Raw genomic sequence first — 71680 nt, forward strand, 5'->3', positions numbered from 1 at the left:
TACGGTATATAAAATATATACCATCCTCATGCTGATACTGTTAAGCTTGCTATTCTTTATAAGCTTAACACATATCATAAGATTTGTACTGTCCATCATATCAGTCAAATATACAGAAACAGAAACAATCTGGGCACCAGGCGCTGAATGATGTGCAGCCTCCCACCTGCTGTAAAGTAAGACATTCCCCCAAAATAAGAATATAGGTTTTTTAAATACTTAAAATGGTCATTAGGGCACAGAACCAGTTGTTAAATTATTTGAATCCCTCCACTGCTGAATTTTGTTGAACTCTTTTCCGTTGATGGGTGAGACCATGCAGGCTAAAGAAGGTTGAGTGAATCAAAGACACACAGAGAGAGGAGACAGACACAGAGTTGAGACAGAGACAGATAGTGTCACAGAGTGAAGGAGACCAAGAGGTGAGCAGGACTTGGTTTTTGGTCTCGGGTATTTTTTTTCTTGCTTGGGAGTTTGACCTTGGGAGGGTTAGTCTTGGAGGGGAACCACCAACCATTAAAACCAGAAATTGACTCTTCTTCCGCCATCCCTTTTCTCTTCCAGAAATGGACCCAAATGAGATGCTGAGGCCATCCCTTGACAGACCCCAGAATGTCCTTGGGGACTCCTGGAAAGTGACCTTGTTTGTCCTTGGGGTCTATGTATTCGTTGGCCTCTGCGTTTTTTTCCACCAGTGCAGGTAAGTTGCTCCTATTAAAGGGAGTGGTGTCACCACAACCTGGGGAGCCCTGGGGCACTGAAAGCCCTCAAAATGTTGGTGGGACTAACAGTAGAAAGCATAGAATCCCTCAGGGCTGGAAGGGACCTTGGAGGTCTTCTAGTCCAACCTCCAACCTTTTCTTGAAAATCTCCAGTAATGGAGCCCCCATTAAGCTTTATTATTGTTGTTAAGAAAACAATGTACCAGTCAGTTATATTTTATTCTCTTTTTCTTCTTCAATCCCCAGAAAAAGGTATCTGCAAGTGTCACCAGAGCAACAAAACGATGATGTTCAGGCTGCCATAATCACTGTGGAATCCTACATACCCGGATTGATCAATCCCAACATCACCATAATTGATGAATGAAGGATGTCAGATGTTCTACCTTGCACGACAATGTGATGGTTGGTAAGTTTTTGAATTAATTTGGTTGTCAGTTTTTCTTTATTTTTCTATTTTAAAGATATTCTGTTATTATGTTGTTATTTAATTCTTAATTCCTTTTGTTGTTTTGCATTTCTTGCTTTGTGGTTTTGGGTGGGGGTGGTTGGACTATGGAAGCCAACAAGAAAGAAAACTAGGAGCCTTTAATCTTAATTTGGTTGCTCAGTTTTATTAATTGTTTTGTTTCTTGCTTACTATTTCATTATTATTAAAATATTCAATCTGTGCTTCTTTTGCCCCAGGACAAATAGTGGTCATGGCTGAGATGCCAACCATCACATTGTTGACCAGGGCTGAATGTCTGACATCATATTTCATCAATTATGGTGATGTGGGAATTGATGGATTCTGGTACGGAGGTTCCTCAGTGATGGAGGCCGCCTCCTCATCTTCAGCTGGTGGTTCTGGTGATGCTTGCAACCCCTTGAACACAGAGGCCAAACAATACATAAGTTCCCAAAGATGGCCAAAGTCATTTTCCATCCCAAGATCAAACCCCCAAGCAAGAAAAAAAATACCCAAGACAAGAAACCAAGTCCTGCTCTTATAGAACGGATGTTCGCTCTGTGCATCGTCGTATCTATGTATCTATCTATGTATCTATGTATTACCTCCACTGGCAGTTGAAAAGAAGAAACAACCACAATCACAAATTGCTCCTAGAAGCACAAGGCCGAAGACATCAGCCTGAAGATGACGAATAAGACTTCGTCGAAAAGTCGCCAAGGTACTTCCAATTTTACGTGGGACAAAACCCGAATAACCAAAGACCTATATATATCAATATAACATCTCAATGGCAGAATAATCAGAGAAGCAATTGAAATAGAAAAAAGATCATATTGCATGAATAAACGGGATGACACTTCACGTCTGCCTACTATTTGGAAACCTGCTCTCATAGATAGACGAATCTTAACACCAAATATAAAACATAGACCAAACATTAATCAAAAAACAAATCCCAACCAAATCATATTCAAACCAGCCACAAAGATGAAGCCCTGCCACCTAGTGGAGAAAAACCGACCATACACCCGAAGCCAAGCCAATAAACACATACTGGGACTCCCAACCAATCAGAATGAAAAGGTGGAGCCATCCCAGAATACCAGCACCAGATTTGAAATAGCAACGGCAGTTACTGCAAAAGACTGCTGACATAAGCCTGATGAAGGCAGATGGGATTCTGTCGAAACGTCGCTTCTACCCTTTTAGGGATATATCCACAATTACACGGGAAGAAACCCGAAATATTAAATATACACATATATATGAATCCATCAACCCCAACATCACCGTCATTGATGAATGAAGAAGGATGTCAAATGTTCTACCTTGTACGACAATGTGATGGTTGGTAAGTGTTTGAACTAATTTGGTTCTTTATTTTTCTATTTTAAACATATTATGTTATTATTGTTGTTGTAATTTAATTCTAAGATGGATTCCAGGGACGGGACAGAAATCCACGGGTGGCCGCAGTCAGTGGACATCCTGGAGGCTGCAAAAAGTGAGTGGACATAGGACTTGTCCCAAAGATGAGAGGTCCTAGCTGAAGGGAGAGAATTTGGGTTCTCTTGAGTTACCTGGTACCTTTTGTTGTTTTGCATTTCTTGCTTTGGGGTTTTGGGTGGGGGTGGTTGGACTATGGAAGCCAACAGGAAAGAAAACTAGGAGCCTTTAATCTTAAGTTGGTTGCTCAGTTTTATTCATTGTTTTGTTTCTTGCTTACTATTTCATTATTATTAAAATATTCAATCTGTGCTTCTTTTGCCCCAGGACAAACACCGGCCATGGGTGAACTGCCAACCATCGCATTGTTGACCAGGGCTGAAGGTCTGACATCATCTTTCATCAATGATGGTGATGTGGGAACACAGAGGCCAAACAATACGTAGACCCCAAAGATGACCAAAGTCATTTTCCATCCCAAAATCAAACCCCCAAACAAGGAAAAAAAAATACCCAAGACAAGAAATCAAGTCTTGCTCACCTACAGAACGGATTTACTCTCAGGGAAACTGACAGATCAGGACATTTTCATGGACTTGAGTTACAGCTGAATATTTACATGGCTGCATTATTCTAGGTTTTTATTGTTATTTTTCCTCTTAAAAGATCTCAAATAGATTTTCAGTTGAATTGAATAGCTTAGATGTTATATTAATAGTGGAAAAAATTCTGAAGTTATTTATCTTGGTCTGATTTTTTATTTTTATTTTTTGCATCTATTCTTCTTCCTCCATCCCTTTTCTCTTTCAGAAATGGACCCTAATGAACTGCTGCGGCCATCCACTGACAGATCCCAGAACGTCCTTGGAGACCCTTGGAAAGTGACCTTGTTTGTCTTCTATGTATTCGTTGGCCTCTGCATTTTTTTCCCACCAGTGCAGATAAGTTGCTCCTGATCAGGGGACTGGCATCACCACAACCTGGGGAGCCCTAAGGCACTGAAAGGCTCCCAAAATGTTGGTGGAACTAACAGAAGGATAGAATCCCTCAGGGCTGGAAGGGACCTTGGAGGTCTTCCAATCCAACCCCCTGCCTAGCTGGGGTTGCCTGAGACCTCCCAGGATCTCTCTTTTAGCGTGTAACCCTCCATACTGAAAGGTCCACAGTTGCTGGAGGAGGCACCCCTGGCATCTCCCCATAGCTGGATCAAAGATTATGACATCACAGCACATGTCATAAAATCTTGACTGGGCTGTCCTGGGTCATTTAACAGGGCTATCATAACAGCCATGGCAGGCAATTTCCTGCAAGGAATGAAACGGAAGGTAAAGTGTAAAAATAGAGGTAGGAGACAATTAAAAATAAGAGACTTATTATCTACTTAACTTTAGCAGCAAGTGTGAAGAGTTTAGATGGCAGAAATATCAGCTGGCACCAAATATTTGAGACTAAAGAACCCAGATAAAGCTATTGCTGTAAAAATGAAAGTCTGTGGAATAAAAAGAGGGAATTTGGGGGTGGGTAGGTGGGTTTAAAAGTGCCTGTTTCCAAACTTTTCTTGAAAAGCTCCAGTAATGGAGCCTCCATTAAGAATAAGTACTAGTCAAGCTATATTTTATTCTTTTTTTCTTCTTCAATCCCCAGAAAAAGGTGTCTGCAAGTGTCACCAGAGCAACCAAGCAAAAATGTTGAGGCTGCCATCATCACCATGGAACCCTACATACCCAAATCCATCAACCCCAACATCACCATCATTGATGAGAGAGGAAGGATGTTGGACGTTCTACCTTGCACAACAATGTGAGGTTGATAAGTGTTTGAATTAATTTGGGTGTCAGTTTTTTCCCATTATGATGATATTATTGTTATTTAATTCTTAGATGGATTCCATTCAAGAGGCAGGAAAACCCAGGTGACTGCTGTCAGTGGACACCTTGGAGGCTGGAAGAAGTGAGTGGACCAAGGATTTGTCTAAAAGAAGAGTCCTAGCTGAAGGGAGAGGATTTGGGATCTCTTGAGGTCACCTGGTGTCCTTGGTTGCTTTGTATTTCCTGCTTGGGGATTTTGGGTGGGGATGGCTGACCTTGGAAGCTAACAAGAAAGAAGAGTGGGAGCCTGGTAATTTTAAATATTAATTTGGTTGCTAAGTTTTATTTATTTATTGTTCCTTGCTTATTTTATTATTAAAATATTAAATAATATTTTATTATTCAAATATTAAATTGGTGCTTTTTGTGCCCCAGGATGAATAGCTGACATGGGTGAAAGCTGAAAACAACTGGAGCCCCATTTGGACCCATCGGCATTGACAACCCCACCATCGGTCAATTGCCAAAGGCAGCTTTCCTTTCGAACAGCTGACATCCAGTCTGAACATCTGGCTGACTGTGTGAAGAACCACAATCCCCCCGTGAGGCAGGACCTTGACGTGGTTATAGGCTTGTGTGCTCTGAGGAAGATGAGGGCTACACCTGAGGTTCAAGCATACTGGACAGGACTCATGAGAGGAATTGGATAACATACATTACAGAAACCCAGATTGGCTCTCTAGTTGCCCAGGTCAGAAAGGACCATGCTAGGGGTTCAAATTCCTGGACATCTGGTGGAAAATGACCTGCAGGACTCAGGACTGCTGGCTGAGCTGGAAGGAAAGTGTTTTTCCGACTCTCCCCAAGATGGCAGCCAGACTCAGCAGGGGGTTTTATTCCCTGCTCCTGGTTTCCTCACCAGAACTGGTTCTTTTCTTTTCTTTTTCCTTTTTATGTACTTTTTAATGTAGTTTTATTTAACTTTGGGGGCTTGTTTGTAATTTTTTTTCATTTTTTTGGAGGTTTTGAAAATAAAATAAAATAAAAAATTGATTTAAAAAAAAAGAAATGATATGAGAAAAAGTACAAATGAAATCTTAATGAAAGATTCACATTGTAGCTACCATCCATTTGTTCTTATATCAGATAGAATAGCTTGTTAAGTCCTATTGAAAAATTATATATTTTTCTACTGGATTTTACTTATGCACTCTATTGGGAAATCATAGATATTGTTCTAAAAGCTGGGTGGTATTTCTAAAACAACATCAAAGTACCTTTGTCTAAGAGTTGATATAATGTTGCATCACAAAATCCTATTTCAAAGGTGTTAGTCATCACCTTTAAAGCGCTCCATGGCTTAGGACCTGGGTACCTACGAGTCCGTCTTTTGCCACCAATAGCCTCCCACCGACCAGTTCATTCTCACAGGGAGGGACTACTCAGGGTACCGTCAGTCAAATTATGCCGACTGGCGACTCCCAGGGGGAGGGCCTTCTCTGTGGGGGCTCCAACCCTTTGGAATGAACTGCCCCCTGAGATACGAAATATCCCTGATCTCCGTGCTTTCCGCCGTGCCCTCAAGACCCTGATGTTCCAACAGACGGGGCTAAACATATGAACATGTGAATGATTTTAAAATGTTATCTAATTTTGGGTTCTATTTAATTGGTCCAAACTGTGTTATAATAATAATTCTAATTAGCAATTTTATGATGTTTGTGTATCTATATTTTTTCTTGACTGTACACCACCTTGAGTCCTATGGGAGAAAGGCGGTATAGAAATATAATAAATAAATAAATAAATAAATAAATAAATAAATAAATAAATAAATAAATAAATAAATAAATTTCTTCAACTATCCTGCCTGTATTAATGACAATATAGACGAATAGATGAGCAAGGACCAATTGCTATTCATACCTCCTCAGTTTTATGAGGCATTATCTTAATTAATTAACTTAATTATCAGGAAGTAGTTTACTTTGCAGAATCAAGGTATATCACCAGCATTCCCACAAATTATTAAGGAAGTGTAATGATATGTGCAAATAAAGTATGGCACCAGGCTAGAAAGAGGGAGATCCTGAGTTCAAGTTCAGTCACTATACCTATTACCTCACAGGGTTCTTGTTGTGAGGGGAAATAGAAGGAAGGTGTGTTTGATATGCTCACTGCCTTGAGTTATTTGTAAAAATAATTAAGGCAGGATAGAAACAAATAAATAAAAATCACTAAATGACCTTGGGGGAGAGAAGGAGAAGATGCTGAATAGGGAATAGTCAGATAAGGTGGGGGAGCCCCCAGGTGCATAATTGGCAGAGGAAGAACCTCAGAAAGGACCCTCCCTCACTTTTCAGGCTTTCAAAAGCATTGGCGGGAGATTTGTACTTTCAGACATGCAAGATTCTCTTATGTACCCTTCCAATAAACTAGAGTTACATCATGTTTCCAATCTGGTGTACCTGGGAGAAGATGGGGGGCGGGGGTTGCTACCTTCTGTGCCAGGTGAGTCTGGCCAGAACCAGATCTGAGAGATCGGAAGTGGCTGCTGCAGACTTTTGAGGTACTTCTTCTTGTTTCCCCTCATAGTCTGAAGAGGGTGACTTTCTCAGTTGGCTGGAGTGGCTTTTCTCCACTACACTGTAGTCCATCTCAGCCAGTTCATGCTGCAGACTCTGGAGGTGCTTTTTAAGTTCTGGCAGAAGGTTCCTCACCTCTTTGAGGTCTTTCTCAAAGTCAGCCTTCTCTTGTTTAAGATGGACACTTGGCTCAGATAGTTATTTATGGAGTTCTTCACTGCATTTCACCAAAGATGTGTTCTCTAGCTCCAACTGATGGCATGATCTTCTGCAGGTTTTCTGCAGGTCTTCTGCTGTGGTCTTAAATTGATCCACGCGCTGATCTTTCATCCATTGATTGTCTTTCTGGAATTTCTGGGTCTGAAAGTCAAAGGAATTTCTCAGTTCATCAACCTGGAGGTTGGGACCATCAGTGGTTGCTGAAAGATCACCCAAGGATATTGACTGTGTGACCATTTCTTTCTTGTTGCTGACCTGTTTGAAAAATGGAGAGACACAGTCACATCCTCCTCTCAGTTCAGTGCCAATTTTGCTAATCTGCCTTCTCCACTCTGGCTTTTTCCTACAGTTTTGGAGCCCATCATTTTCTCTAACATGAGATGCAGCAAGAATGAAGAACCAACAATCTGCAGAGGGGCCTCCTGCCAAAGGATCCTTTAGATATAATCCACCCAGATCTGTTCTCAAGTACAAACCACCAGGTTCAAAAAATCACATTTGAGGGCACATCAAGTGAAAACCAGCTCTCTGGAGATGTTCCTAATGTTGGGAAAGGTGGAAGGGAAGAGAAGGAGAGGACAATTTGGGGTAAGGTTAGTGGATTTGATTACTGTGTGGATGGGTCAACTTTTGGAAGATCTGAAAGACAGGGGACAGATCATCCTGTGGCCACTCAGAGGCTACACAATTTCAATGCTGTCAATCAATGAGGCCAAACTCCCTGGAGAAGTCGGTAATGCTGACATGGGTGAAGGAAAGAGAACAAGAGAACAAGCACCATAAGCAGCTATAGTGAAGATGGGGGCAGATTGGGAGACCCAAAGGACCAGGTTGGGGACAGATCTCCATGGAGAAGATTGATCTATGGGCTGCTTGGTGTCAAAATCAACTTGATGACATAGAATCAATCCATCAATCAGGCAGGCAGGCAGGCAGGCAGGCAGGCAGTTGACTTACAAGGCCCTTTTCAATTGCAGGCTTCTATTGTCCACTTCTTTTTCATTGTCACCTTAACCTACAAATAGGGAACAGATGAGGGTTAATACAATCAAATGACAATAGCCTAAAGCATTGATTAAATTATAATTTAACAACTTTGTGTAAAAACCACAAACCTGGCCCCTTTAACGCATGGATAGTCTTCAACTCCCAGAATTCTGCATGCTGGCTGGCTGGAGAATTCTGGGAGTTGAAGTCCCCCCATACTTAAAGGGGCCTAGTTTGATAAACACCAACATGATCCCTTAATACTGATCTCTCTTCAAACTATCCTGACTTCCCATTTAATTCTGAGTCCAATTCAAGGCAGATCATCGCTCAGAACCCTCCAAAGGAGTCAGTATTGTCTCTCCATCTATTTGGCCATCTTTGCACTGCTTTGGTGCTTCTGATAATAGGAAAAGGTGGTAACCGATTTGAATTAAGAGAGACCACACCACCCCCACCCCCAAGTACCCCCGAGTCCCATCTCAGCCACGAAAGTCAGGTGGGTGACCTCGAGCCCCTCCCTCTCTCAGCCTTCACAAGGTTGTTCTTGGGGGGAAGAAGGAATCTTAGATATGTTCGCTGCCTTGAGCTATTTAGAGAAATAATAAAGGTGGTGTGAAAATCCAAGTAATAAAAAATGAAAATAAATGAATACTCCAGTCACCAGGCCAAGTGTGTTATTGAGAAATAATTATATCTGGCCAACGGAATCAGAGTTTAGGTTCATTTCCCCAAATCATTAAGCAGGTCAATCTCTAGCTTTGTGGTTGCAGTGCCCATCCAACTGAGACATCCTGAAGCCAATTTTTGGGCCCCTAAACCTTGCAGATTTTTCTAGTGCATTTTACCAGCCAGCCAGCCAGCCCCAGCCCCTTTCCGGAGACAAGAACCTTTGACATGGTGGATGAGGAGTTTGGTGACAGGTATGGAGGCTGCAGACACGGCAGGTATCAGCATGTCTGTCGTGTTTGGTTGAACCCCATTTTTCTAATCTCCCCCCCTTAATTCTGCTTTAAAGGGAAGGGTCTATTTCTTCCGAGGAGCCCAGGCGAGGGAGACCCTGCGATGCCCCCAGTGCTACCATCCAATCCAGCCACTTTCCAGGGATTTTGAGCAGAGCCTCCATTATGTGGTCCAGACTCCCCAAGGATGCTGGAGGTTGCCATGGAGAGCTCCAGCCAATGAGCTTAGGAGGAGCCTCTGATGTCACAAGCGAAGGCTCTGATTGGCCTGGACCTGAGATTTGAAAAATAACCACCAACGGCTGCCTTCACTTGGGGCCGTGGCTTGTCCATGGATGAACCGACTCTGAAGGGGCTTCGAGCCCCAAATTTGCTTCAGCCACAGCGGCTCCCTCTGAAGGGGGAACTGGAGAGGCTGGGGAGCCCCAGATTCTGTCCCTTCTATGGGGGTGAAATTAGAATGTTGTCCCTTGGATCTGGAATCTGGTATTAGGGATCCAGAGAGTCCAGGTTTCCCTCTCCAGGGGAGATGAAAGGGAAACAGGCATAAAAGATCAGATATGGTTCATATTCAAAAGGCCTTGTGAAATGTGCCTAAGAAACAGATAGGTCTTTGCCAGCTTTAGCTGTCCTCCTCGCTGCCTGCGAAGACCAGGTATGACTTAAAGGCCAGACCATAGACTGCCCACTACAGGCAGCGAGAGGGACAACTAAAGCATTGAAAGGCCCAGTGAAGGAAGGACCCTGAGTGCTGGCTGTGAAATTCTGGCAGTTGAAGTCCACCCATCTTCAGGTTGCTAAGGTTGAGAAACATGCTCTAGTAGACCCTGCACTGGGCAGTTGGACAGATGACCTCTAAGGTCTCTTTCGACTCCATTTGTCCATTATTCTAACTGCTCACCTCTTTACGGAGGGAAAAAGAATCATCTCCAAAAAGGGACTTGGGCAACAAAATGGAGGATGCTGCGGGGTCTTTGCCAGCTTTAGCTGTCCTTCTCACTGCCTGCGGAAGGCAGATATGACTTAAAGGCCAGACCATAGACTGCCCCCTACAGGCAGTGAGGGGGACAGCTAAAGCTGGCACAGGCCCCGCAGCGGCCTCCATTTTGTGGCGGGAATCTCTAGTAGAAAGACGGAAAGCTGGCAAAAGAGGAAACTGGATGTAGTTTTTTTTTTCCATCCTTTTTTAACTTTGTTCTGTGTGTGGAAGCTGATCTCTTCTTTTGGCACTTTTAATGAAGTCCATCTTGGTTTAAGCCCCGGAGTTCCCTCAGGGCCTTCCTGCCCCTCCTCAGGCCCAGCTGAGCCCCTGACTCCCAAAGCCAGGCTTGGATGGAGGAAGGTCTCCCCTCAGATCCTCTCCTGGGTCCCCACGGGGCTGGGGTTTTTTTTTGGGGGGGGGAGAAAATGGGGGGGGGTCAGGAAGGGAGGGGGCGGCTGAAGGAGAAAAAAGGGACCAGTGGCTCTTTCCCCCCCCCACAGACGGGGGTCTCAGAAGTGAAGGGGCTGATGCTGTGCAATGCCAGGTCCGTAGTAAATAAAGCCCCCCTCATCTGTGATCTTGTTCAGGAGGGGGGTGCGGACCTGGCAGGTATTACGGAGACCTGGTTGGGCCAGGAGGGGGGGGTTCCCCTCGTTGAAATGTGCCCGCCAGGTTTCCAAGCATTCCATCAGCCGAGGTCACAGGGGAGGGGCGGGGGGGGTAGCGGTTATCATTAAAGAAGGTCTGAGACCAAGGGAGGCCACTGTTCCTCAGACGGCCGGCTGTGAATCCCTTTTTGTGAAATGGGGTCATGGGGTTCAGATGGGTTTGCTGATCACGTACCTGGCTCCCTGCCACGTGGCAACAGCCCTGCCCGAGCTACTCAACGTCATCGCCGCGGTGGCGGTTGATACCCCTAAGCTTATGGTCATGGGGGATTTCAACCTGCCGTCTGTGGGTGAGATGTCAGAGATGGCTCGGGAGTTCATGGCTTCCATGACAGCTATGGACCTGACCCAGTTAATTCATGGCCCTACCCACACAGGGGGAAACACGCTGGATCTGGTTTTTGTCTCTGGACAGTGGTTGAGTGATCTTGATATAGGGGATATAGTTACTGAACCCTTGTCATGGTCAGATCACTCTCTCCTTCGTCTCGACTTTCGAACCGCTGCACCCCGCCGCAGGGAGGGGGAGCCGGTAAGATGGTTCCACCCCAGGCGCCTGATGGAACCTGACAGATTCCAGACGGAGCTTGGGCCATTTCCTGAGGTTCTGGCACACGCCTCGACTGGAGACCTGGTGGCCGCCTGGGATAGGGCGGCTGCTGGTGCTCTGGATCGGGTCATGCCTTTGCGGCCTCTGACCCGGCGCTGATCTCAATTGGCTCCTTGGTTTACCGAGGAGCTGAGGGAGTTGAAGCGCCGGAAAAGACGCCTAGAGAGTAGTTGGAGGGCCAGTCTTTCTGAATCTGACCAGACACTAGTAAGATCCCACATTAGGAATTACTTAGTGGCGATAAAAGCAGCGAAATGTAGTTATTTTGCTGCTCTTATTGCATCATCAGATAATTGCCCGGCCGCCCTCTTTAGGGTGACCCGCTCCCTGCTCCACCAGGAAGCGCGGGAGGACCCCTTGGAGGGTAGAGCCGAGGATTTTGTTCAGTATCTGTATGACAAAATCACTCAGATTCGGGAAGATTTGGACTCTGACTGGGTAGTCTCAGGGGGAGAGACAGGGGCAGGTCTTGAGAATGTTATCTGGGATGAGTTTGATCCTGTGACCCCTGAGGACGTGGACAGGATTCTGGGTAGACTGAACGCGACCACTTGTTTATTGGACCCGTGTCCTTCCTGGTTAGTACTGGCTTCCTGGGAAGTGACATGAGGCTGGCTCCAGGGGATTATAAACGCTTCGCTGAGTGAGGGTGACTTTCCCGCCGCCATGAAAGAGGCGGTGGTGAGGCCTCTCCTCAAGAAGCCTTCCCTGGACCCGGCAATGTTGGTAAATTATCGTCCGGTCTCCAACCTTCGCTTTGTTGCGAAGGTTGTTGAGAGTGTGGTCGCGCAACAGCTCCCCCAGCACCTGGATGAAACGACGTATCTGGATCCATTCCAGTCGGGCTTCAGGCCCGGGTACAGCACGGAAACGGCATTGGTCGCGTTGGTTGATGATCTCTGGAGGGCTCGGGACAGGGGGTGCTCCTCTGTCCTGGTCCTGTTAGATCTCTCAGCGGCTTTTGATACCATCGACCATGGTATCATGCTGCACCGGTTGGAAGAGTTGGGGGTGGGAGGCACTGTGTTGCTGTGGTTCTCCTCCTTTCTCTCTGACCGGTCGCAATCTGTGTTGACAGGGGGACAGAGGTCGACCCCGAGGCCCCTCATATGTGGGGTGCTGCAAGAGTCGGTCCTCTCGCCTCTCCTGTTCAACATTTTTTTTTTTTTTTTTTAATTTGATTTATATGCCGCCCTTCTCCGGAGACTCAGGGCGGCTTACAATGCTTTAAGCAATAGCCTTCATTCTTTTGTATATTTTATACAAAGTCAGCTTATTACCCCCACAAACTGGGTCCTCATTTCACCTACCTTAGAAAGGATGGAAGGCTGAGTCAACCTTGAGCCTTGGAGAGATTCGAACCAGCAGAAATTGCAGGCAGCTGTGTTAATAACAGGGTGCACTAAACCCTTGTACTATCAAGGCTCTTTATTTATGTGAAGCCGCTGGGTGATATCATCCGTGGTTTTGGGGTGGAGTACCATCAGTACGCTGACGACACCCAGCTGTACATCTCCACCCCGGATCACCCCAACGATGCCCTTGAAGTGATGTCCCGGTGCCTGGAGGCTGTACGGATCTGGATGGGGAGGAACAGGCTCAGGCTCAACCCTGACTGAGTGGCTGTGGTTTCCGACATCCCGATATAGTCAGTTGACGCCATCACTGACTATTGGGGGCGAATCATTGGCCCCCACGGAGAGGGCTTGCAACTTGGGCATCCTCCTGGATTCACGGCTGTCTTTAGAAGAGCACTTGACGGCCGTGACCGGGAGGATTTTTCATCAGGTTCGCCTGATTCGCCAGTTGCATCCCTTTCTGGATCGGGACTCGTTACGCATGGTCACTCATGCCCTTGTCACCTCCCGCCTGGACTATTGCAACGCTCTCTACATGGGGCTCCCCTTGAGGAGCACCCGGAGGCTCCAACTGGCACAGAGTGCGGCCGCGCGGGTGGTAATGGGAGCGACATGGCGTTCCCATGTAACACCCCTCCTGCGCGAGCTGCACTGGCTCCCGGTGGTCTTCTGGGTGCGCTTCAAGGTTCTGGTTACCACCTTTAAAGCACTCCATGCCTTAGGACCCGGGTACTTGCGGGACCGCCTACTACCACCAATAGCCTCCCACCGGCTGGTACGCTCTCATAGAGAGGGGCTCCTCTGGGTGCCATCAGCCAAACAATGCTGACTGGTGGCCCCCAGGGGGAGAGCCTTCTCTGTGGGGGCACCTACTATCTGGAACGAGCTCCCCCCAGAGTTACGGAGGATCCCAGATCTGCGCACCTTCCGCCGTGCCTTAAAGACCTTACTATTTCACCAGGCCGGCCTGGCCTAATTTTCCCCCTCTTTTATAAAAGATTTTTAAAATTTTAAATATCTTTTAGTATTTTATATATTCAATTTTAAATTGGTTTTAAAAGTTTGGGGTTTTAAATTTGTCGGGGCCAAAATTATTTAATTTGATTTTATTCTATTTTTTAAATTTTGTATTGTATGTGTTTTTATTGTTTGGCTGTGCACCGCCCTGAGTCCTTCGGGAGTAGGGCGGTATAGAAATCTAATAAAATAAAATGAAATGAAAATGAAATGAAACCCAAAGTCATTTTTTCCCTAAGTGAATGGAGGCAGGAGGGGGGCAGTGAAGACTGGAGGGTCCTGGGGAATGGAGATTTCCTTCTTTAGAAAGAAAAAAAGGGTTTTTTTTAGTGCCAGGCCAGTCAGTCAGCTGAGAAAGTCACAAATGGGCTCTGCTGATATCCACTCAAGCCACTTAACCCGATCCTTTTGCTAAGGGCCGCATTCCCTCTTGCAGCTTTTAACTGTTGGGAGAAAAATCCTTCTGGGTTCAGTTCCAAGTGGGGAAAAAGACACGGGATTCATGGAAGTTGCTTGGAAAGAAAGTTTATGGATGAACAGGATCCTTGGAGATCTTGGGTGAAGAAAGGGGGCAGAGATGCGGAGAGTGCCTGGGTTTTATGCCCTCTGTTCGGCTCTGAACGTGAGCTTGTGTCCTGAATGGTGGTCAGACTCCCATGGGGCCATGCAGGGGCAACGCTCGGCTGTGTTTTTGAGTCCCAGCCTTGGCTGACTCTTTGAGGAGGTAGATCTTTGTCATGTAGACTAGACTGGCTCAGGCCTTAATGGCCCAGCGACAAAGGTGTTGGGAAACATGTTTCTCCTTTTCTCATCCAGGGAAATATAATATTCTGCCTTTTTAATGTTTCCTGGAATAGTTCATTTTTCTAGGAGAGGGGTAGGTGCTAACTTCCTCCATAACCATGGTTTATTTTCTGAGGCAGAACCCTTTGGCTGATGGGTGGATGAATTCTCAGAGTCCCAAAGTGAGGTACATTAATTCAGTGGAGACCAGCTGAACAATAATTCATAACTGAAATAAGCTGGGGACAATTTTCTTTCTGCAAGGACCATATTCACACAACACTCTTCACCAGGCCAAGGAAATGTTCTCACAGCCACCTTGAGACAAAACACAGGCTTAGGTGCAGCCTCCTGAGAGCCTGTAACAAACCACGGATGACAACGGCCACCTCTTCACTCCTCTGGGGTCTCCACAGGGCTGGAGTGGGGAGCACATTTCTGAAAGAGAAGGGGCTTCCTCCCCTCTGGGCACAAACCAGCTTCAGTCAGACATGGCAGAGAACATCATGGAGGAGAGCAGCCTTGTTATGCATCAACTTGGCATTCAAGAGGAACAGCCTGAACCCAGAGCCACCCAGGATCTGCTATCAAGGCACTGAGAGGACAATCTGAGGGACATTCAGTGGGGCAACTTTCAAGTAATGGACCTGGGCTACAGGCCATTGTCTGTTCTTCACTGTAAGGATGGACCTGCCTGTCCCTTCTCACTTAGCCCACCCAGTTCTCCCCTCTAGGCCAAGTTGCACTTATTAATGTCCGCCTCCAGACAAGAAATATAATCTCTGTACAACCAACCCAGATGAGCCAGGAACACGGGGACTCTCAACAGCTCCTTCAAAGCCCTTGGAGGTCTTTCTGTGGGTTCTTACACAGCCTTAGGGATGGGAATGTCACAGGGGTCCCACCCCACCAAGAACATCCACACAACCAGAGCAGAGGTGGGTTTCAGCAGGTTCTGATCAGGAGAACCGGTAGTAAAAATTCTGACTAGCCCCACCACCATCTATTCTCTGCCTCCCAGGTCCCAGCTGATCGGGAGGAAATGGGGATTTTGCAGTAACCTTCCCCTGGAGTGGGGTGGGAATGGAGATTTTACAGTATCCTTCCCCTGCCACACCTACCAAGCCATGCCACGCCCACCAAGCCACACCCATAGAACTGGTAGTAAAAATTTTTGAAGCCCACCACTGAACCAGAGGGAGGGTCACCAGTCCCCCAAACAATTTGCTGGGTGGGTGTGGCAAAAAAACACTTTGCACCATCCACTACACAGTGGGCACCTCCACGATCTCACCCACAGACCTCAAAGCATGCAGTTTATTTAATAAACTAATAAATTTCAAAATGGAAAGGATCTGAGTATCTTAAATGAACTATGAAGGACAAGAGAGACAGTGGCAATGAAAAAGATTTCTATCCACTCTGTAACTTTCTCACTATTTACCCAATGAGATAGTCCACAGGCTGTCACTTTCTTGCCTTAGTCAGCTCTCATCCAAAAATTTATATTGCTAGAAATGATGGGAAGCGTAATTTTGCTTCAGGCAGAAGCGATTTGAAAACCAGCTCCAATTTAGGATTCATAAATCTAATATAATGGAAATCTAATATAATGGAAATCTAATATAAGGGAAAATCCCCAACAGGGCCAACTTTTAACATTAGGCAGGGTTCAAGGGTGCCGATTGCGTGTCAGCAAACTCCATAGCTCTGGCTGACCTTCCCCAGCACTCTCTGGAAACAAAAGACCAGGTTGAAGGACAGGAGAAGTCAGTTCCTTTGTTGTTCAGATACCTTCCCCCCCCCCCCCCGCATCACTTTCTGGACATGTCCCGACAGGAGGAATCCCAGCCACTACACAGCAGAGCCCCCAGGGATGTTTCCGTGGTTTTTCACTAACATGTTTTTCTCCAGCTAACCCTCCTTGCATTAAAGAACTTTACGGTCCCCAGTGGAAAAGTTGCATCTCCCTGTAATAATCACCACCCCAGTTTTCTGCTACTTCTCCAATAACTGTAAGCATCAGACTGAAGCAACGTGGAAAAGATCCTTCATCAGAAAAGGATAAATGTCTTAGGTCGCATTTGTGTGGCACAAGTTTTCAGGCAGGCAAGAGCTTTCTTTTCCAGCTGAAGCTTGGATTGTCTCTGTCTGGATCAGGAAAGCCACCAGCATTTCCATCTTGTGAGAGTGCTTGGAATTCTTGTTCATCTCATCTTGTTCTTTTTGTTAAGAACTGATTCAGCCCCAAGAATTATGGACCTCCTGCTTCTGGTTCTGATGCTGCTGGTGCCCCAGCCGGTCTCTGGGAAGCTTACACTGAAATGTTCACTGAGTTTGGAGCACCAGGATGAAAAACAACCCTGGAGCTACTACAGGCCAGGAGACCATCTCATTACTATGATCAACACTGCAACAGAAATATCCCATTCAACGTTTCCTTTCAATAGTCCTCCTTCTAATCCATCTCATTCGTAAGTCGTTTAGAGTGATAGAGATGCATTCCCTTCATTTGCACTTCTATCACTCTCTTTTTCTTCTTATTTCACTTAATTCTATATTACAGGATATGTTTAATTTCCTGGATGATTTTGATTACCATGGTTTTCCTCTTTTGTCTTATTTTGTGGAAGACACACACCACAAAAATGGGGCAGAAAAAAACCTGAAGGAAGTTGACGTTATTTTCCTCTCTTTGTAGAATCCTGCGTTCATCACTTAACTGATCTTTGGTTTTAGATCAATGTTGGCTTAAGGCTCTGTAGACCTGTGGAGACAAAGAGGGTTGATTTAAAAAAAAAAGAGAATATGATGTTCCTTTCGCTGGTAATAATATGAACATTTTTTTTTTACAGTAGACTTTCTTTTGGTTATTCAGAAACCCTACGCTTCATTTTTGCCATTCAAGTGATGAATAAGAATTCCCAGCTCCTGCATAATCTCACACTTGGCTACAACATCCATGACAATTATTTTAGCACTTTACGCACTTCAGATGTCTTGCTGGACACACTCTCCACTGGAGAAGCCAATGTTCCCAATTACATCTGTGGAAGGAAGGACAACCTTCTGGCTCTTCTTGATGGAGCTAGCAGGGACATCTCCATCCAGATGTCAACCTTAGTAGGCATCTACAAAGTCCCACAGGTTTGTGTGTGTGTGTGCTCCTTTATCTGAGTGGGATGGTGTTTGGTGAGCAATAGATCCAACCACGGATGAGCTTCAAAAATTTTAGCAAGGGGTTCCCTGCCCGGTTGCTGGGTGGGTGTGGCCATGGTGGGTGTGGCCTAGTCTGCCTTCTGCAGCATGGGGGGGCGTTTTTGCCCTCCCCAGGCTCCGGAGGCTTTTCTCGAGCCTAGATGGATAATTTATTTTTTTATTTATATTCATAAATTGGATTGCTAGGCTATTAAAGAAACTTTGCTCCCACTGATATAATCATTCAATGATAATTGATGAATCAAAGTTATGGTTTTTCAAAAGCAACATCACAGCCATATATGCCTATTTGATTGTGAGCCAACAGTGCCAGTAACACCTTTCCTTACCTGGGTTAATTTTCACTGAGACTGGATATTGCTTCCCATATCATCCACAGGAGCCACTTAGAGAAAAGGCACAAGTGAATTTAGTGTTTTAAAAAAACACATAGCTATCCAGCTTTCTTTCCATTTGTTAAAGTATATAATGTCAAACTTACCCTAAGCCCTTATATCAAATTGAAGTCTAGGGCTTAATATATAACACTACTGGAACAAACCCAATGACAGCATCTGAGAAGTATCTTAAGGACGAATAAAAGGTGCTGTCCTAAGAACTGAATTGGGAATTTATGCAATTTATCCTTTGCCTAAAATCAGTGTATATAGTTACAATTAAAACTGTGGAATCTGACAGACTCCCAATATTCTCTGTGCTAGAACTGTAAAATTTCAATTAAAGGCATCTCAGATTGTACAAATTATATTGTACAATCTGACAAATATATTGACAAATTATATTGGGAGGTGTGTTCTCCCTTTGTCTTGTACAACTTCTATTATTGGAATGTCAATTGTCTAAGAAAGAGAGAGATGAGTATTTTGGACTGAACATCACATAAACAAACCTATTGGGATCCACATATTAAAACAATATATATACTGGGTCATCAGAATTTTTAAAAATGCATATAATACAGCCCTTTGTATCAGCAAAGCAGGTCCATTGAGATCTGGATATGTGGGTCTGATTGTGGTTAATTGTAAGGATGATACAGAAATAATTTACATTCTTTTTTGTTCTTAGTTTATTCTCACATTCTGTTTTTATAAACAGATTTATTAATGGCCTGTGTTCTACATTATGCATTTTGATATGATTTAATGGCTAGTCAACAATGAATTATTCTAATATGTTCATGAGAACTAATATTTGGATATGAACTAATATTTGGATTTGATCTGACCCCAAATATAACACAACATTTTTCATTGCTTTTTCAGATCAGTGCTGAACCTGTTTCAGAGGCTCTGAGTGATAAAAGTAAATTCCCCTTTTTCTACCTGATGCTCCCCAAACAAGGATTCCAGTACCCAGCGATTGTCCAACTGCTCCTCCATTTCAGATGGACCTTGATTGGTCTCTTTGCTTCAGGCACAGAGGAGGGAGAGAATTTCATGAGGACTTTTTCTCCTATGCTTGTCCAGAATGGAATTTGTGCTGTTATATCACAACAATTCTCAACAACTGGTCACACAGCAGCCCTCAGGGAGGCCCTCTCTAACTGGAGACAAGTCAACGTCTTTGTTCACTTCGTAGAATACGATTCCCTTTGGGCCACAATTCTTCCTTTCCATTTAGCACTCAGGCATTTGCCAGGACCCATTGAAGGGAAAGTCTGGATCTTGACAGTCTTGGGCCATTTCACAATTAGAAGGCACAAACTTCTCAAATTTGTCCATAGTATTTGGGCCTTTGGTTTGCAGAAGAAGTCTGAGCAAATATATAATTCATTTGAACCCCATCTATTTTTGGAACCCCAGGTTGAAGATCATTATTTTCGCTGTTCTCTTTCAAAACCCGTCTTTTCTGTCAAAGGCCGGAGAAGATGCACCCAGAAAGCCCCACTGGAGACCCAGGAGAAAAGGGACAGGATGCAGATCATGAATTACCCCCATCTCTACAGTATCATTCGGACTCTGGCCCAGGCCTTGAATGCCGCCTATTCCTCCAGGAGGAGGAGAAGGAAGGAGGGGGAAGAGAGGTTGGGGGCTCTGAGGCTGCAGCCATGGCAGGTAAGAGGCCCTGACAAGGATCCATCCACCTTAGTTACTTTTGAGAAAGTACCCAAAGGAGATGCGGGAGAACCATCTGAGCCTCTGTGTACCACAAAAGGAAAGGAGTTTGGCCAATTTAATCATTCATGGCCTAATATTCCAAAGATCACTCGAAGGATAATGTTCCGAAGATCTGTCCATCATGACAGATATATTACAAATATACAGATATATCTGTATTTTGATATTAAAAACGTCTAATTAAGAAAAAGATGGGTGCATTTTAAATTGACTCCCATCTTTATGGGTTTATGATTAGATTGTATTGATTTCTTTCCTTCGTAAATCTGAGGGGGCCCCTGAGGCTATCTAATCTAACCCCTCCTCTCTGCAGAAACCCCAACCAATCAGAGAAGGGGAGACTGAACTCTCATTCACTGGCTCAGCTCTAAAACAGCTCCTCTTTTTAGGATGTTTTTCCTCCCATTCAGCCAGAATGTCCCCTCTTGTGACTGAAGTCATGTTTCCATGTCTGACACTCTGGAATAACAGTGAGCTGATCTTAAGCTTCTGTCTGCAATCTTGCAGTGATTGGAAGAGGGCTGAATCCCCCCTTCTCCAACCAAGAGATTGTGTCAGTTGGAAAAGGGGCTCCAGACCCCTCCTGATTTTTAGCTTTTCTCCTTGTAATTATCAAGTTAATTATATGATTATTCCTCTAATAAATTAGTTGCTACCACCAATTTTATTATAATCAGTGACCAGTATACATTTTTACTAATATCAAAAAGTACAAATGAAGCCTTAAGGATAGATCTACATGACAGAGCTCTCATCCATCTATTCTTATACGATATACCTTACTTTGTCAAGTCCAAATTGCTAAATATATTTTTCAGATATTTTTCTATTGGATTTAATTTATGCACCTTTCACCGTTGAGAAATTATATATATATATATTTGGAAGCTGGGAATGTTTTAGTTTTCACTTTATTTTATTTCTAAAAAAGTTCAAAAACAAACCACGAAAACATTAAAAAAACAAAGCACAAGAAACAAGATATTAAAAACAAGATATTAAAAAAGAGTGCATTAAAAAGTCCTTTTTAAATGCACATTTTTCTTTTTAATGTCTTGTTGAAAGCTAGGAGTTTTTAAAAAGTGAGCTAAGTAGCTTTATCTAAGAATTGGAGTAAATCATGCATCAAATTATCATGAATTATCAATTCAATCTGCCTGTTATAATGAATATATTGAGGAATAGATGAGCAAGGATTAATTTTTATTCATATCTCCCCAATTCTTTGAGGAATAGTGAAAATTATTTGACTACAATTTTTAACCTAGTCTTTTTCCACTTAATTATCACATGAACTGACACTCACTTAACTTGTTTTCTAATCATGATCACATGAAGATGTTGGTTAATACTTTGATGAAATCGGGTTATAACCAAAGCATTCCCACAATCCATTAACAAGTCTAATGATATGTGGAAATGAGCTTGGGGATGGAGGAAAATATGCTGACAAGAAATGATCAGATTTTTAAGAAGAGACTGGACAGCCACTTGTCTGAAATAGCATAGGCCAGTGATGGCGAACCTTTTAGGCACAGAGTGCCCAAACCTGATGACCAGCTGGCCGGCGCTCATGCGTGCCTCGAAAACCCTACAACCAGCTGGATGAGCTGGGGCGATGGCGGGCGTGCCCACAGAGAGGGCTCAGCGTGGCACCTCTGGTACACATGCCGTAGGTTCACCATCATGGGTATAGAAATAGTGTGTGTCTGTGTGTGGGGGGGGTTATATGAAGTTTGATTAACATATTTTGTTAAATCTTTGTTTTGTTTTGTTTTTTGTTTTTTGTTTTTTGTTTTTTGTTTTTTGTTTTTTGTTTTTTGTTTTTTGTTTTTTGTTTTTTGTTTTTTGTTTTTGCTTTTGCTTTTGAAGATAATGGTGACTCTTATTCTCCCAACTAAGAATACTTGCAGGTCAGTTAACTGTAAAAAATTCAAACATGAAAAGACAACATGAGAGAAGAAATCAAAATTTTGGCTTTTAACATTCCTGGAGTTTCCATTTTAGTTCCATCCCTTTCTGGTGAAGAATGAGTTTTGCAATTTTTCTGCAAGGAAACTGTACTTGGACCAAAATGGAGATGTAGCAGCAGATCTGGTCATCAGGAGCTGGGTGGTTCTCCCCAAGATGGATCACATTTATCAGCACCCAGGGACGTTTAAAAGAGGGAGACTTCTTATCAACCAAGATGTTCTTTCAAGGCTAAAGTTGCACAACAAGGTGAGTGAAATATTGGTGTTTTTCTCTGTTTTCCAAACTTTAGGAACCATTTTCTTTGGGCTAAGCCTAATCACCATGGTGGATGACCTTCACTGAGAACTGAATGTGAGGAATCATAATTTTCTTAGACTGCTTGGGAGGCTTCACTAGTAATGAAGAAAGTGTCCTTCAAATGCTATGATATGGAACAATGTTCTAAGCTAATTCAGAGAACCTGGGATCCAGGATGATGATTCTTTAGGACATAGATGATGGTCCTTTTGTCTATACTTATTATCTCCATAAACCTGGGGATAGATCCATTGAGTTCCGGGGATTGTGGTGCTGATAGCCTCAATTTTGCTTATTCCTTGTCATCAAATATCAAAGAAGAAGGCAATTCTGTTGACTAGAGAATGAGTTCAGGTTTGGACTGAATCCAATGAAGTTTACCAAATTTGTGGATGATACTAAGCTGGCAGGAATAGCCAACACCCTAGACGATAGGCTCAAGAGCCAGATGAATCTTGATAGACTTGAACACTGGGCCCTATCTAACAAAATGAAATTCAATGTAGAGAAATGTAAGGCAAGAAAAACCAAAAGCACACATATAGACTGGGTGAAACCAAGCTTAATAGCAATAACTGAGAGGGATCCTGGAGTCTTAGGAGACAACCAATTAAATATGAGTCAAGAGTATGCAGCGGCACCCAAAAAAGCCAATGCAATCCTAAATTGCATTAACAGAGGGATACAATCAAGATCAAGTGAGGTACTAATATCACTCTATAAAGCCCTAGTAAGACCACAACTAGAATACTGCATCCAGTTTTGGTCACCACACTATAAAAAAGACGTCGAGACTCTAGAAAAAGTGCAGAGAAGAGCAACCAAGATGATTAGGGGACTGGAGGTTAAAACATACAATGAACGATTACAGGAAGTGGGCATGGCTGGCCTAGTGAAGAGAAGGACCAGGGGAGACATGACAGCAGTCTTCCAATATTTGAGGGGCTGCCACAGAGAGGAGGGGGTCAAGCTGTTTTCCAAGGCACCTGAAGGCCGGACAAGGAATAATGGATGGAAACTAATCAAGGAGAGATTCAATCTGGAAATAAGGATAAATTTTCTGACAGTGAGAGCAATCAACCAGTGGAACAGAAGTTGCCTTCGGAAGTTGTGGAAGCTTCATCACTGGAGGCTTTCAAGAAGAGACTGGACGGCCATTTGTCAGAAATGGTGTTGAGTCTCCAGCTTGGGTGTGGGGTTGGACTAGATGACCTACAAGGTCCCTTCCAACTTTAAGTAAAGAGATGTTGTGGATCCTAGTGGAAAAGAAGCTTTGCAATTAGAATTCAGCTTCTCCACATTTATATGCTGCCTGTCTCCCTGTCCAGAGTGACTCTGGATGGCTTACAATAGTGTATTGTTTGTATAATGTCTCATATTGTATAATTCCATGATTGAGAAAACGTGATCCAAAGAAAAGCCTTTCCTGATATCAAATGTAACGAGGGAAAATTTGAAAGATTTACCTTGGGACTTTGGCTTGGAAGACAGCTCTTCATCTGAAAACCGCTTGAATCAGGGGTGAAATGCTCCCGGTTCGGACCGGATCACCTGATCCAGTAGCCATGGAGGCGGGTGGTTCGGAGAACCGGTAGCAAAAATCCCTGCCCCCCCCCATGCCCAGCTGAGCCGCACAATCATCAGAGCTTTTTTTTTTCTTTTAAAAGCATTTTTTCTACAACCTCTTCGGCCAAAAAAATGCTTTCAAAAGTAAAAAAAAAATGCCTCTGATGATTGTGCGGCTCAGCTGGGATCGTCAAAGGCTTTTAAAAGAAAAAAAACCTTTTTTTCTTTTAAATGCCTCTGACGATCCCAGCTGAGTTGCCTGATCGGCAGAGGCTTTTCTGCCAATCAGGCAACTCAGCTGGGATCATCAGAGCCTTTTGAAAGCAACCTCTTTGCTAAAGAGCTTGTAGAAAAAATGGTTTTAAAAGTAAAAAAAAAAAATGGCCACGCCCACCCAGTCACATCACCCCTGCCTTGAATGCCATTCTTTTTCTTGGTGGTCAGTTGCCTTGGTATGGTGGTGGTTTCTTAAGATGTTGGCTATTTTTTGGTCAGTGCAGAAGGCTGTCTTGATATTGTGTTTGTGGAGAATTTTGCTGATTTTATCTGTGGTGCCTTTGATGTAAGGGAGGAGGGCGATGCCATTGTCCTGTTTTGTGTCTCGGTTCTTGGGGGGGGGGTCTCCCTTTGGATTAGGTTGGTAATTGTGTTTCTTTGGAATCGGTTAGAGATTAATACATTTGTGAGAGTGTGTAATTCAGTTTTCAGGTGGTCTTTGTCAGCTAGGCATTTGGTTCTGGAGATGAGAGTCTTGGCTACGGAGTTGATCTGTGCAGGGTGGTGATGTAATGGTGCGTTTAAGTAGCGATTGGTGTGTGTTTTTTTCTGGTAGATGGTGTGTCCTAGGGAGCCGTTGGGTTTTTTTGTAGATTAGGACGTCCAGAAAGGGGAGTTGGTTGTTAGCGTCTATTTCCATAGTAAATTGTATTTTGGGGTGTAGGCTGTTGAGGTGTGTGAGGAAGTTGTCCAGTTTTTCTTTTCCGTGTAGCCAAATTATGAAAGTGTCATCTACATATTTAAGCCAGAGTTTGGGTTTGTGTTCAGATTTATCTAAAGCATTGGTTTCAAAGTGTTCCATATATAAGTTTGCGATGACGGGTGAGAGGGGTGATCCGATAGGTGCTCCTTCTATCTGTTTGTATCTTTGTCCATTGTGGATGAAGTGTGTGTTGGTTAGGCAGTAGTTGGTCAGATCTAGGATGTGCTTGGAGGGTTGTATTTGTTTTGGATAGCTGTCAAGGCTTCTTTAATAGGTATTTGGGTGAAGAGGGATATGACATCGAAGCTCACGAGTAGGTCGCTGGGTTGTAGGTTTTGTTTCTTTATTGCTTCTATGAAGTGGAATGAGTTTTGTACGTGTGAGGTGATGGATTCTGTGTAGGACTGAAGTTGTTTGGCAAGAAATTTGGCAAGATTCTGTAGAGGTGAGTCTATGGAGCTGACTATGGGTCTGAGTGGTGTTCCTTCTTTGTGTATCTTGGGGAGGCCATAGAGCTTGGGGCATCTGGATGATTTCTCTCTGGGGATGATTCTTTGCTGGATCGCTTCACTGATGGGAGAGGCTTTTATTTTGGATTTGGTGGTTTTTTCCAGGTAGGTGGTGGGGTCTGTGTTTAGAGGTTTGTAAGCGGGGTCTTGGAGTAGGTTGGATAGTTTAGCTTGGTAGTCAGATGTGTTTAACACCACTGTGGCATTACCTTTGTCTGCTGGGAGAATGATTATGTTATTGTCTTTCCTCAAGTTGGTGAGTGCTTTTTGTTCTTCTTTGTGTGCACAACCAAGCCCCCACCCTATCAGAACACACCCCCAGCCAATTAGAGCACAGCCAACCCCCTCCCAATCAGAACACACCTCCACCCAATCAGAACACACCTCCACCCAATCAGAACACAGCCATGCTCCCACCTAATCAGTTCATTCCCCCACTGGCAGTTGAAAGAAGAAACAACCATGATCACACATTGCTCCTAGAAGCACAAGGCCGAAGACACCAGCCTGAAGATGACGAATGAGGCTTCGTCGAAACATCGCCAAGGTACTTCCAATTTTATGCAGGACAAAACTCGAATAACCAAAGACCTACATATATATATGTATATATATATATATGTATATATATGTTTACCGAGACACCTGGTCTACCCCAACATGTGGGAGGGGGCATTCTGCTCCCTTTTGCCTTTCAGCTCCAATCCAGGAGCTCTCAAGCAGTCGCATTCACGACAAACCATTTTATACCAAATATATATTTTGCTGATAAAGAAATAAAGGGAGACTAGCATAGATCTATTTCAAGCTTTTTAGCTCTCATCGGCCAGCCATAAGGGTATGGCTGGCTGATGAGAGCTAAAAAGCTTGAAATACTAGTCTCCCTTTATTTCTTTATCAGCAAAATATATATTTGGTGTATTTATTTATTATTATTTAAATTTTTATACCACCCTTCTCCCGAAGGACTCAGGGCGGTGCACAGCCAACACTAAAACTCACATATACAAAATGTATGTATGTATGTATGTATGTATGTATGTATGTATGTATGTATTAAATAACAGATATACAGTAAGTATAGACATAATTATGAATATATGAGATGGATACAAATAAAATCTCCTACATCTGTTTGGAATGAGTCAGAGATTTCATATTTACCTCAGTGAAGATCAGAAGCTTCTTGGCTAATGTCCATGTCTACCTCCCTTTTCCATGGGTGGTGAGTCCTAACACATTTTCTTTGGCATTCCTTGTTTTTCTGCTTAGTCCCTGCCTCAGTCCAAATGTATGGAAAGTTGTCAACCTGGATTTGTCAAGAGGGCTCGAGAAGGAGAGTCAGTTTGCTGCTACGACTGCGTTCCTTGTTCGGAGGGGACCATCTCCACTCAGGAAGGTGGGTCACACTGAGGAAAATGGGAGGCTTTGCAGAACTGGATCCATCCAGAGCATTTTTGTGAATGTACTGTGAAAAAACACTTCTAAGCTTAACTGTTTTCTTGTTTATTTTCAAAATGCACAATTTCATATTTAATGGGAAGAATAACTGAAAGGTTGAGAGATTAAGAAGAGATAGGAAGATAAAGCAGATTGGGCAAACTTTATCATTGTCAGGGAAAATAATTCCTCTGCCTGTTAGTTTGGATGTGTCCTTCCATCTTAACCTTTCTAGGAACATCTGAATTGTTTGAAATTTGTCTTATGTCCATTGCTTTTCTTCATCTGAGGCATATTGACATTATGTCATCCCCCTAAATTGATGCATTAAAAGTTATATCAAGCAATCGATTCTATTAAGGTCATCAACCACTATAAGCAGAAATATCTTCTTGAAGGATCAGAGATAAGATCCTTTTGGATATTTTCAGCTTGTTCTCTCTCTCTCTCTCTCTCTCTCTCTCTCTCTCTCTCTCTCTCTCTCTCTCTCTCTCTCTCCCTCCCTCCCTCCCTCCCCCCTCTCTCTCCTCCCTCCCTCCCTCCCTCCCTTCTTTCCTTCCTCCCTCTCTCTCTCTCTCTCTCTCTCTTTCCTTCCCCCCTCTCTCATGAACAAAATACAGACCTAAATTTCTTTTTCTTTGTAAATACTGTGGGTGGGTGTTTAAAAAACCACTCTCATGTTATCTTCATTAATCTTACTTCAGAGACGCTGTGTAATGTTTACATTATGGACTGAAATGATCTTTCTCTACCACCAAACTAGATTTCAGAGGAAAGACATCCACTGGTTCAGTGTATTGGGAAATGCCACCTGGCAGGACCCAGGAAGTGTTCCTAGAAAGATTATCAGATTCATTATTTACCTTTAATAAAGTAGGTTTCTAGGAGAGTTCTTCTTATTAACCAGGAAATGCTTTAGGTCCTTGGACTTCCCCCAATTTCATACACCTGAGCTATAATATTTTTAGAAAATAGTATTTCCAAAAAAGTTTCTTGGACTTGTTAAGCAATGCATCATGGAAAATGTCCCTCTTATTAGCTTTTGTCCCAAGATGATATTTCTTGAAAGTTAAAAGAATAGAATGTTAAAGAAATACTGGTTTTTGGCTTTCTCAGATACAGTTCCTGGTGTTCCTGGTATGTTCCTGGTATGACTTATTGTCTGAAGAAGGTATAACTTGAAAAATAAAAGTATAAGATAATAAAGGATTTTTTCTTTTGTTTTCTCAGATACGGAAAAATGCACCAAGTGTCCGGATGATAAATATCCAAATGAGAACAGAATCCACTGTATCCCCAAAGTTATAACCTTCCTGTCTTTTGAAGAACATCTGGGAATCATCCTGGACTCTTTTGCCCTACTCTTCTTCCTAACCACAGGCCTTGTTTTAATCATCTTCATTAAATACCGAGAAACTCCCATTGTCAAAGCCAACAACCGGGATCTCTCCTACATCCTCCTGGTCTCCCTCCAGCTTTGCTTCTTGTCTTCATCTCTCTTCATTGGTCAACCAAGGAAAGCCACCTGCCTTCTCCGACAAACGATTTTCAGCATCATCTTCTCAGTTGCCATTTCTTCTCTCTTGGCCAAAACTATCATGGTGGTGCTGGCCTTCCTGGCCACAAAACCAGGAAACCGAGTGAAGAGATGGTTGGGGAAGAGCTTGGCCAACTCCATCATCCTTTCTTCTTCTGCTGTTCAAATTGTCATCTGCTCCATCTGGCTGGGAGTTTCTCCCCCCTTCCCTGACTCTGACCTCCACTCCCAGCCTGGAGAGATCATTCTGCAGTGCAACGAAGGGGCTGTTGTCATGTTCTACATCACCCTCAGCTACATGGGCTTCCTGGCTGCCATCTGCTTCACGGTGGCTTTTCTGGCCAGGAATCTGCCTGGGGCCTTCAATGAAGCCAAGCTGATCACCTTCAGCATGCTGGTCTTCTGCAGTGTCTGGGTGTCTTTTGTGCCCACCTACCTGAGCACCAAAGGAAAATACATGGTGGCTGTGCAGGTCTTCTCCATCCTGGCCTCCAGTGCTGGTCTGCTGGGCTGTATCTTCATCCCCAAGTGCTACATTATAATTCTGAGGCCAGGCCTGAACACAAAGGAGCAGCTGTCGACCAGAATAAAAATATGAGACAGAAGAATATCAACTTTTAACATGTTCCACAGTCCAAATGTAGAAAACGGTCCAAGATGTTCTCCATGCATGAGTGGGCCAACTATTTTTCTTGAAATAAATAAAGGGTGTATGGAATTGTGAGGAGACAAATTTCTTGGACAAATGGGAGCATGTTAGCAAGACAGAAATATAGAAGGAATGTATGGAGCAATGTTGATGCCCTCATTTCTCAGTGCATTTCACCCAAACTGCTGTGGCAACGCAACTGAGATGTTTTTTTTTTTTATTTACACAATAACTCTTTCTTGAGAGTAGCAACAATACAAGGGTGTGGTGGTTACTTGAGTCTTGCTAATTATGAATATTCACTCTTACATGATCTATTGAATGTAATATGCATATGTATGATTGTCATTTTCTCCTCCTTTCCTGGAATGTATAAATATGAGTGCATCCTTTTGTCTGTAAATTTTCCTCCCACTATTGTATGGAGGGAAATTCCTCCAGTGGACACTGAATAAATAATAACTGCACTGAGCCTGAATTATTGGTTTTTTTGGGTCCTGCGTTTGATTCCACAGAAACTGGTGTCAGGAATTCACAATCTTTGATCTGCCACCAGGGACAACTGTTGGACCACCCCTGTAGGATGTTGTTGTGAGATTGATCCCATAACCCTTCCCACTGTCACTTAAAAGCCCCATTTAGGAGTGTGTGAGAGGCCACAGTCTGTGTCTAAATGCTAAGTGCCTCCAGTGCTGGTCTGCTGGGCTGCATCTTCATCCCCAAGTGCTACATTATCCTCCTGAGATCAGACCTGAACACAAAGGAATGTCTTACAGCCAGAATCAATGTAAAAACATGAGACATGAGACCATTATGATATTGGAAGAATTGTTAATGTTTGTTTTATTTGAAATAAAATATTATTTCCATTCAGATAGCGTGCAGAAGAATATCATATGTCTGTGTTTGAAATGGTAAATAGTTCAATGACTGTTCCCTTCTGTTTCATCTCAATAAATCTTGTGAAAATAATAAACTCAATAAATTGTGAAAATCATGCAGAGCAATTTACTTTTCTGCAATAGCCAATGAACACAACACATTTTAAGAAATCATCTTATCCTATTATTCTATCCTATTATCAGTAGCTAAATTGTATGTGTCTGAGAGAGTGAATAGGAAAATGTTGTTTGATAAACTCCATCAGAACCATTGCCTGACCCATAAAGCCAGATAGGGTTGGTGCCTCCCAGTCCTCCCCCTCCCACAGGGGTCCCACCCTACCAGGTGCATCCTCACAACCCCCAGATACCCCGAAACCATTTTCTGGTACCGGTAGCAAAAATCCCTGCCCCCGCCCCCCATGCCCAGCTGAGCCGCGCGATCATTAGAGCCTTTTTTTTCTTTTAAATGGCTCTGACCAGCCAAGCTCTCACGATCCCAGCTGAGTTGCCTGCTAATCAGGCTACTTAGCTTGGATCACCAGAGCGATGTAAAAGAAAAAAACTGTTTTCCTTTTAAATGGCTCTGCCTGCTAATTGGTAGCAAAAATCCCTCCCCCTCCCCCCCCTCAGTTTGCTTACTTTAGCTGCTGGTGGCAACACCTTGCTGTAATCCCTGCAATCGATTGCATCAGCAAGCAACTGAATCTCCCTGCCTGCAATCAAGCAAAGCAAAGATGGCTGAGGAATTCTGGGAGTTGAAGTCTACAAGTCTTAAAGTGAGGAAGGGAGGGGGCTGCTGAAGGAGAAAAAATGGGCCAGGGGCTCTTCCCCCCCCCCACAGATGGGGGTCTCAGAAGTAAAGGTGCTCTGAGGAGGGGGAGGGTGAAACCCAAAGTCATTTTTTCCCTAAGTGAATGGGGGCAGGAGGGGGGTAGTGAAGACTGGAGGGTCCTGGGGAATGGAGATTTCCTTCTTTAAAGAGAAAAAAAAGATTTTTTTTAGTACTAGGCCAGTCAGTCAGCTGAGAAAGTCACAAATGGGCTCTGCTGATATCCACTCAAGCCACTTAACCCGATCCTTTCGCTAATGGCTGCATTCCCTCTTGCAGCTTTTAACTGTTGGGAGAAAAATCCTTCTGGGTTCAGTTCCAAGTGGGGAAAAAGACACGGGATTCATGGAAGTTGCTCGGAAAGAAAGTTTATGGATGAACAGGATCCTTGGAGATCTTGGGTGAAGAAAGGGGGCAGAGATGCGGAGAGTGCCTGGGTTTTATGCCCTCTGTTGGGCTCTGAACGTGAGCTTGTGTCCTGAATGGTGGTCAGACTCCCATGGGGCCATGCAGGGGCAACACTCGGCTGTGTTTTTGTCACATGTAAATGACTAACCCTGTGAATGATTGATGTATATATCAAAAGGATGTAAATATTAATTCCCTTTTCCAATAACCACCCCCTCATAACTCCTTCTTACCTTTGCTCCGTCTCCTTAGTATATAAGCCCCACCCCGCTCCTTCATCCCTGGCTCACTCTCCTGTCATGATATCTGTTAAGATGTTTAATAGAAACAATAAAAATATTTATTAGAAAAGGAATGACTTCTATGAGTTATTGGGCTTGATCCCTGAATCTACGTAACACATTGGTAGCAGAGGTCGGTTTTATGCCCATAACTCTGAAACATGACTGAAAACAAAAAGAATGAATACCAGAGAATATTCAAAATTAATGGCAGCGCAATTGTCACCACCCAAAGCTATCCCAGAGGGAACAACAAACGAAAGAAAACCAGCACTAAATTCCAAAACTATGCCACAAAACAATGACAGGAGAATCAGAGAAGAGACAGATGCCACAGCAGATTCAAATGAACTGAGAAAAAACATATTAAAAATACTAAACTCACCTACCGACAACAAAGAACTCATCGAAAACCTTGGACAACTAATTAAACAACACGAAGCCACAGATGGAGCTCAAAAATTGAACATGAAGGCCACAGAAACCAGCCCGGTGAGAGACGAACCAAACAACAACAGCCAGTATGAAACTGGCGGGAAAATTTTGGCGCCCATTTTTAAACGGTGGCCATCTTTAGTCGAACAAACAACAAAGATGGCTGACTGTACACTAAGGATGACCCAAATCCAAAATGGCCAACACAGACTCAAACCTATTTAAAAATAAAAGAAATAAAAACAATACCTCACTCACAAAATCAACCCACCGAAGCCAAAATAGATAACGCTATTAAAACTCTCACCACGGCTTTTGGATTGGAAATAAAATTACCACTACATTACCCTAACATACTAAAAATGTCCAGAGAAATTACAGACATTGAAGAAAAAATAAACAAACACTATACAAAGGGCGCAGACATCACCACAGAAAAACCGCTGACTCTATTCAATCCGGACACTAACTACAGCCTTCCACTGCTAACGCGATCCCCAATACCGAAGGACCGCGAAAAATACTTACCATCACAACGACATCGCCCGATTGACCAGGACATCTACCCAGACGATCCATCGATGATCCAGAGGACGACTCAATTCCCAGCTGACCACGACCAGCACCATAAGACTGAACATGGGCCTCATCCAGTCGAGGTAGGCCTACGCCCAGGAGCAGCGATGATAGGAACCTCTCTTGACGACTTCAGAATAAAAATGAACTTCGCACATGCGCAGAAAGACCTAAAGGAAAGAGAAGAAAAAAAAGTTCAAGCCTGTCTTTTTAAATTGCCTGCAAGTATTCCATTACCATACTGCTGCTTTCCTATGATTCAGAACCATGGACAGCCACTCTCAGTAAGTAACACCTCACATAACTCAGGGACTTTACCCATCAACTTCCCTATTTTAAAATTAGATGGAACCAATTTACAAGAATGGAATCAACAGCTCCAAGTCACTTTTCTGAGAGAAAACTTACTTTTCATGATTACTGACCCTCCAAAAAAACCTTGGACACTTGAATTGGACTGCCTACATCACAAAGCATTTTACCTACTAATAGCTAGTATATCCCCCAGTATTTTCCCTAGTATTAACCATTATTTAACTGTACCAGAACTAATACAATGTATGTTTGACCTATTCTACAGCAAAAGTGTGGCAACAACAACTCGAATCTCTAGAAATTTCCATTCTGCTAGACTTAGAGCAGGGACTTCAATGAGCGAACACATATTGAATTTAAAGGCTACCAGGGCAGAATTATTACAGAGAGGGGAAATTATAACAGAAGAAAGCATGAAGAGCATTATTATAAATTCACTAGACCCTAGATGGGATAATTTCATAGGTCAACTAGACAGTATTACAATGGGGCATCTATCAATAGAGACACTAACGAACAAATTAATTGCCGAAGATAATTTAAGAAAAGATAGATCACTACACCACAGAGATAGTAGAATTATTAAAAGAGTAAAATTCCACAGCAAAACCATAATAGATTTATTGTGTCTAGTAATGCAGTTTTGAGTCTCTCAGATATGAGAGAACAAACCTTACCCGAAAACAATAAACAAGAGAAACACAAACCCGAACACCAAGATATTAACATCAAAGAATGGAAGGAAGGTCACCCAGATATAAAATTAGACACTCTAACCCAAAAAGAAGCCAAGTATTTACATGACTCAGAAATATTACACAACAGACCAATTAGAACCAATAGAAACCAAAAACCCAAAAGTTTAGAAGATTACGTTTTATCCATAGAAACCGATAATCTAACCCCCAACTCATATCAACAAGAGCCTGGTGGTGCAGCAGACTAATAGCCTGTTATTAACATTCAGCTGTCTGCAATTACTGCAAGTTCGAATCTCCCCAGGCTCAAGGTTGACTCAGCCTTCCATCCTTTCTAAGGTAGGTAAATTGAGGACCCAGTTTGTGGGGGCAATAAGCTGACTTTGTATAAAAATATACAAAAGTATGAAGGCTGTTGCTTAACGCATTGTAAGCCACCCTGAGTCTCTGGAGAAGGGCGGCATATAAATCAAATTAAAAAAATATATATGAAGAAATAACAAAACTGCCCCAGAAGGAAATAAATAATTGGGAACAAGCAATGGAAAGGGAAATGAATAGTCTTAGAGAACTGAAGGTATATACCCCCGCCAAAGTCCCAAACCACAAAACCCCAATTGGAACCAAATGGATATTTAAAATCAAGAATTTAGATAATGACAAAATATTGTACAAAGCTAGATTAGTGGCACAAGGTTTCGCCCAAAAATATCCCGAAGATTATACGGATACATATTCCCCCACAGTTAGATCCGAAAGTGTTAAAAGTGCATTGACAATAGCATCGATTTTAAGATTAGAAGTTTATCAATTTGATGTGCAAACCGCTTATCTGCATGCAGATCTTGACAAAGAGATTTATGTCAAAGCCCCACCTAGCAAAAACTCACAAAAGGGAGAGACTTGGCTTTTAAACAAAAGTCTATATGGATTAAAACAATCTGGAAAAAGGTGGTATGAGTGTTTGGACAAAGTCCTTAAGTCAATGGGTTTCACAGCCACATTAGCAGATAATTGCTTCTTTATTAAGAAGACAGATGACTCTATTGAATATGTGCTTATTTATGTAGACGATATATTGTATTTTAGTGACAAAAAATGTAAATATGACATATTTGCTAACCACCTAGGTGAACATTTCTCTTTATAAGCTTTGGGTAAAATAAACAAATATCTTGGGGTGCAAATTACAAAAACAGAAAAAGGTTTTAGCCTATCTCAAAAAGAAAAAATCATAGAACTTTTACACAAATGTAGTATACTCAATGCTAAACCTAGTGAAACTCCTATGCAACAAGACTTCTTAAAAATATGTATATTGAAACCAGCGCCTTCACAGACAATACTTTTTACAGATCAGTCATAGGTTCTCTACTCTATATCGCCAATTGGACGAGACCAGGCATAGCCTTACCCGTTAATCTTCTATCCAGGCATGTCAGTAACCCAATCTCATATCATTGGGACGCTGTCAAAAGAGTGCTCAGATATTTGAAACATACTTTAAATACTTGTTTGTATTTAGAACCAGAAATCTCTAAAGAATTGAACCTAACTTGCTATGCTGATGCTGATTGGGCTGGTGATATAAAGAATAGAAAAAGTACATCCGGATATGTGTTCTTTATAAATAACAGTCCAGTATACTGATATACTGGAAAGCAAAATCTAGTAGCTACTTCTACCACTGAGGCAGAATTCATCTGTATGTTTAAAGTAGCTAACAATTTGATATGGTTCGATGATCTACTTTCATCCATCTGGACTGAACCTAATTACCCTGTTATTATACACGAGGACAACAAGGCCGCTATTGAGATCTTGACAGCAGAAGCAATAGGTCAAAGGTCAAGGCATATTGACATAAAAAATAAACATGTTAGACAATTTTCAAATATTGGATTTATCAAAGCCTTATATTGTGATACAGAGGAACAAATTGAAGATATTTTAACTAAACCACTTCAAAGTAAACAACCTAACTATCTAATGTCCAAATTGTGTATTCGTATATAAGATGATATATTCTAATTATTTTTCATATGCATTGGTTAGTCATTTAGAGAGGGTTTTGTCACATGTAAATGACTAACCCTGTGATTGATTGATGTTTATATCAAAAGGATGTAAATATTAATTCCCTTTTCCAATAACCACCCCCTCATAACTCCTCCTTACCTTTGCTCCGTCTCCTTAGTATATAAGCCCCATCCCGCTCTTTCATTCCTGGCTCTCTCTCCTGTCATGATATCTGTTAAGATGTTTAATAGAAACAATAAATATATTTATTAGAAAAGGAATGACTCCTATGAGTTATTGGGCTTGATCCTTCAATCTACGTAACAGTTTTTGAGTCCCAGGCTTGGCTGACTCTTTGAGGAGGTAGATCTTTGTCATGTAGACTAGACTGGCTCAGGCCTTAATGGCCCAGTGACAAAGGTGTTGGGGGCAGGGCAAGGTGCTTTGTCTTTAGAACATGTTTCTCCTTTTCTCATCCAGGGAAATATAATATTCTGCCTTTTTAATGTTTCCTGGAATAGTTCATTTTTCTAGGAGAGGGGTAGGTGCTAACTTCCTCCATAATCATGGTTTGTTTTCTGAGGCAGAACCCTTTGGCTGATGGGCGGATGAATTCTCAGAGTCCCAAAGTACGGTACATTAATTCAGTGGAGACCAGCTGAATAATAATTCATAACTGAAATAAGCTGGGGACAATTTTCTTTCTGCAAGGATCATATTCACACAACACTCTTCACCAGGCCAAGGAAATGTTCTCACAGCCACCTTGAGACAAAACACAGGCTTAGGTGCAGCCTCCTGAGAGCCTGTAACAAACCACGGATGACAATGGCCACCTCTTCTCTCCTCTGGGGTCTCCACAGGGCTGGAGTGGGGAGCACATTTCTGAAAGAGAAGGGGCTTCCTCCCCTCTGGGCACAAACCAGCTTCAGTCAGACATGGCAGAGAACATCATGGAGGAGAGCAGCCTTGTTATGCATCAACTTGGCATTCAAGAGGAACAGCCTGAACCCAGAGCCACCCAGGATCTGCTATCAAGGCACTGAGAGGACAATCTGAGGGACATTCAGTGGGGCAACTTTCAAGTAATGGACCTGGGCTACAGGCCATTGTCTGTTCTTCACTGTAAGGATGGACCTGCCTGTCCCTTCTCACTTAGCCCACCCAGTTCTCCCCTCTAGGCCAAGTTGCACTTATTAATGTCCGCCTCCAGACAAGAAATATAATCTCTGTACAACCAACCCAGATGAGCCAGGAACACGGGGACTCTCAACAGCTCCTTCAAAGCCCTTGGAGGTCTTTCTGTGGGTTCTTACACAGCCTTAGGGATGGGAATGTCACAGGGGTCCCACCCCACCAAGAACATCCACACAACCAGAGCAGAGGTGGGTTTCAGCAGGTTCTGATCAGGAGAACCGGTAGTAAAAATTCTGACTAGCCCCACCACCATCTATTCTCTGCCTCCCAGGTCCCAGCTGATCGGGAGGAAATGGGGATTTTGCAGTAACCTTCCCCTGGAGTGGGGTGGGAATGGAGATTTTACAGTATCCTTCCCCTGCCACACCCACCAAGCCACGCCCACCAAGCCACACCCATAGAACTGGTAGTAAAATTTTTTGAAGCCCACCACTGAACCAGAGGGAGGGTCACCAGTCCCCCAAACAATTTGCTGGGTGGGTGTGGCAAAAAAACACTTTGCACCATCCACTACACAGTGGGCACCTCCACGATCTCACCCACAGACCTCAAAGCATGCAGTTTATTTAATAAACTAATAAATTTCAAAATGGAAAGGATCTGAGTATCTTAAATGAACTATGAAGGACAAGAGAGACAGTGGCAATGAAAAAGATTTCTATCCACTCTGTAACTTTCTCACTATTTACCCAATGAGATAGTCCACAGGCTGTCACTTTCTTGCCTTAGTCAGCTCTCATCCAAAAATTTATATTGCTAGAAATGATGGGAAGCGTAATTTCGCTTCAGGCAGAAGCGATTTTAAAACCAGCTCCAATTTAGGATTCATAAATCTAATATAATGGAAATCTAATATAAGGGAAATCTAATATAAGGGAAAATCCCCAACAGGGCCAACATTTAACATTAGGCAGGGTTCAAGGGTGCCGATTGCGTGTCAGCAAACTCCATAGCTCTGGCTGACCTTCCCCAGCACTCTCTGGAAACAAAAGACCATGTTGAAGGACAGGAGAAGTCAGTTCCCTTGAGGTTCAGATACCTTCCCCCCCGCATCACTTTCTGGACATGTCCCGACAGGAGGAATCCCAGCCACTACACAGCAGAGCCCCCAGGGATGTTTCCGTGGTTTTTCACTAACATGTTTTTCTCCAGCTAACCCTCCTTGCATTAAAGAAGTTTACGGTCCCCAGTGGAAAAGTTGCATCTCCCTGTAATAATCACCACCCCAGTTTTCTGCTACTTCTCCAATAACTGTAAGCATCAGACTGAAGCAACGTGGAAAAGATCCTTCATCAGAAAAGGATAAATGTCTTAGGTCGCATTTGTGTGGCACAAGTTTTCAGGCAGGCAAGAGCTTTCTTTTCCAGCTGAAGCTTGGATTGTCTCTGTCTGGATCAGGAAAGCCACCAGCATTTCCATCTTGTGAGAGTGCTTGGAATTCTTGTTCATCTCATCTTGTTCTTTTTGTTAAGAACTGATTCAGCCCCAAGAATTATGGACCTCCTGCTTCTGGTTCTGATGCTGCTGGTGCCCCAGCCGGTCTCTGGGAAGCTTACACTGAAATGTTCACTGAGTTTGGAGCACCAGGATGAAAAACAACCCTGGAGCTACTACAGGCCAGGAGACCATCTCATTACTATGATCAACACTGCAACAGAAATATCCCATTCAACGTTTCCTTTCAATAGTCCTCCTTCTAATCCATCTCATTCGTAAGTCGTTTAGAGTGATAGAGATGCATTCCCTTCATTTGCACTTCTATCACTCTCTTTTTCTTCTTATTTCACTTAATTCTATATTACAGGATATGTTTAATTTCCTGGATGATTTTGATTACCATGGTTTTCCTCTTTTGTCTTATTTTGTGGAAGACACACACCACAAAAATGGGGCAAAAAAAAACCTGAAGGAAGTTGACATTATTTTCCTCTCTTTGTAGAATCCTGCGTTCATCACTTAACTGGTCTTTGGTTTTAGATCAATGTTGGTTTAAGGCTCTGTAGACCTGTGGAGACAAAGAGGGTTGATTTAAAAAAAAAGAGAGAATATGATGTTCCTTTCATTGGTAATAACATGAATGTTTTGTTTTTTTTTATAGTAGACTTTCTTTTGGTTATTCAGAAACCCTACGCTTCATTTTTGCCATTCAAGTGATGAATAAGAATTCCCAGCTCCTGCATAATCTCACGTTTGGCTACAACATCCATGACAATTATTTTAGCACTTTACGCACTTCAGAAGTCTTGCTGGACACACTCTCCACTGGAGAAGCCAATGTTCCCAATTACATCTGTGGAAGGAAGGACAACCTTCTGGCTCTTCTTGATGGAGCTAGCAGGGACATCTCCATCCAGATGTCCACCTTAGTAGGCATCTACAAAGTCCCACAGGTTTGTGTGTGTGTGTGTGCGTGCTCCTTTATCTGAGTGGGATGGTGTTTGGTGAGCAATAGATCCAACCATGGATGGGCTTCAAAAATTTTAGCAAGGGGTTCCCTGCCCGGTTGCTGGGTGGGTGTGGCCATGGTGGGCGTGGCCTAGTCTGCCTTCTGCAGCATGGGGGGGGGGCGTTTTTGCCCTCCCCAGGCTCCGGAGGCTTTTCTCGAGCCTAGATGGATAATTTATTTTTTTATTTATATTCATAAATTGGATTGCTAGGCTATTAAAGAAACTTTGCTCCCACTGATATAATCATTCAATGATAATTGATGAATCAAAGTTATGGTTTTTCAAAAGCAACATCATAGCCATAGACGCCTATTTGATTGTGAGCCAACAGAGCCAGTAACACCTTTCCTTACCCGGGGTAATTTTCACTGAGACTGGATATTGCTTCCCATATCATCCAAAGATGATAGAGAAAAGGCACAAGTGAATTTAGTGTTTTAAAAAAACACATAGCTATCCAGCTTTCTTTCCATTTATTAAAGTATATAATGTCAAACTTACCCTAAGCCCTTATATCAAATTGAAGTTTAGGGCTTAATATATAACACTACTGGAACAAACCCAATGACAGCATCTGAGAAGTATCTTAAGGACAAATAAAAGGACTTCAGCTGCTGTCCTAAGAACTGAATTGGGAATTTATGCAATTTATCCTTTGCCTAAAATCAGTGTATATAGTTACAATTAAAACTGTGGAATCTGACAGACTCCCAATATTCTCTGTGCTAGACTGTAAAATTTCAATTAAAGGCATCTCAGATTGTACAACTGACAAATTATATTGGGAGGTGTGTTCTCCCTTTGTCTTGTACAACTTCTATTATTGGAATGTCAATTGTCTAAGAAAGAGAGAGATGAGTGTTTTGGACTGAACATCACATAAACAAACCTATTGGGATCCACATATTAAAACAATATATATACTGGGTCATCAGAATTTTTAAAAATGCATATAATACAGCCCTTTGTATCAGCAAAGCAGGTCCATTGAGATCTGGATATGTGGGTCTGATTGTGGTTAATTGTAAGGATGATACAGAAATAATTTACATTCTTTTTTGTTCTTAGTTTATTCTCACATTCTGTTTTTATAAACAGATTTATTAATGGCCTGTGTTCTACATTATGCATTTTGATATGATTTAATGGCTAGTCAACAATGAATTATTCTAATATGTTCATGAGAACTAATATTTGGATATGAACTAATATTTGGATTTGATCTGACCCCAAATATAACACAACATTTTTCATTGCTTTTTCAGATCAGTGCTGAACCTGTTTCAGAGGCTCTGAGTGATAAAAGTAAATTCCCCTTTTTCTACCTGATGCTCCCCAAACAAGGATTCCAGTACCCAGCGATTGTCCAACTGCTCCTCCATTTCAGATGGACCTTGATTGGTCTCTTTGCTTCAGGCACAGAGGAGGGAGAGAATTTCATGAGGACTTTTTCTCCTATGCTTGTCCAGAATGGAATTTGTGCTGTTATATCACAACAATTCTCAACAACTGGTCACACAGCAGCCCTCAGGGAGGCCCTCTCTAACTGGAGACAAGTCAACGTCTTTGTTCACTTCGTAGAATACGATTCCCTTTGGGCCACAATTCTTCCTTTCCATTTAGCACTCAGGCATTTGCCAGGACCCATTGAAGGGAAAGTCTGGATCTTGACAGTCTTGGGCCATTTCACAATTAGAAGGCACAAACTTCTCAAATTTGTCCATAGTATTTGGGCCTTTGGTTTGCAGAAGAAGTCTGAGCAAATATATAATTCATTTGAACCCCATCTATTTTTGGAACCCCAGGTTGAAGATCATTATTTTCGCTGTTCTCTTTCAAAACCCGTCTTTTCTGTCAAAGGCCGGAGAAGATGCACCCAGAAAGCCCCACTGGAGACCCAGGAGAAAAGGGACAGGATGCAGATCATGAATTACCCCCATCTCTACAGTATCATTCGGACTCTGGCCCAGGCCTTGAATGCCGCCTATTCCTCCAGGAGGAGGAGAAGGAAGGAGGGGGAAGAGAGGTTGGGGGCTCTGAGGCTGCAGCCATGGCAGGTAAGAGGCCCTGACAAGGATCCATCCACCTTAGTTACTTTTGAGAAAGTACCCAAAGGAGATGCGGGAGAACCATCTGAGCCTCTTTGTACACAAAAGGAAAGGAGTTTGGCCAATTTAATCATTCATGGCCTAATATTCCAAAGATCACTCGAAGGATAATGTTCCGAAGATCTGTCCATCATGACAGATATATTACAAATATACAGATATATCTGCATTTTGATATTAAAAACTTCTAATTAAGAAAAAGATGGGTGCATTTTCAATTGACTCCCATCTTTATGGGTTTATGATTAGATTGTATAGATATCTTTCCTTCGTAAATCTGAGGGAGCCCCTGAGGCTATCTAATCCAACCCCTTCTCTCTGCAGAAACCCCAACCAATCAGAGAAGGGGAGACTGAACTCTCATTCACTGGCTCAGCTCTAAAACAGCTTCTCTTTTTAGGATGTTTTTCCTCCCATTCAGCCAGAATCTCCTCTCTTGTGACTGAAGTCATGTTTCCATGTCTGACACTCTGGAATAACAGTGAGCTGATCTTAAGCTTCTGTCTGCAATCTTGCAGTGATTGGAAGAGGGCTGAATCCCCCCTTCTCCAACCAAGAGATTGTGTCAGTTGGAAAAGGGGCTCCAGACCCCTCCTGATTTTTAGCTTTTCTCCTTGTAATTATCAAGTTAATTATATGATTATTCCTCTAATAAATTAGTTGCTACCACCAATTTATTATAATCAGTGACCAGTATACATTTTTAATAATATGAAAAAGTACAAATGAAGCCTTAAGGATAGATCTACATGACAGAGCTCTCATCCATCTATTCTTATACGATATACCTTACTTTGTCAAGTCCAAATTGCTAAATATATTTTTCAGATATTTTTCTATTGGATTTAATTTATGCACCTTTCACCGTTGAGAAATTATATATATATATATTTGGAAGCTGGGAATGTTTTAGTTTTCACTTTATTTTATTTCTAAAAAAGTTCAAAAACAAACCACGAAAACATTAAAAAAACAAAGCACAAGAAACAAGATATTAAAAACAAGATATTAAAAAAGAGTGCATTAAAAAGTCCTTTTTAAATGCACATTTTTCTTTTTAATGTCTTGTTGAAAGTAGGCATTTTTAAAAAGTGAGCTAAGTAGCTTTATCTAAGAATTGGAGTAAATCATGCGTCAAATTATCATGAATTATCAATTCAATCTGCCTGTTATAATGAATATATTGAGGAATAGATGAGCAAGGATTAATTTTTATTCATATCTCCCCAATTCTTTGAGGAATAGTGAAAATTATTTGACTACAATTTTTAACCTAGTCTTTTTCCACTTAATTATCACATGAACTGACACTCACTTAACTTGTTTTCTAATCATGATCACATGAAGATGTTGGTTAATACTTTGATGAAATCGGGTTATAACCAAAGCATTCCCACAATCCATTAACAAGTCTAATGATATGTGGAAATGAGCTTGGGGATGGAGGAAAATATGCTGACAAGAAATGATCAGATTTTTAAGAAGAGACTGGACAGCCACTTGTCTGAAATAGCATAGGCCAGTGATGGCGAACCTTTTAGGCACAGAGTGCCCAAACCTGATGACCAGCTGGCCGGCGCTCATGCGTGCCTCGAAAACCCTACAACCAGCTGGATGAGCTGGGGTGATGGCGGGCGTGCCCACAGAGAGGGCTCAGTGTGGCACCTCTGGTACACATGCCGTAGGTTCATCATCATGGGTATAGGCCCTATAGGGTCTCCTGCTTGAGCGAGGGGTTGGACTAGAAGACCTCCTGAGTCCCTTCCAAATCTATTATTTTGTATTCTGTAGATAGGAGGCAGGAGAGCCTTCAGCTGCATAACAGGTAGAGAAAGAAATTCAGAAAGGATCCTGTCTAACTTTTCAGGCTGTAGAAATAGTGTGTGTGTGTGGGGGGGGGGGGTTATATGAAGTTTGATTAACATATTTTGTTAAATCTTTGTTTTGTTTTGTTTTTTGTTTTTTGTTTTTTGTTTTTTGTTTTTTGTTTTTTGCTTTTTGCTTTTTGCTTTTTGTTTTTTGTTTTTTGTTTTTTGTTTTTTGTTTTTTGTTTTTGTGTTTTGTTTTTGCTTTTGCTTTTGAAGATAATGGTGACTCTTATTCTCCCAACTAAGAATACTTGCAGGTCAGTTAACTGTAAAAAATTCAAACATGAAAAGACAACATGAGAGAAGAAATCAAAATTTTGGCTTTTAACATTCCTGGAGTTTCCATTTTAGTTCCATCCCTTTCTGGCGAAGAATGAGTTTTGCAATTTTTCTGCAAGGAAACTGTACTTGGACCAAAATGGAGATGTAGCAGCAGATCTGGTCATCAGGAGCTGGGTGGTTCTCCCCAAGATGGATCACATTTATCAGCACCCAGGGACGTTTAAAAGAGGGAGACTTCTTATCAACCAAGATGTTCTTTCAAGGCTAAAGTTGCACAACAAGGTGAGTGAAATATTGGTGTTTTTCTCTGTTTTCCAAACTTTAGGAACCATTTTCTTTGGGCTAAGCCTAATCACCATGGTGGATGACCGTCCTTCACTGAGAATTGAATGTGAGGAATCATAATTTTCTTAGATTGCTTGGGAGGCTTCACTAGTAATGAAGAAAGTGTCCTTCAAATGCTATGATATGGAACAATGTTCTAAGCTAATTCAGAGAACCTGGGATCCAGGGTGATGATTCTTTAGGACATAGATGATGGTCCTTTTGTCTATACTTATTATCTCCATAAACCTGGGGATAGATCCATTGAGTTCCGGGGATTGTGGTGCTTGAACACTGGGCCCTATCTAACAAAATGAAATTCAATGTAGAGAAATGTAAGGCAAGAAAAACCAAAAGCACACATATAGACTGGGTGAAACCAAGCTTAATAGCAATAACTGAGAGGGATCCTGGAGTCTTAGGAGACAACCAATTAAATATGAGTCAAGAGTGTGCAGCGGCACCCAAAAAAGCCAATGCAATCCTAAATTGCATTAACAGAGGGATACAATCAAGATCAAGTGAGGTACTAATATCACTCTATAAAGCCCTAGTAAGACCGCACCTAGAAGACTGCATCCAGTTTTGGTCACCACACTACAAAAAAGATGTTGAGACTCTAGAAAAAGTGCAGAGAAGAGCAACCAAGATGATGAGGGGACTGGAGGTTAAAACATACAATGAATGGTTACAGGAAGTGGGCATGGCTGGTCTAGTGAAGAGAAGGACCAGGGGAGACATGACAGCAATCTTCCAATATTTGAGGGGCTGCCACAGAGAGAGGGGTTCAAGCTATTTTCCAAGGCACCTGAAGGCTGGACAAGGAATAATGGATGGAAACTGAACAAGGAGAGATTCAATCTGGAAATAAGGAGAAATTTTCTGACAGTGAGAGCAATCAACCAATGGAATAGAAGTTGCCTTCGGAAGTTGTGGGAGCTTCATCACTGGAGGCTTTCAAGAAGAGACTGGACGGCCATTTGTCAGAAATGGTGTTGAGTCTCCAGCTTGGGTGTGGGGTTGGACTAGATGACCTACAAGGTCCCTTCCAACTCTAAGTAAAGAGATGTTGTGGATCCTAGTGGAAAAGAAGCTTTGCAATTAGAATTCAGCTTCTCCACATTTATATGCTGCCTGTCTCCCTGTCCAGAGTGACTCTGGATGGCTTACAATAGTGTATTGTTTGTATAATGTCTCATATTGTATAATTCCATGATTGAGAAAACGTGATCCAAAGAAAAGCCTTTCCTGATATCAAATGTAACGAGGGAAAAATTGAAAGATTTACCTTGGGACTTTGGCTTGGAAGATAGCTCTTCATCTGAAAACCCCTTGAATCAGGGGTGAAATGCTCCCGGTTCGGACCGGATCACCTGATCCAGTAGCCATGGAGGCGGGTGGTTCGGAGAACCGGTAGCAAAAATCCCTGCCCCCCCCATGCCCAGCTGAGCCGCACAATCATCAGAGGCTTTTTTTTTTCTTTTAAAAGCATTTTTTCTACAACCTCTTCGGCTGAAAAAAATGCTTTCAAAAGTAAAAAAAAAAAGCCTCTGATGATTGTGTGGCTCAGCTGGGATCGTCAAAGGCTTTTAAAAGAAAAAAAACCCTTTTTTTCTTCTAAATGCCTCTGACGATCCCAGCTGAGTTGCCTGATCGGCAGAGGCTTTTCTGCCAATCAGGCAACTCAGCTGGGATCATCAGAGCCTTTTGAAAGCATTTTTTTACAACCTCTTTGCTGAAGAGGTTGTAGAAAAAATGGTTTTAAAAGTAAAAAAAAAAAATTGGCCACGCCCACCCAGTCACATTACCCCCCCCAAGCCACGCCCACAGAACCGGTAGTAACAAATTTTAGATTTCACCCCTGCCTTGAATGCCATTGTTTTTCTTGGTGGTCAGTTGCCTTGGTATGGTGGTGGTTGTATTTCGTCTATGGGATGGGTTTGGGTTTGAATCTGGTGAGGATGATTGGTGGTGGTGTCATGTGTTATCTTGGGTCCGGTGTTAATCTTCATGGCTGGGACTCTTCTGTTGACTAGGGCTAGTTTCCAGATGTCTGGTAAGCGGGAGGTATCGTCGCGTTTATTCATGTTAAGGGGGTGTTTCTCTATTTCAATGGCTTCCATGATTATTCTCTTGTTGAAGTGTTCAGTTTTGGAGATTAATTTGGTTCCTTCAAAGTTAATTTCATGTCCTGTTGTTTTAAGGTGCTGGAAAAGGGAGGAAGTTTTTTCTTCTTTTCTGATTGCATTCTTGTGTTCTGCAATGCTTGCATTTATTCTCCTATTAGTTTGTCCAATGTATGTGGCTGGACAGATTTTGCATGGTATTTCATAGACTCCTTGGTTTTCTAGCTGGATCTTGTCTTTGGGGTTTCTTAAGATGTTGGCTATTTTTTGGTCAGTGCAGAAGGCTGTCTTGATATTGTGTTTGTGGAGAATTTTGCTGATTTTATCTGTGGTGCCTTTGATGTAAGGGAGGAGGGCGATGCCGTTGTCCTGTTCTGTGTCTCGGTTCTTGGGGGGGGGGTGTCTCCCTTTGGATTAGGTTGGTAATTATGTTTCTTTGGAATCGGTTAGAGATTAATACGTTTGTGAGAGTGTGTAATTCAGTTTTCAGGCGGTCTTTGTCGGCTAGGCGTTTGGTTCTGGAGATGAGAGTCTTGGCTACGGAGTTGATCTGTGCAGGGTGGTGATGTAATGGTGCGTTTAAGTAGCGATTGGTGTGTGTTTTTTTCTGGTAGATGGTGTGTCCTAGGGAGCCGTTGGGTTTTTTGTAGATTAGGACGTCCAGAAAGGGGAGTTGGTTGTTAGCGTCTATTTCCATAGTAAATTGTATTTTGGGGTGTAGGCTGTTGAGGTGTGTGAGGAAGTTGTCCAGTTTTTCTTTTCCGTGTAGCCAAATTATGAAAGTGTCATCTACATATTTAAGCCAGAGTTTGGGTTTGTGTTCAGATTTATCTAAAGCGTTGGTTTCAAAGTGTTCCATGTAGACTTCATCGAAATGTCGCCAAGGTACTTCTAATTTTGTGCGGGACAAAACCCGAATAACCAAAGACCTACATATATATATATATATGTATATATATATATATATGTGTATATATATGTTTACCGAGACACCTGGTCTACCCCAACATGTGGGAGGGGGCATTCTGCTCCCTTTTGCCTTTCAGCTCCAATCCAGGAGCCCTCAAGCAGTCGCATTCACGACAAACCATTTTATACCAAATATATATTTTGCTGATAAAGAAATAAAGGGAGACTAGTATAGATCTATTTCAAGCTTTTTAGCTCTCATCGGCCAGCCATAAGGGTATGGCTGGCTGATGAGAGCTAAAAAGCTTGAAATACTAGTCTCCCTTTATTTCTTTATCAGCAAAATATATATTTGGTGTATTTATTTATTTATTTATTATTATTTAAATTTTTATACCACCCTTCTCCCGAAGGACTCGGCAGTGCACAGCCAACACTAAAACACACATATACAAAATGTATGTATGTATGTATGTATGTATGTATGTATGTATGTATGTATTAAATAACGGATATACAATAAGTATAGACATAATTATGAATATATGAGATGGATACAAATAAAATCTCCTACATCTGTTTGGAATGAGTCAGAGATTTCATATTTACCTCAGTGAAGATCAGAAGCTTCTTGGCTAATGTCCATTTCTGCCTCCATTTTCCATGGGTGGTGAGTCCTAACACATTTTCTTTGGCATTCCTTGTTTTTCTGCTTAGTCCCTGCCTCGGTCCAATTGTATGGAAAGTTGTCAACCTGGATTTGTCAAGAGGGCTCGAGAAGGAGAGTCAGTTTGCTGCTATGACTGCGTTCCTTGTTCGGAGGGGACCATCTCCACTCAGGAAGGTGGGTCACACTGAGGAAAATGGGAGGCTTTGCAGAACTGGATCCATCCAGAGCATTTTTGTGAATGTATTGTGAAAAAACACTTCTAAGCTTAACTGTTTTCTTGTTTATTTTCAAAATGCACAATTTCATATTTAATGGGAAGAATAACTGAAAGATTGAGAGATTAAGAAGAGATAGGAAGATGAAGCAGATTGGGCAAACTTTATCATTGTCAGGGAAAATAATTCCTCTGCCTGTTAGTTTGGATGTGTCCTTCCATCTTAACCTTTCTAGGAACATCTGAATTGTTTGAAATTTGTCTTATGTCCATTGCTTTTCTTCATCTGAGGCATATTGACATTACGTCATCCCCCTAAATTGATGCATTAAAAGTTATATCAAGCAATCGATTCTATTAAGGTCATCAACCACTATAAGCAGAAAGATCTTGAAGGATCAGAGATAAGATCCTTTTGGATATTTTCAGCTTGTTCTCTCTCTCTCTCTCTCTCTCTCTCTCTCTCTCTCTCTCTCTCTCTCTCTCCCCCTCCCTCCCTCCCCCCTCTCTCTCCTCCCTCCCTCCCTCCCTTCTTTCCTTCCTCTCTCTCTCTCTCTCTCTCTTTCCTTCCCCCCTCTCTCATGAACAAATACAGACCTAAATTTCTTTCTCTTTGTAAATACTGTGGGTGGGTGTTTAAAAAACCACTCTCATGTTACCTTCATTAATCTTACTTCAGAGACTCTGTGTAATGTTTACATTATGGACTGAAATGATCTTTCTCTACCACCAAACTAGATTTCAGAGGAAAGACATCCACTGGTTCAGTGTATTGGGAAATGCCACCTGGCAGGACCCAGGAAGTGTTCCTAGAAAGATTATCAGATTCATTATTTACCTTTAATAAAGTAGGTTTCTAGGAGAGTTCTTCTTATTAACCAGGAAATGCTTTAGGTCCTTGGACTTTCCCCAATTTCATACACCTGAGCTATAATATTTTTAGAAAATAGTATTTCGAAAAAAGTTTCTTGGACTTGTTAAGCAATGCATCATGGAAAATGTCCCACTTATTAGCTTTTGTCCCAAGAAGATATTTCTTGAAAGTTAAAAGAATAGAATGTTAAAGAAATACTGGTTTTGGCTTTCTCAGATACAGTTCCTGGTGTTCCTGGTATGTTCCTGGTATCACTTATTGTCTGAAGAAGGTATAACTTGAAAAATAAAAGTATAAGATAATAAAGGATTTTTTTGTTTTGTTTTCTCAGATATGGAAAAATGCACCAAGTGTCCGGATGATAAATATCCAAATGAGGCCAGAGTCCAATGTATCCCCAAAGTTATAACCTTCCTGTCTTTTGAAGAACATCTGGGAATCATCCTGGACTCTTTTGCCCTACTCTTGTCCCTAACCACAGGCCTTGTTTTAATCATCTTCATTCAATACAGAGAAACTCCCCTTGTCAAAGCCAACAACCGGGACCTCTCCTACATCCTCCTGGTCTCCCTCCTGCTTTGCTTCCTGTCTCCTTTTCTCTTCATTGGTCAACCAAGGAAAGCCACCTGCCTTCTCCGACAAACGGTTTTCAGCCTCATCTTCTCAGTTGCCATTTCTTCTCTCTTGGCCAAAACCATCACGGTGGTGCTGGCCTTCCTGGCCACAAAACCAGGAAACCGAGTGAAGAGATGGTTGGGGAAGAGCTTGGCCAACTCCATCATCCTTTCTTCTTCTGCAGTCCAACTTGTCATCTGCTCCATCTGGCTGGGAGTTTCTCCCCCATTCCCTGACTCTGACCTCCACTCCCAGCCTGGAGAGATCATCCTGCAATGCAACGAAGGGGCCGTTGTCATGTTCTACATCACCCTCAGCTACATGGGCTTCCTGGCTGCCATCTGCTTCACGGTGGCTTTTCTGGCCAGGAATCTGCCTGGGGGCTTCAACGAAGCCAAGCTGATCACCTTCAGCATGCTGGTCTTCTGCAGTGTCTGGGTGACTTTTGTGCCCACCTACCTGAGCACCAAGGGAAAATACATGGTGGCTGTGCAGGTCTTCTCCATCCTGGCCTCCAGTGCTGGTCTGCTGGGCTGCATCTTCATCCCCAAGTGCTACATTATCCTCCTGAAACCAGACCTGAACACAAAGGAATGTCTTACAGCCAGAATCAATGTAAAAACATGAGACATGAGACCATTATGATATTGGAAGAATTGTTAATGTTTGTTTTATTTGAAATAAAATATTATTTCCATTCAGATAGCATGCAGAAGAATATCATATGTCTGTGTTTGAAATGGTAAATAGTTCAATGACTGTTCCCTTCTGTTTCATCTCAATAAATCTTGTGAAAATAATAAACTCAATAAATTGTGAAAATCATGCAGAGCAATTTACTTTTCTGCAATAGCCAATGAACACAACACATTTTAAGAAATCATCTTATCCTATTATTCTATCCTATTATCAGTAGCTAAATTGTATGTGTCTGAGAGAGTGAATAGGAAAATGTTGTTTGATAAACTCCATCAGAACCATTGCCTGACCCATAAAGCCAGATAGGGTTGGTGCCTCCCAGTCCTCCCCCTCCCACAGGGGTCCCACCCTACCAGGTGCATCCTCACAACCCCCAGATACCCCGAAACCATTTTCTGGTACCGGTAGCAAAAATCCCTGCCCCCGCCCCCCATGCCCAGCTGAGCCGCGCGATCATTAGAGCCTTTTTTTTCTTTTAAATGGCTCTGACCAGCCAAGCTCTCACGATCCCAGCTGAGTTGCCTGCTAATCAGGCTACTTAGCTTGGATCGCCAGAGCGATGTAAAAGAAAAAAACTGTTTTCCTTTTAAATGGCTCTGCCTGCTAATTGGTAGCAAAAATCCCTCCCCCTCCCCCCCTCAGTTTGCTTACTTTAGCTGCTGGTGGCAACACCTTGCTGTAATCACTGTAATTGATTGCATCAGCAAGCAACTGAATCTCCCTGCCTGCAATCAAGCAGGCAGGGAGTTGTGGACTTCAACTCCCAGAATTCCTCAGCCAGCAAAGCAAAGCTGGCTGAGGAATTCTGGGAGTTGAAGTCTACAAGTCTTAAAATTGCCAAGGTTGGAGACCCCTGTTCAATTGGGTAAGTTTTTTTCCCCTTTGGGAGCTTTAAAAAAATAGTTAATTGGGGTTTTTTTTAGTTGTTCTTTTTTTAGACCTAGCCATTTAAAGTTTAGGAAGTTTTAAATTTAGCTGCTTTTATATAAAAATAAAAATAAATAATATTTGTGCAGCTTTCTGAGATTTAGTGTGTTTCTGTAGTGTTTCACTCTAACTACACAATCACACAAAATCTCAGAAAGCTGTATGTGTGAAAGTTGTTTTTTTGGGCTTTGTGTGGCTGCTTGTTGCAGGGGCCATTTTGGGTCTAGCGCAGCTGCTTTTATATTATGGGTGAGCCAGTTGTGTTGTGTTGTGTTTTGTAGGTTAAAAAAGGGCAAAGAAGTGACATTGACCTGGCCACGCCCACCTGACCAACAAACCATGCTCTCCCAGTCACCTTACCACCAAGCCCCGCCCACTAATTAAGCCCCGCCCACAGAACTGGTAGCAAATTTTTTTAGATTTCACCCCTGCTATTTACCTAATGATATAGTCCACAGGCTGTCACTTTCCTGCCTCTCATCCAAAAATTGATATTGTTAGAAAAGATGGGAAATGAAGGCCTTCATTCATAATGAAATTTTACTTCACTCACGAGGAATTTTAAAATCGGCTCCAACGTAAGATTCATATATGGAGTTCTGGTATAAAAGGAAAGCCCTGCACTTAACATTAGGCAGGGTTCAAGGCAGAGGTGAGTTTCAGCAGGTTCTGACCAGTTCTGGAGAACCAGCAGCAGAAATTTTGAGTAGTTTGGAGAACCGGTAAATATCACCTCTGACTGGCCCCACACCCATTTATTCTCTGCTTCCCGAGTCCCAGCTGATCGTGAGGAAATGGGGATTTTGCAGTATCCTTCCCTTGCCACGCCCACCAAGCCATGCCTACAGAACTGGTAGTAAAAAATTTTTGAAACCCACAACTGGTTCAAGGGTGCTGTTGGCGTCCTTGACATTCAAAGACAGGCAGCCCTACAGTTAAGGAACATCAACCTAGAGTGCACCAAACATTATACTTCTGGGTGACCTTCTCCAGCTGTATCTGGAGACAAGAGGCCATGCTGAAGGACAGCAGAAGTCAATTCTCTTGTTTTTGAACTGCCTTCATCCAGCATCACTTTCTGGACATGTTCTGACAGGAAAGACACACAACCACAACCAAAGTGCCCTCAGAGGTATATCTGTGATTTTTCACTAACGTACTTTTTTCTAGTCTCTCCTCTGCACATGGAGCCCAGAAGACATTTAGGATTCCAAGAGGGGAAATTATCACTGTAATTATGACCATCCAGACCTTTGAGATCTTATGTGACTTCTCCAGTGGCTGCCTTCCATGTAGAAAGCAGACTGAAGCCCAATGAATTATGGACCTCCTACTTCTGCTTCTGATGCTGTTGATGTCCATGCCAGTCTCTGGGAAGCTGAGAATGAAATGCCCGCTGAGTTTGGAGCACCAGGATGGAAACAATCCATGGAGCTTTTACAGGCCAGGAGACCATCTCATTGGTATATTCACAACTGTCAAAACAATGTTGCGAACATTTTGGCCTTTCAACATGGCTCCTTCTATTCAGTCTGATTCGTAAGTCATTCAGGGTAATGGAGCTGCATTCCTTCCATTTGCATTTTAGCACACTCCTTTTCGTCTTATTTCATTCATTCCTATATTGCAGTACTTGTCTGATTTCTTGAATAATTTTGATTTCCATGGCTTCTCTCTTTTGTCTTATTTTGTGGAAGAGACCCAGATCCAAAGATGGCGCTGAAAAAAACTCTTGAAAGAATTCCAGATTTTCTTCTTCTCCCAGTTCATTCCTTTAATTCATCCCTTAAATACTGGGTTTTATTTAAAGTACTGATCCTTGGTTTTGAATCAATAGAGTCTAGTTAAGGTTCAGTAGACTTCTGGAGATTATTTTTTTTAAGTATTCATTGTTGTTTTTGATTATAATAACAAACCTTTTTTTTACAATAGGGATTCTTATGGTTTTTCAAATGTCCTACGATTAATTTTAGCTATTCAATTGGTCAACAAAAATTCCCAACTCCTGCACAATCTCACACTTGGCTACAACCTCCATGACAACTATTTGAGCACTTTCCGCACTTCAGATGCCTTGCTGGACATGCTCTCCACTGGAGAAGCCAATGTCCCCAACTATGGCTGTGGAAGGAAGGAGAACCTCCTGGCTCTTCTTGATGGAGCTAGAAGGGATATCTCCATCCAGATATCAACATTAGCAGGCACCTACAAAGTCCCACAGGTTTGTTTGTGTTTCTCTATTTTGGTGTTTTGATGCAACCATATCTTTTCCATGGAATTCAAAAGCTGTTTGTACAACTTATCAGCTATGTTCATATTCATCCTAAAAGGCCTGAAGAGCAATAAAATCTTTGGAGATAACTTTCTACCAGTTATTCATCTATTCAAAAAATATATCTAGTTGTGGAGGCCTCTATTGGTATTTCATTTTCACATATAAATGATACCTCCATACTCAATTGGCAATAGTAGTGTCTACATGTTTTTTGAAAAAAGGAATAAGAAAGATTTTATCAATTACAGGCCACACTTCCAGTGAAAAGACGGCTAACTGACTACAGGGAAGGATCCCTGAGGGGTTTTTCTCTGGAATTCAGCTTCTTCAACTTACTCTCCTGAGTTAGGGAACATCCCAGAATTATCCCTCAAGGGATAATGTCCTCCGACACAGCTACAGGTCTGCAAGGAGCTTGTGTGGAGGGGTGGGGGTGGGGTGGGGGTTGAAGAATGCAGCCATTTCACAATTTATTTTTCCAATGAACAGTAAATTGTGCCTTTCATTTCTTAATCATTTTTAAGGATTATTAATCTTTATTAAGCTAAAAGAGGCTCTCATTAGCTACAGCCTGCTATTCCCTTTTGAAGATCTGTGCCATTTTGGGGATTTCTTCTTGTTAAATGACAAGAAAGAAGGCTGCTAACGCAAGCTAAAATAAGGAAGTGTGGACTACCTTTTGAAAAAAATTGATGGAGAAATATAAGGGCAGAAAGGTGTAGTTCTAGATTATTATTTTTAGTAATTTGAGCTTGGTCTGCATTGCTGTGGATGACTAAAACTAAAACTTTCTGACTTTTATGATTCCTGATTGGTCAGCAATTCAAGAAGATGGAGGAGCAAATTATTAGAGATGTATTTGAAAAATCTTTAAATAAAATCCATCAGTTTATAGAACAGATGTGCTCAGAGGATGTTCAAACTACTTCAGAGATGCAAATATGTGTACAAAGTTACCAAACCACGGAGGCAATTTCACAAGTAGCTGCCAAAGCAGAGGAGTCAACTGTAATTTCGGAATATAAATCTGACACCAATTTTTATTATGATGGCTGAAATAAAAGCCTCCCAACACAATTGAAAGAAGAGCTCCAAGAAAATTTGCAACTTTTAAAAGGACACGTTTGGAACTTTTCATATATATTGAGAAATCCTTGAGCAAAAGAGAAGTTTATAACTACTTGACAAACATTCCAGAGAAGAAAAAGATTTTATTCCATGAAGACAAGCTGGAAGGAGGAATTTAAACATAGGATGGATTTTCATTGGTTTGACATTTGTAATTGAAAGAAAGTCTTTATCAAAAGCTTGAATATGTATTTTCTTTTATATATAATAAGTAATTCCTAAAATTTGTAAAATATTATTGAAAGTGTATTTGAAAATATGTTAAGAAAAAGTTTAAAGAAAAAGGTGCATTAGTTAAAGAAAAATTCTAGAGCTTTAAAAAGGATGTGTACAAGAAGGAAAAAAATATTCTATGAAGGTAACTTGAAAGGAGTGATCTAAATTTAATGAGTTAATTGGAATTTTATTGGTCTGAAAGTGAAGTTTAGGTATGCTAAGGGGAAGTTTAAAAAAAGATGTATTAGAATGTTTTAATTTTAGAAATGTTTTAAAAGAAAAGCTTAGTGATTTAAAATGGATGAAAAAAAAATTCCCTTTAAGGTTAAAGAATCTGAAAGAATACCGTGAACTTTGTTAATATAAATGGTGATAGTTTATAAAGATTATCAAGTGCAAATAGAGATACAGGATGTTTCAACAGCAAGGAAGATAAAGCAGTAACAGTTGATCTATTCAAAGAGCAGAATATATAATTATTTTTTTCTTTGGATATCACTTCTGGATTTTGTGCTTGTGATGAAAAATATTAAACTTGGACATTGGTTTTGCTGATTAGATAGATTTGTTGTTATAGAAATGGTGAGTTATATACTAATGTGTAAAAGTAAAAAGTTGTAAAGTTATCTTCTATTGTGCTAAAAAGAGTCAGAAGTCAATGACTTTTTCTTTCCTCCCTTGTAACTCATATTTTCTTTCCGCCTTTCTTTTTTCTTCCCTTAATTTCCTATTTTTATTTGTCTTTGTATTTTATACATTGATAAAACAATAAAGTTATATGTATAAACAATTACAGGCTAGTTAGGCTAGTAGGTATTGTAGCTAAAATATTTGCCATGTTCCTCTTAAGTAAACTTGAGGTTGGGTAGAACAAAAGTGCATTCTTTGCAGAAGAACAAAAAGTTTTTAGGAAGAGTTAAAAGCTGTATAAATTTGTATAATAAGTAAGAAATCAATTAATAATGTAATATTTTCAAGACAGATTTGTCTTGAAATATCTAATCACAAAATATGTCCGTTGGGAAAACCACAGTTTGCTGGCTTTACAGATATTAGTGCAGCATTTGACACAGTAGAGAGAGAAATATTATAGAAGAAATTGATTGCCCTCAAAATGGAGCTCAGACTGTTGGCCCTGATCCAAGCCCCTTCTACAAGCCCTTGTTTGAGAGGGAGGTTTGGGCTCAAAGAAGAAAGAGCTCTGAAAAGAAGGATCAATACTTAACTAAGAGGGAAGGGAAAGGTGCATATTTGAATCCTTGTTATTCTCTCTCAATATTAATTACTTACCTGCACTAATGAAGGATCCTGAAATGCATACATCTAACATGCTAAACTCATATTAGAACACCATGGTTTATGCTGATAATACATTTTTATTAGTCATAATCATAAACTGGGTTGTGCAGGTTGCTAAGAAAACCTGACTTCTACTGCCATAAGAAGTCTATGATTTTTGATATACCAAAGTCAAAGTTATAATATTTGAAAACAACATCCTAGCCATAGGTGCTCATTTGATGGTGACCAATAGAACAAGTAACACCTTTTCTTAATATGGGTAGTTTCTCAGAGGCTGGATATTGCTTCCCATCAAGTAAATTTACTGCTTAAATTAAAAAAAAAAAAAACCTATCCAGCTTTCTTCCCATTTATTAAAGTACATAATGCCAAAGTTACCCTCAAGCCCTTATATCAAACTGAAGTTTGGGGCTTAATATATATCACTCCTTTAATAAATGGGAAGAATAACACCAATAACAGCTTCTGAGGAATATTTTGGGGGTGGATAAATGGACTTCAGCTGCTGCCCTCAGAGCTGATTTGGGAATGTGTACAATATGTTCTTTGTTTTAGATCAAGGTATATAATTATTAGTGTACAATTAAAAGTACGGACCCTTACAGACTCTCAAAATTCTATGTGTTATAACTGACAAAATTTCAGTCAAGTATATCCTGGATTGTACAACTGACAAATTATATTAGGAGCTGTGGTCTCTCTGTCTCTTGTACAACTGGAGAACAAGCTAAAAAAATTGTTTCACAAAGAATCCCGGATATTGAAAGAGAGAAATGGGTAACCATCCTCAGTAAGGTTGGAATGGATGAGCTGCTACCAACATACCTTCCAAATTGCCAAGTATTGAAACCAGAAATGCCTACAGGGTGAATCTCCAGAATGAGAGGTTACTTGAATTAGAGGGCCATAAATTAAGGTTTGGATGGCACGGCTACTTATAGTATGATAAAAATAAAGTTAATGTTGATTTTAATCATCATTTTGTTAGAGGTGCCACACTAAGAGTTTCAAATAAATATAAAACAAGGCTCTCTACGAAGCTGCCCCCTTTGGGTAGGAAGTTTTTTTTAGAAAAGAAATGGTGGCAAAGCCAAACTGGTTGATGTGTGGTAAAATTTTATCTTTCAACTCTGATGACCTAATACTAAAACTGAGGGAAGAACTTGAATCAGAAGGTTACGTTTGCCATTGGTTTACTTATTAACAACTAAAAGAAAGATTTAAACTGGATAAAAAGTGCTAGGGATTTGACTTTGTTAAAAATGAATTGGAAATCTCATTATATGGCAATGATGACTATATTACTGCTAAGATTTATAAAATGTTATTGAAAGTGAACTTAGAAAATGAACATGTAAAACATTGTATGATTCAATGGGCAAGGAATTTTGGATATAATGTGATGCTTGAACAATGGGAAAATTTGTGGACAAAGGGTTTAAAATTTACACTAAATTATAATCTAAAAGAAAATTTCTATAAGATGATGTATTGTTGGTATTTAACACCAGATAAGTTATCTTAGATGTATAAAGGGATGTCAAATGAATGTTGGAAGTGTAAAAGCAAAGTAGGGACTTTTTATCATCTATGGTGGATATGTGATAAAGCAAAGAAATTTTTGGAGTATGATTCACGCTCTAATACAAAAAATCCTGAAAATGGAAATAGAAATGAAACCAAAACTTTTCCTTTTGGGTCTAATAGAAAAGAACAATTCAGAACTTTGTTACTACATTTGTTGACAGCAGCAAGACTATTGTATGCACAAAAATGGAAGGCCACTTTGATTCTTACTATGGACGAATGGACAAATGGTTGCAGAAGTTGATGGAGTTGGATGAAAGGCCAAAATTGACTACTTTGATTAAAGAAAACAATATAAGTACTTTTGTTTCCACATGAAGACGGCTTCTGAACTTCGTGCTTGAAGTGGAAAAGAATGAAACTTTGATTTTGAGTTTTACCAAGTAGATTGATAGATCTTTACAGAAATGGCTTGTTCGTATTATTATGAAAAAGCAAAAAGTTGTGATTTGATGTTGATGCCTTATTTTACTGCAACGGGGAGACTTAGAAGTCAATGTTTCTTTTTCTTTTTCTTTTCTTATCCTCCCTCACTTCTCTTCCCCCTTTTCCTCCCCACTGTTTTCCTATTTACTTTTGTATTCTGTATTTTACAATATTTTATAACTCTATATAAATGTTTAACGAGAGAGAAAAAAGAAATCAGAAATGCCTAAATATCTTAGGGCGGTGTTTACTTGAGCAAGATTTCTAATACCTAAACAGTATGGTTAAATATCAAAGATTTAACCAAGTCCCTTATAATTAACAGACTTTTATTTGTGAAGTTCCAAAGATAGAAAACGTAATACATCTATAAGTTGAATGTCAATTGCAGAAGAAAGAGAGAGATTAGGATCTTTGGCTGCAAGTTAGACAAACAACCTATTGGGATACTTATGTTAAAGCAACATATTTTCTGTCAGAATTCAAATACTTAATATAGAATCAGTTGAAATCTCCATCTATGAGTCTGATTGCAGTAAATTATAGGAGTGATACAGAAATTGCATTTTTATTCTTTTTCTTTTTTTAAAAAAATATTTCTTATATTTCATTTTTATATACTACGTTGTTAACGTTCTGTGTTTAAAATTCTGTTTCTTGATATTGCCTAATGGCTAATCAACAATGATCTCTTTAATTTGTGCATGAAAACAATGTTGGATTTATTAAAAGCTAATATTTTGGACTTGATTTGACCCTAAGTATAACACAGCATTCTTCATTGCTTTTTCAGATCAGTTATGAAACTTCTTCAGAGGCTCTGAGTGATAAAAGTCATTTCCCTTTTTTCCACCAGATGCATCCCAAAGAAGGGTTCCAGTACCCAGCAATTGTCCAACTGCTGCTCCATTTCAGATGGACCTTGATTGGTCTCTTTGCTTCAGACACAGAAAACGGAGAGAATTTCATGAGGACTTTCTCTCCCACGCTTGTCAGGAATGGAATTTGTGTGGTTATATCACAACGATTTTCAAAAAGTGGACATGTGGCATCCCTCAGGGAGGCCCTCTCTAAGTGGAGACAAGTCAATGTTTTTGTTCACTTCATGGAATTTGATTCCCTTTCAGAAATAATTCTTCCTTTCCATTTAACATTTGAAGATTTGCCAGGACCCATTAAAGGGAAAGTCTGGGTCCTCACAAATTTTGTAGTGTACACAACAAAAAAGCACAGTTTTTTCAGCTACGTCCATAGCATTTGGAACTTTGGTTATCTGATAAAAGAAAGGCCAATGGATGATGCCTTTGAACCCCATTTATTTGTGGAACCTCAATTTGTAAATCATTATTTTCACTGTTTTCCTTCAAAGAATGTCTTTTCTGTCAAAGGCCGCAGAAGATGCACCCAGAAATCCCCACTGGAGACCCAGGAGAAAAGGAACAAGATCCAGATCCCAAATGACTCCCATCCATACAATATCATGAAGACTCTGGTCCAGGCCTTGAATGCTGCCTATTCCTCCAGATCGAGGAGGGGAAGAAAGGAGGGTGAAAAGACGTTGGGGACTCCAAGGCTGCAGCCATGGCAGGTATGGGGTCCCAATATGGATCCATTAATCTTGGTTCCTTTGGAGAAGAAATTCAAAGTAGAAGGAGGGGAATCATCTCAATCTACTTGTCAAGCACAGGAAAATTATGAAGCCCAGGCAGTTCAAATGAACATAAAGTTCACCCCAAGCTCATGCTGTCTACAAGACTCTGAACCACCAACGGTCAAGGAAAACAGGTGGTAGACAAGGGTCAACAGAATTCAAGGGGGGCCTGGACCCAGATCTCCTGTGGGTGGGACTGAAGACCAATGATGCATTTGACCCCCTCACTCAGGCTCAGTCTGGTCATCTCCTACCCTACTTTTGCTACAAAAGATCAGCAGATTTGGCCAATCTAATTGTTCAGGGGGTAATGTTCCAAAGAATAGATAGCAGGACAGACAATTTTTGATATTAAACGTGGCTACTGCTAAAAGGCTGTGTACATAAATAAATTCCTGCATGTATGGTTTGTGAGTGGGATCATAGAATTTTACCATTATGAGTTTGTAAGAGAATCTGAGACCATCCAGTCCAATCCTCCTATCTGCAGGAATCCCAGTTGAAGCTTCTCTGACTGATGACTGCTCAGTCTTTGCATCATTAATGAAGGGGAGACTGAACTTCTCTGCTTTAATGGCTCAGCTCTAAAAGGTCTCCTCCTTTTAGGATGCTTTTCCTCTCCTTCAGCCAGAATCTCCTCTCTTGACACTGAGTTCATGATATCAAGTCTGACACTTTGAAATAACAGTGAGAAGATCTCACTGTAGCTTCTTCCGGTTATTAGAAAATGCTGTGTCCTCTCTTCTCCACCTGAGAGATTATGTACGTTGGAGAAGCTGCTCCCAGGCATGTTATTTTTCACTCCAATAGGATGACTCTTCTCCTTCTTGTCTTTCCCCAAGGCTAAGAGCAGCTCCTTTGGTTTCTTCCTTGGCTTCTTTTCCCTTCCCTAAACCTTGATCCAGGTTTTGTGCAATGTTTTCTCCTAGCATGGTTCTCCACAGAGACCTGGTCCTTGAGTTGGGATCTCCACAAACCAGGATGCTGACTTCCTAAAATTCTTATGGATGCATTTGCCTTCTTTCCATGAGCATCATGCTGCTGGCTCATATTCTGTATGCAATCAGCTAGTATTTTGAGATTATCTTCACAAATATACTTATCAAGTTTAGTATCCCTCATCCTTCTTCCAGTGCATCATTAATGCTCTTATATGAGATGCTATAGTATGTCAAGTCCTAGGTTCTAAATATCAGATATTTTTGTATTGCTTTTACTCATGCACCCCTTTCTATGAGGAATGTCAACTCGCAAAGCATCTCTGGCCTGCTCTCAGGTTGCCATAGGCAAGCAGGATGGGAAACTAATGAAGCAGCACAGCAGCCAAATACAGGAGCACATTCCAGACATATCTCTCTCAAGGCTGTCTCCCAGGGTTACCCACAGCGGCTGGAGGGAAATGATCTCTACAACCCAGAAAATTGCTCTGTTGGCTAATGTGATTGATGACAAATCCTGGGAGAGGGGGGAAACAGGGTCATGATTGGGGCATAAATTACATCAGAGGAGTCAGAGTTGGAATGTGCTGGCATGAAGCTCCTAATAAATAACTGGGCTTCTTTTGAAGCTTGGCTCGAGGCTCATGATTTAATTAGGGCATCCGTCGGAACCCTGACAAGGAAAATATAAATATTTCTTTTTTTTTTTTTTGGCAAAAAGTTTTTATTTATTTTTTCCAAACATACAAATTACATCTTTTCGAAACAGAGCTTTGATCCAGTCATCAATTTGTTCAATTTTTTGTCATCTTTAACAACATTTGATCTATTCTATTTTGCCATAACACTTGTTTCTTAATCTTAAATCACATATTCAACTAATATCATCTTTAAAAAAAAACTAACACACATTTACTTAATCAAAACAGTTACCCTTCTATTAACCCACCTTAAATCTTAATTCAATTAATAATTCATAATACATTTCAATACAGTTCAAACATATTTATATTTCATAATGCACATCAAATCTTTATTCTATAACTACTTTATCAAATTTAAATCTTATCTTTAATCTTAAAAATATAGCAATTTAACATTTAAACATAGTTCTTAATTCAAATAATGCTATTTAATGCAATTTCCCAATTATCCCAAATTCTATCTGTTAAATCATACCATTTATATAACACCAATTAAATAATTTTTGTTTAAAAATCATAATCATATATTGTCTCAATTTTCTTTTTTACTTAAGTAAAGAATATTCAAATTATTACAATTGTTATACATATTTAAGCAATATCCCAATTATTATAGCTGTCAATTTTCTAATTTAATTCTTTTCTTTTATGCTTCCACTGTTAATCCCAGTGTAATCATTTTTGTTCCACTGTTGAGAACATAAATATTTCTCTGGAAACTTGGTATTGTTTAAATTAGATCAAATTAGCTTTTCCTGAGAATTGTTAGAAATCATCAAATCTTGCATGACAGAGATTTATCGACTCTATGTATTAATGACAACATTAAAAAAATGATGACTAAAGAGAAATTGTTATTCATAACCACCGTTTTTTGAGAAAAATTAAAAAGATGAAAACTTATCTAAATAACATTTTAAGATTAATTAATTATCATATCATTAACCCCTCACTTAACTATTCTTTTTTTGTTAGCACTTTACTGAAATCAAATTATGTCACAAGCATTGCCACAGTCCATTTAGGAAGTGTAATGATGTGTGAGAATGACTTTTGGGATGAGGAGAAGAGAGGCTGCCTAGGGAAAGATCAGATAAGAGGGGAGAATCCTGAAGCTGCATAATGTGAGAGAAAGAAACTCAGAAAAGATCCGCATTAACTTTTCTGGTTGAAAAAAAAAGTTGGTGGGAGATTTGCACTTCCAGATTTGCAAAATTCTCTTAATGTAGCATTACAGTAAATTTGAATTAGCTCATGTGATCATGTTTCCAAGCCTGACAACTTTCTGCTTGTGAAATCCATGATTTTTAGGAATCAACCTGTTGTTTCCAAGGAGTTTATAAATAATCTCTTTTTTCTGTTATTCAATTTATTTATGGCTTGCTCTAAAATGTTACTTATAATTGACTAGTTGTGTCACTTATATTTTCAAAGTGTACATTTTATCCATATATGATTGACAAATTTTACTGTAACTTTTTCATTCACTTTTGAAGATAATCATAACACTTATTCTCTTAATTAAGCATATTTGCAAGTTATACAACTGTAGAAGAAATATTCAAAACTGAAAAATCATGTGGCATAAGAAACAAAGATTTCTGCATTTAAAATCCCAGGATGTTTCCATTCTAGTTTCATCCCTTCCTAGAGAAGAATGAGTTTTGGAATATTTCTGAGAAGAAACTGTACTTGGACCAAAATGGAGAGATAGCAGCAGATCTGGGCATTGTCAGCTTGTTGGTTCTCCCCCAGGAGGACCTCAAGGAAGAGATTCTGGGGATTTTTGTAAGACAGAGACTTACTGTCAAACAGGATGCTCTTTCCCGGATGAAATTGCTCAACAAGGTGGGTGAAATTTTGTCGTCCAATGACATTTGCCAATGTGTCCTTGGTTGTCACAGTTCCTCGGCTTGAAGTCTGCAGCCTGCATTCCGTCTCATCCTTCCCTCCCCACTAGTTCTTTGGCAAGTTGAAAAGTGATAATAATTACAACAGCAGAAGCATGCTTCAAGCTTGACACAGTAATTATAACTCCTACATCTAATTGAAATGAGTCAGAGATTTCATATTTGTTTCAGTGAATCCCAGAGATGTCCATGTCTATCTCCATTTTCCATGGATGGTGAGTCCTAACACATTTCCTTTGCCATTCCTTGTTTTTCTGCTTAGTCTCTGCCTCAGTCCAAATGTGTGGAAAGTTGTCATCCTGGATTTGTCAAGAGGACCCGAGAAGGAGAGCCAGTTTGCTGCTATGACTGTGTTCCTTGTCCGGAGGGGACCTTCTTCACTCAGGAAGGTGGGTCACATGGAAGGCCTTGTGGAAGTTGAACCATCCAGAGCATTTTCATGAAAGCACATGTTAAAAGACACTTTGAAGCTTACTTGTTTTCTTCTTTATTTTCAACCTACACAATTTCTTATCTAAAGGGAAGAAATGGAAAAAAAACCGGGGGGGGGGGTGTTGGAGGATGGAAAATGGATAAGCTTTATTACTGCCAGAGAAAATATCTCTGTCCTTCCACATTAGCCTTTCTAGGAACGTCTGAAGTCTTTGCAACTTGAGAAATTAGCAATAGCAATAGCATAGCAATAGCATTTTAGACTTATATACAGCCCTATAGTGTTTTACAGCACTCTCTGGCCAGTTTACAAAGTCAGCATTATTTGCATATTGCCCCAACAATTTGAATCCTCATTTTACTGACCTCAAAAGGATGGAAGGCTTGAATTGGTCAGGATCGAACTCCAGACTGTGAGCAGAGTTAGCCTGCAATACTGCTCTTAACTACTCTTCCACCAGGTTCAGCTCCTGGAAGGATTATCGCAATGCACTCTAGATGGGCTTCCCATTGTGGATCACTGGAAAAAGTAGCTGGTCCATAATGAGGTGGTGGGGAGAGTTATGGGTGCACAGGTATGACCACTAGTCCCAATAGGGAGTCCAGATTGTTTGCAACTTCCAGCCAACTAGATTTCACAAGATAGGCATCTTCTGCAGTCAATATATTAAGAAGAGCTATTTGGAAGGACCTAGGAAATGTGCCTAGAAAGAATAATTGACTCATTATTTATCTCTAATAATTAGGATAATACGAAGACTCTCATGAAATCATTCAGAACTTCTCACAATTTCATAGAGCTTAGCTTTACATTGCTTAGATCAGGGGTCAGCAACCTTAAACACTCAAAGAGCCACAAAGGTCCTAACCGGAAGCCCTCGTTCAATTCTGGAGCCGACAGGAAGTCCGGTTCCCCATCATAGTCTCCTCCTAGCGTGGCATCCTTTTTCCTCTGCTGACTGGAAGTCCGGTTCCCCCACCATAGAGTCTCCTCCTAGCACGGTGTCCGTTTTCCTCTGCTGACTGGAAGTCCAGTTCCCCCACCATAGAGTCTCCTCCTAGCACGGTGTCCGTTTTCCTCTGCTGACTGAAAGTCCAGTTCCCCCACCATAGAGTCTCCTCCTAGCACGGCATCCTTTTCCCCCTACCTGTCCTAACCAAAAGCCCTATCAATTGTGGAGCCAACCAGGAACAGGGAGCCACAGCAGAGGGATGAAAGAGCCACATGCGGCTCCAGAGCCGTGGGTTGCTGACCCCTGGCTTAGATAATGATTTTCTTCTTACCTTCTTTTTGTGGAGATGTTAAGAAATACATCCTGGAAAATGATCCTGTTATCAGCTGTTCTCCAAAAAAGTATTTCTTGAAAGCAGTGGTGAAATCCAAATTTTTTTTACTACCAGTTCTGTGGGCGTGGCTTGGTGGGCGTGGCTTGGTGGGAATGGCAGGGGAAGGATACTGCAAAATCTCCATTCCCACCCCACTCTGGGGCCAGCCAGAGATGGTATTCGCCAGTTGTCTGAACTACTCAAAATTTCCGCTACCGGTTCTCCAAACTCAAAATTTCTGCTACCGGTTCTCCAGAACCTGTCAGAACCTGCTAGATTTCACTCCTGCTTGAAAGGTAAAAGGACAGCCTATTAAAGAAAAAGTGGTTTCTGGTTACACAAGAAACGCTTTAGATTCTAGGCCTCCTCCCAATTTCATACACCTTAGCTATATATAGTTTTTTATAAAATGATATTTTCAACTTTTTCAATGGAATTGTTAAGCAATGCACCTTGGGAAATGTCCTTCTTACCAGCTATTTCCTCCAAAAAAAGTAATTCTTGAAATGTGAAGAAAAAATGTTAAAGAAACATTGTTTTTTTGTTTTTTCAGATTCAGGAAAATGCACCAAGTGTCCCGATGATAAATATCCAAATGAGGAGAGAATCCAATGTATCCCCAAAGTTATAACCTTCCTGTCTTATGAAGAACATCTGGGCATCATCCTGGTCTCTTTTGCCCTACTCTTCTTCCTAACCACAGGCCTTGTTTTAATCATCTTCATTAAATACCGAGAAACTCCCCTTGTCAAAGCCAACAACCAGGACCTCTCCTACATCCTCCTGGTCTCCCTCCTGCTTTGCTTTTTGTCTCCTTTTCTCTTCATTGGTCAACCAAGGAAAGCCACCTGCCTTCTCCGACAGATGGTTTTCAGCCTCATTTTCTCAGTCGCCATTTCTTCTTTCTTGGCCAAAACCATCACGGTGGTGCTGGCTTTTCTGGCCACAAAACCAGGAAACCAAGTGAAGAGATGGTTGGGGAAGAGCTTGGCCAACTCCATCATCCTTTCTTCTTCTGCAGTCCAACTTCTCATCTGCTCCATCTGGCTGGGAGTTTCTCCCCCCTTCCCTGACTCTGACCTCCACTCCCAGCTTGGAGAGATCATCCTTCAGTGCAATGAAGGGGCCATTGTCATGTTCTATGTCACCCTCAGCTACATGGGCTTCCTGGCTGCCATCTGCTTCATGGTGGCTTTCCTGGCCAGGAATCTGCCTGGGGCCTTCAACGAAGCCAAGCTGATCACCTTCAGCATGCTGGTCTTCTGCAGTGTCTGGGTGACTTTTGTGCCCACCTATCTGAGCACCAAAGGGAAATACATGGTGGCTGTGCAGGTCTTCTCCATCCTGGCCTCCAGTGCTGGTCTGCTGGGCTGCATCTTCATCCCCAAGTGCTACATTATCCTTGTGAGGCCACACCTTAACACAAAGGAGCATCTTACATCCAGAACAAGTGTAAAAACATGAGACATAACACTATGACATTTAAAGAATTGTAAAATTTCCTTTTATTTGAAGAAATGCGTTGAACTATTTCCACTTAGATATTATGCAGGTGTCAAAAGAATATCATATCTACATGTTTCAAAATGGGAAATAATTGACTGACTATAATTCTTGTAACTCCCTTCCCTTTCATTTCAATAAATCTTGCTAAGGGGAACTGTGTAAATGTGTGTGAGAGATAATTTTGTGAAAGTCATTCAGAGGTTTTTGCTGTTCGGCCACTGTTAATGTACATGATAACTTTTAAGAAATCATTTCAGCAATTATTCCTACTGACAACAGCTAAACATTTGTGAGAGGGTGAGTAGGAAAAAAGGTAAGATGGAATGTGTGGGATCCCAGCTTCCCAGAAGTTGTGGGGTTTGGACTAGATGACCTACAAGGTCCCTTCCAACTCTGTTAATCTAATCTAATCGATTGAAATCTAATCTAATCTAACTGATTTGAATCTAATCTAATCTAATCTGAAGGAAATCAACAACTGGCCACCGATCTCCACAATCCCCATCTCAGATACACCAACAACAGCCAAGCCTCCTATACCTGATCCCATCCCTTTGGGCCCGCTACCTCTGGTGATTACAGAAAATGATACTGAAGGTCTATTTCACAGAGAAAAGCCAGGAAAAGCACCAGGCCCAGACAAACTAACTCCTTCTTGCTTAAAAGCTTGTGGTGACCAACTGGCCCCCATCTTCCCCTGCATCCTTAATAAATCACTAGAGATGGACTATGTCTCGGCTTGTCGTTCGTTCAGAACTGCGATAGGAAATAATCACCAGTAACACACAGAGAATCAGGGTTTACTTTGGCAATGATAAGCTTGCAGTCAAAAGTAAAGTACAAGTCGGTGTTTTGGTTCAAAGTCAGCGCTGGGTGTAATCACACCACAGCGCTATTTAACAAAAACTCAGCCCCTTAAACATACATCCGGTGATTATCAATCAAGCACCCCCCACTCCCTTAACAGTAACAGCTGTGAGCAGCGAGGACAGCAGAATCGGAGAGGCCCAGCAACGTCATCAATCATTGCCCTGAATGCTGCTATCCAGGAACTGTTTGTGTGTTCGCTGTGGCTGCTTATCTCCACTCCTTCGTCTCCCACACCCCCCATTGATGGCGAGCTCCGGCAGGACTCGACAGGCGGCCCCCCCTACCAGGAGCTCACCTATAAATAGAAAGCATACAGATGTTAGTCACTGTTACGATCCTGCATTAGGTTTGTCTGGGTATTTCCGATGGAACCGTTGTATCAATCGGGCAGCGTGAACATCGGGTACTGCCACCCACGAGGCCTGTGTTACAGGGTATCCTTTCCACCGCACAAGATATTGTAACATCCCCCTACGAACCCTGGAGTCCAATATTCGGTCTATCTCATATTGGTTGGTATGCACGGGACCCGGTGGAGTAGTTGAGGTACCTGGCCTTTCTATCGTCACCGGTTTCACCAAACTGCTATGGAATACGGGATGTATCCTACTGAACAGAGGGGGAAGTTTAAGAGCTACGGTTACAGGATTGATGACTTGTGTTATGGGAAATGGTCCTATATATTTAGGTCCTAATTTTTTACTGGGCAGTCGGAGTTTAAGGTATTTCGTAGATAAGTATACTTTGTCTCCTATCCGGAATGGTTTTGGATCAGTTCTTTTCTTGTCTGCATATTTTTTGTACTCGTCTGCTGCCTTTTGTAATGCTGTTTTTACACTTGGCCATACATTACTAATTTTATCGGCCCAACTGCGTGGCGTGTCACCGTCTGTCATAGGGGGATCTAACTCTGGAATGGCTGAAAACTCTCGGCCATATATTACTTGGAAAGGGGAGAATCCAGTACTGCGGTGGGGTATGTTGTTATATGCCACTTCGGCGAAAGGCAGGAGTCCTGACCAATTCGTCTGCTGGTATGAAACGTAGCATCTGATATATCTTTCGACCATGGCATTGGCCCGTTCAGCCGCCCCGTTAGTGCTCGGGTGGAATGCTGAACTTAACCCTTGAGAGGACCCAATTAAACGGACAAATCGTCTCCAAAACTTAGAACACCGCGGTCGGATATAATCCTCTTAGGTGCTCCATGGAGACGATAGATATGTTGCAAAAAGAGTTCGGTTAATTGTCGCGCGGATGGTATGCTTTTACATGGCACAAAGTGGGCCTGTTTCGAAAACAGATCTACCACCGTCCAAATTACAGTGTGGCCATGGCTAGGGGGGAGATCGACTATGAAATCCATAGCGATCTCTTCCCAAGGCCTGCTAGGATTTGGCATCATGGCACCTGCATAACACTACGTTCCGTAAACGTTCTGGAACATATATTCTATTCTCCCTCCACGCTATTCCATCATTATAGCTAACCATAGAGGGGTTTTGGATTACCCATTGATCCTGTTGTAAAGCTGTTTTAAACTCGGTACGTAAGTGACCATCTACTTCTGTAAGTCTTAATAGGGTTTGGGAAGGTGCAATTAGAGGTTCTATCACTTCCTCTCGCTTGCTATTATACTGTGGCATCCGGGACAGCGCATCAGCCAGGAAGGTTTTCCCAGCAGGAACATACCGCAACCGGAAAGAGAAACGCTGAAAATATTGTGCCCACCTTATCTGTTTGGGAGATAGTTGCCTGGGCGTTTGTAAGGCTTCTAAGTTTTTATGGTCCGTCCATACCTCAAAAGGATGAGACGCCCCCTCCAAGAGATGTCGCCATGTCATCAACGCCCAACGGACCGCGAATGCCTCTTTTTCCCAGATCGCCCATGCCCGCTCTGTCGTGGTTAACTTTTTAGACGTATAGGCACAAGGTTGTAACCCTCCCTGCTGTGTTCTTTTTCCTCCTTGGTAGGGGGAGGTCCCAACGGTAATCGAAGTTTGCGAAAACCCCCTTCCCACCATATCGTAGGAGCCCACTTGTCCAACCATGCTAATCCTAAAATCACTGGTTCTAACATTTTCTCCACTATAATAAACCGAATAGTTTCGGTGTGCTCCCCAATATCGAGGTGCACCTTTTCTGTTATATGAGTCACTGGTGCCCCTCCCAGCAATGAACCATCCATTTGTTCAAAGGTAATAGGGGTTCTCAACCGCACAACCCGCAGCCCAAGTTCGTCAACTATCGCCCTACGAATTAAACAACGAGTACACCCTGAATCAATCAATGCCTCATATCGGCGTCCAGTGGTGGCCCGTGGGTTTCGGAGTACGACTGGTACCACAAAAGGTCGGATGGGGTCGCTCACCATCGGGTCATGTGGGTCCTCATCGTCGTCATCACTATCCCCAGCCACAATCGGGAACTTTTCCGCCACCACTTTCTTAGTATCTGTAGCCAGGGGATCCCTCTCCATACAGGATGTTCGAGTCATTTGGGACCGTTCGGATGTTGGTCGGCCTCTGCCTCTCAACACAGCTCTAGGAGGGGGGTTTTGGTCCAAGTTGCGGGGCATGGGATGAGGACAGTCGGCTGCTCGATGACCAAGGCGATTACATCTGAAGCAACGAAACGCAGGCCGCTGGATCCTTTCACCCAAGCCGGAGCCAGCATTCGGTTTAGTCTCCTTGGGTGTTTGTGTGCGTTCTGCTGGTCGTCTTCCTTGACTTGCAACCCCTTCACCCCGTATACGGAATTCTCGGAGACCGACGTCCAATTCGATGGCTGCCTTGTACCACACACTCAACTTGGGGGGCAAGCCCCGGTACACGCAGGCTTGCCGTAAATCACGGTCTAGTCCTTTATGGAATTGGTGCACCAGAAGACGTTCTGGCCACCCCACCAACCGAGCCGCAATCTTTCGGAACTCCTGTACATATTCCTTTGCTGGTACGCCCCGTTGCTTAAGCGCAAACAAATCCCCCTCTGCAACCTGGGCGTTTGTTTCGTCTTCAAATCTGGCACGAAGAGCCTCCAGAAATCGTCCCAGGTCCACGAGTTCCCTTGCATGTTTAGCATGGAGGCCTGCCACCCACTCAGCCGCTTCTCCCGTCAGGACCCCCGTAACAGCAACCACCATAGCCCACTGGGAGGGATACCACTGTCCATATTGGTCCATATGGCTTATCACCTGGCTTAAGAAAATAGCCACTCGTTCAGGGTTTCCGTCAAAGGAAGTCTGCAGGGCAGGTGGTCCCCAAACGGCCTGCGGGACCCACAGCCCCGGCGGGGCCCCCGGAGGCCAAGGCATGGGGCCTGGGGTCCTCGCTGCTCCAGTCGCTCTCCTGTCCTGCCTAGGTTGGTCCCTCGTCGCCCCGCGACCCCCAACAGGTAAGCCCCCTGCCAATTGCGTTGGTTGGGGCTCAGGACCGGCTCCAAGGTCTCCCGACGAGGCACCTTGGTCTTGTTCTGGAGGGGGTTGGTCCATGGATCGTCTAGAGGTCCGCTCCATCCTCAATTTAGGACTTGTGAGCCGGAATTGGGTCTCCGAAGCGGTCACCCCTGTATCCTGCCAAGAAGAACCTGGAGGCTCCAGCCCTGCAACCCAGGGCTGCCAGGATGGGGCGTCACGAAATCCAGATTCCCCAAAACGCTCACGTAGCGTATCCATGGTGCTGGGACCGGATGAGGCAGGATACCCCCAATCCCCTTCATCCTCCTCAGTCCATCGTCTTTCCCTCCAGCCCTGGAAAGATGCTCCCAAGCGAGGGGGTGTTGGCATCCGTGGCCCGAGGAGAACAGAGCTGTGCCACCAATCCCCCGTCCGAGCCCGTTGTCCTGGAAAACTCTCCTCCTCCGGTCGGGGCGGGGCGCTCTTGGGTTGCTTGACTTTTGGTTTCACTGCCAACTGTTCCACACTCTCCTTCACCTCCTCTATCAGTGGTTCCTCCCCCTCCACATCTCCACCACACTCCTGCTCTTCCAAGGCCGTCCCTTCTGCCATATCCCCCTTTGCTGCAAAGCCACAGGGACTCCTCACCTCTTGCGAAAAGGAACCAAGCGCTGACTTTCTCTCGGCTTGTCGTTCGTTCAGAACTGCGATAGGAAATAATCACCAGTAACACACAGAGAATCAGGGTTTACTTTGGCAATGATAAGCTTGCAGTCAAAAGTAAAGTACAAGTCGGTGTTTTGGTTCAAAGTCAGCGCTGGGTGTAATCACACCACAGCGCTATTTAACAAAAACTCAGCCCCTTAAACATACATCCGGTGATTATCAATCAAGCACCCCCCACTCCCTTAACAGTAACAGCTGTGAGCAGCGAGGACAGCAGAATCGGAGAGGCCCAGCAACGTCATCAATCATTGCCCTGAATGCTGCTATCCAGGAACTGTTTGTGTGTTCGCTGTGGCTGCTTATCTCCACTCCTTCGTCTCCCACACCCCCCATTGATGGCGAGCTCCGGCAGGACTCGACACTATGTTCCTTCTTGCTTCAAACACTCTACTACCATCCAGTGGTGAAATGTAAAATTTGTTACTACAAATTTCACGTTCTGTGGGCGTGGCTTGGTTGGGGTGGGGTAATGTGACTGGGTTGGTGTGGCCAACTTTTTTTTTTTACTTTGCAGAAAAAAATGCTTTGAAAAGCCTCTGACAATCCCAGCTGAGCCGCACAATCATCAGAGACTTTTTTTTACTTTTAAAAGCATTTTTTCGGCCAAAGAGATTGTAGAAAAAAATGCTTTTAAAAGTAAAAAAAACAGCCTCTGATGATCATGCAGCTCAGCTGGGCATGGGGGGGGGGCAG

General features: G+C 42.0%; 3 protein-coding genes across 3 annotated transcripts; all 3 read left to right on the forward strand.

The window, feature by feature from the left end:
* The first annotated feature begins 2610 nt into the window (after positions 1–2610).
* LOC139322841 (uncharacterized) lies at positions 2611–28840 on the forward strand. Its single transcript, XM_070952090.1, has 10 exons — positions 2611–2680; positions 2950–3064; positions 4267–4422; positions 16836–17075; positions 17457–17748; positions 19086–19171; positions 19681–19877; positions 21843–21853; positions 26538–26664; positions 27936–28840. The coding sequence occupies exons 1-10, from the start codon at positions 2611–2613 to the stop codon at positions 28838–28840; spliced, it is 2199 nt and encodes a 732-aa protein (XP_070808191.1).
* A 9846-nt stretch (positions 28841–38686) lies between these two features.
* LOC139322842 (vomeronasal type-2 receptor 26-like) lies at positions 38687–49597 on the forward strand. Its single transcript, XM_070952091.1, has 6 exons — positions 38687–38923; positions 40246–40331; positions 40841–41037; positions 43203–43213; positions 47315–47441; positions 48687–49597. Exons 1-6 carry the CDS (start codon positions 38687–38689, stop codon positions 49595–49597), a joined length of 1569 nt encoding a protein of 522 aa, XP_070808192.1.
* A 9514-nt stretch (positions 49598–59111) lies between these two features.
* On the forward strand, positions 59112–65955 carry LOC139322843 (vomeronasal type-2 receptor 26-like). Its single transcript, XM_070952092.1, has 4 exons — positions 59112–59118; positions 62475–62671; positions 62996–63122; positions 65045–65955. The coding sequence occupies exons 1-4, from the start codon at positions 59112–59114 to the stop codon at positions 65953–65955; spliced, it is 1242 nt and encodes a 413-aa protein (XP_070808193.1).
* Positions 65956–71680: the final 5725 nt, after the last annotated feature.

The sequence above is a fragment of the Pituophis catenifer genome, unplaced genomic scaffold (genome assembly GCF_029215685.1).
Source record: "Pituophis catenifer annectens isolate HBS135680 unplaced genomic scaffold, rPitCat1.0.hap2 SCAF_11, whole genome shotgun sequence".
NCBI classification, from domain to species: domain Eukaryota; kingdom Metazoa; phylum Chordata; class Lepidosauria; order Squamata; family Colubridae; genus Pituophis; species Pituophis catenifer.

What these genes read in the sequence shown, in the direction of transcription:
- LOC139322841 (XM_070952090.1), top strand. Translation starts at nt 2,611, where the DNA reads ATGGATTCCAGGGACGGGACAGAAATCCACGGGTGGCCGCAGTCAGTG. An exon ending in CATCCTGGAGGCTGCAAAAA is followed by an intron (nt 2,681 to 2,949) that starts GTGAGTGGACAT and finishes CTTTTGCCCCAG; the next exon opens with GACAAACACCGGCCATGGGT. An exon ending in GCATCTACAAAGTCCCACAG is followed by an intron (nt 17,749 to 19,085) that starts GTTTGTGTGTGT and finishes TTGCTTTTTCAG; the next exon opens with ATCAGTGCTGAACCTGTTTC.
- LOC139322842 (XM_070952091.1), top strand. Translation starts at nt 38,687, where the DNA reads ATGAATAAGAATTCCCAGCTCCTGCATAATCTCACGTTTGGCTACAAC. An exon ending in GCATCTACAAAGTCCCACAG is followed by an intron (nt 38,924 to 40,245) that starts GTTTGTGTGTGT and finishes TTGCTTTTTCAG; the next exon opens with ATCAGTGCTGAACCTGTTTC. An exon ending in CTCCCCAAACAAGGATTCCA is followed by an intron (nt 40,332 to 40,840) that starts GTACCCAGCGAT and finishes TTTCTGTCAAAG; the next exon opens with GCCGGAGAAGATGCACCCAG.
- LOC139322843 (XM_070952092.1), top strand. An exon ending in GGATGAAATTGCTCAACAAG is followed by an intron (nt 62,672 to 62,995) that starts GTGGGTGAAATT and finishes TTTTCTGCTTAG; the next exon opens with TCTCTGCCTCAGTCCAAATG. An exon ending in GACCTTCTTCACTCAGGAAG is followed by an intron (nt 63,123 to 65,044) that starts GTGGGTCACATG and finishes TTGTTTTTTCAG; the next exon opens with ATTCAGGAAAATGCACCAAG.